This window comes from Helianthus annuus, chromosome 10 (genome assembly GCF_002127325.2).
Source record: "Helianthus annuus cultivar XRQ/B chromosome 10, HanXRQr2.0-SUNRISE, whole genome shotgun sequence".
Lineage (NCBI taxonomy): Eukaryota > Viridiplantae > Streptophyta > Magnoliopsida > Asterales > Asteraceae > Helianthus > Helianthus annuus.
In genome coordinates this window covers 135,396,678-135,457,625 of record NC_035442.2, presented here as the reverse complement: position 1 = coordinate 135,457,625, position 60,948 = coordinate 135,396,678, and the positions used below count along the sequence as shown (strand labels likewise).

At 40.2% G+C, this 60,948-nt stretch overlaps 2 protein-coding genes across 2 annotated transcripts; one reads left to right on the top strand and one right to left on the bottom strand.

Annotated features, from left to right (window-relative positions):
- The first annotated feature begins 23,807 nt into the window (after positions 1–23,807).
- Positions 23,808–26,030, top strand: LOC110882614. The gene is made up of 4 exons (XM_022130595.1): positions 23,808–24,006; positions 24,070–25,184; positions 25,263–25,565; positions 25,635–26,030. The coding sequence occupies exons 1-4, from the start codon at positions 23,808–23,810 to the stop codon at positions 26,028–26,030; spliced, it is 2,013 nt and encodes a 670-aa protein (XP_021986287.1).
- Positions 26,031–34,927: 8,897 nt separating this feature from the next.
- On the bottom strand, positions 34,928–37,457 carry LOC110885761 (serine carboxypeptidase 1). The gene is made up of 8 exons (XM_022133469.2): positions 37,012–37,457; positions 36,820–36,927; positions 36,455–36,729; positions 36,115–36,354; positions 35,894–36,012; positions 35,704–35,799; positions 35,277–35,382; positions 34,928–35,194 (listed from the first exon to the last, which is right to left on the bottom strand). Exons 1-8 carry the CDS (start codon positions 37,361–37,363, stop codon positions 35,051–35,053), a joined length of 1,440 nt encoding a protein of 479 aa, XP_021989161.1. The 5' UTR covers positions 37,364–37,457; the 3' UTR covers positions 34,928–35,050.
- Between the last annotated feature and the right edge of the window lie 23,491 nt (positions 37,458–60,948).

Below are 60,948 nucleotides of genomic sequence, written 5' to 3'. Positions count from 1 at the left end.
GAAATTCGCTAGGATTGAGTGCTTCCTATGTCGCCACACATATTAATGTCCTTGCAAAACATTAATGATCTGTTCATAGACGCTATACATACCTGTTTGTTATAGAAGATCTCTCATATGTTTAAAGATTTAATTGGAGCTCACTCAAAACACATGAACTCGCTCAACTTTTGTTGATGTTTTCAAACTTACATGTATTTCAGGAAACTAATGGAACTTGGTGCTGGTGTTTACTGTGAAGCTTTTGGATTACAAGTTATCGATGTCATCCCTTTTGGAGGGTTTGGTCCATATATCTTATCTTCAATGAGATATAGGATGCAAAGCCTAATGTTTTAATCTTATGTCAAACTACTCCTTTTGTAAAACTTAAAACTTATGTCGGTTTGTATCCTAAACAACTAATGATGTGTAATATTTTAAATTATGTCAATGGATGAACATCTTTTGTTTTAATCATGTAGTTGTTTACTTAAATCGTATGCAATGAAAACTAATCAAGTTCACACCGCGCGCTTCCGCTAATGAACGGGTGTGACATTGAATATGTTTGTCATAATCATTACGTGTTGTAACCTGATAGTTTATGTGTAAAACTTATGTGCACTACTTGAACCTAGACCTGACTTGTATGGTAACCATGTTAGGACGTGGTTGACCACTTATAGCTCAAGTGACCTTTTCGTGTATCTGCCGAGCAAACCAAGGTGAGTTCACACTCTTAAGGCATGGGAATTCCCGGTGGGTTGGGAATGGGATTAAGAAGCTGAGATGAAACCTGTATATTCATCACTAATAGACTACATTTAATCCTGAGTATTCTCGGATTGGGAAGAATCCGTACCTCCGTCCTCGGATTGGGAAGGACGCCTACACTAAACCTGCGTATTCTCGGATTGGCAAGAATACGTACCTCCGTCCTTGGATTGGGAAGGACGCCTACACTAAACCTGCGTATTCTCGGATTGGGAAGAATACGTACCTCCATCCTCGGATTGGGAAGGACGCCAATATATATAACTAGTCTAGTGGTTTACAACAGGGGGTAGCCCCCACTGATTATGGATTGGAAAACAAGGAAAGCTGGTTAACATATAGTTGCACACAAACTCTTGGTTTTTGAAACAACTTTAAAATGAACACCAACTGTGAACTCGCTCAACTTTATTGTTGACTCGTTGTTACATGCCTTGCAGGTCGTTAGGTACTTATGGAGCTTGCATGGGAGCAGGAAGGGTCGTTGTGGGACATGGACTGTTGGATTCCATGTTAAACATTCAAACATTTAAAACTTGTGATTTGGTTTTACACTTTATGCTTCCGCTGATAACTTGAGTTTGGTTAACTTGTTTTTGGAACACCAATTATATTGTTTGCTTGGAATTTCTTTAATTACTTACAATGTTCAATATGATTGGTGGCTTGATTCTGGTCATGTCACGCCTCCTGCGGTGATACTCCGCTTGTGGATTTTGGGGGTGTGACAAAATACCCATTAGAATCATAACAAATTATTACGTCTTAGATGATGTAATCTAATACTTTGACAAATGAACACTAATCCATCATCAAAGGTTCGATTATTTGGATAATATATATATATATATATATATATATATATTACATAGTGTCCATCATATCCTATAGGTCATGTAGGAGGTAGGAGGATAAATCCACCATTTAGGAACCTCTTTGTATCATAGAAGTCATGTAGGAGGTAGGAAGAACAAGTCTTCCATTTAGGTACCTCTAGATGTTCATCACTACACTTGATGTTATGAACATTCAAGGAGGGTCATGAACTTACAAGTAATAATGGAAGAAGAACAAACTAATCTAAGAGAAAACATCAAGCAATGTGTGGATTTTCAAGTAGGATAGCCCAAGCTAATCCTAAATCACACATTCATCAAGCTTAAGGCTTGAACATCACTTGTGGGTTTAAACCCTTGACCAAAACAGAAAGTTTGTCAGGTTTGCACCTCTGATTTTACATGTCTCAACCTTGTTTTTAAGCCTAACTAACCATAGATGTGGTTATACGCATAAGGACATAGGTTTGAGATGAGTTTCCTCAAGTTTAATCAAGGTTATCAAAGTTTGAATCAAGAACAGAAAAATCAGTCAACTTTGGAGCCCTTTTGGCGACATTCCAGGGCCTGGTTTTCCAGGGAAAACCAATGGAAACGTAGCTAAGGTCAATACAAAGAAGTAGGAAAAATAATCGAGTGCATCGGATAAGAAATGAGTGAGTTATGCTCACTTTTGTGAATGTTGGTATTTTTACTCGAACTTATGGAATCAAATGCGATTTGGAGAGAGTTTGAGAGTGTTTTAGTGTTGCAAAAGTGGTAGGGAGGCTGGTTATAAGTGGTATTTATAGGGGGAAGGATTAGGGTTAAGTTGGGTTGGCATTTAATACAAGTAGGTGAGAGTTTAAGCAATAAAAAAGAGAGATATTTTAGCAATATATGGCTGAATTGCAAGAGTTGTTTGGCAGCTTTTATATTTTTTTTTGTTGTTTAAATGATGTAAAATGTATAAATAAGATGTATTTTATATATGGTTAACATGTCCTACAATATCTAGTGTGTTTTGAACATGTATCAAGGCCTAAAGGTATATTAAACAAGAATTAAAGTAAGAGTAAAAAAAATATATTATGCATAAGTATGTGTAACAAACCAATATAACAAGTATGTACGAAATGTGACTTGAGGTATCAAATAAGCGTAAAGAACATGAATTCGCGTCTTGCAAAACGTGACCAAATGTTTGTTTAAGAATCACGAACACATGGTAGTTGTTTGCGAGTTAATCTTCGTAAGTATGCATTAAGTATAAACAACATGAATTTCATATAAAAGATCATTTTTTTTACTACAACCGAAGTCTCGGATTTACAATGGCTTGAAATGAATTACGATTACAAAGGAGATGGATTTCTGAAAGTAGAAATATACGACCAGTTTTCTAATTAGGGAAAGTGCGGAAAAGCAGGGCGTTACAAAAACACCCCACAACGTTCAACTTTTGAATTTACAACGCGTGATTAGTTTGACGCGTTATCAAATCAACGCGTTATACAAATGACCGGCAGCGATGTGCTTTTGTTTTTCACGCGTGATCGGGGGCCTATAACGGAGCGCCCCGACTCCCCTTAAAGAAGAATCAAATTAATCGATAAATTAATATATGTTAAAAAAAGAAAAAATAGTTATTAGATAAATTAATATATGTTCAAAAAAAGAAAAAACAATTATTAAAAAAAAGGAAAAGGAAATATATGTTTAAAAAAAAGAAAAATATGTTACTAAAAGTAAATATAATAATAAACTATTATAATATATTAAATAATAAATAATATAAAATACTATATATTATTATAAAAATAAAATTACTATCCATCATCCCTCGTCAACAATATATATATATATATATAATATAATATAATATAATATAATGGAAAATGGCTAGACCACCAAACAAGTTATCGTAGGTTTTTGATAATTTAAGAACATGTGATTGAACGTTTCTAAGGTACTGTTTGTTTTTTTTCCAAGAAGAGCTTCCTGGCCTCTTTTATCTGCGCGACGCAAACCACGCGCAGACCTTTTGTTTTGCAGATTGTTTGTTTTTCAGAAGAGATTTCATTTAAAAAGGTTTGCGTGTCCTCTTCCCCAAACAGATGTGGACCTCCCACTTCTAAACACTTCAAACCCTCTTCTCACAAATATAACAAAACCCTAGCACCTCTCCTCCACCCTTCTCCTCCTCCTCCTCCCACCGTCTCCGCCATACAACGGAGCCGAATGCCGCCCGGAATATTCCGTAGAGCAGCCGTACAACGGAGCCGAATTGCCGCCGAAAAGATTTCGTATAGCTGCCGTTTAACCTTCTTTGGTTTCCTCTCAACAGGCGACGAGGCTGAAACAATAGGATTTGCCTTTAAATCTGTTTTTCCATCAAACAGATTTTCCTTGCCCGGTTTCTTTGGTGACTTGGTAACAATTCCCTGATGAAATTTAGTGCTTTAATAAATTTCCAAACATGATAGATGTAACTGTTATCAAAGAAACTAGAGAAAAAAAAAAGAACCATCACCTCTGCTGGAGAAGCTAGCTTTCTAGGTGAAGCAGTTGTTTCTTTCACTCGCTTGTAATTACTAACATTTTGAGCACCTTTTGCAACAATCATGTCAGAAACAGAGGTAAATCCACTTGCCTTTGCCATTTGAACGACCATACCAGTGGGATGGCTGATGACTACGCTTTTTCCTACGGTTAAAACAGCTCTTAGATTTTATCTTAGTTTAACAAATCATAGATTGTAAAAATGTGGTTTTTATATACTTACATGCAGATGCTGCAATTGCAAACACCTTTACACTTGTTGAGTACTTGATTTTGGTTTTGTTTTGATTTATAATGTGGTTTTTCTAAATTTTGATGTTAGTTTTCATAATTTATAATGCTTTTTTTTTCTGAATTTTGATGTTAATTTTCAGTTTATGATGCCTATTTTGTTGTTTGGTGTGATTTCAACAGTTTATCGAAGTTAAAAAACAAACAGTCTTCTTCCTGCAGACTGCAGAGGTTTGGTCCACCTCATTTGCTACAGGTGCCTGCAGATGTGGTCTGCAGACTACAGACATTTTATCTCTGAAAAAACAAACAACACCTAAAACGTTTATAAGATAATATAAAACTGGCATTTAATCTCATGGTTCATGTGATTTCGATTCTTTTTGGGAAATTTTGTTTTCCTTTATATTCATATTGTCTCATAAACCCACATTTTTTGAGTTGAGGTGATTGTTAAAATGTCGCAACCCCCGACCCCTACACCGGGAGCGGGCGGCCGCGAGGACAGTATAGTGGTATCAGTGTTTATTAATTTGGCAGCGGAAATTACATCAGGACCGTAGTTAGGAAATAGTTTATCAGAGTGAAACACCAAACTTTTATATTTAATAAATACATGGGAAAACCCAAGTTTCCATTACAACATGTTTATAGGGATAAACCCTATTTTATTGAAATAAAACTTCTTTCTTGTTTAGGTAACTTTTATAGCCACTTTTCCAAGCCTTCAGTGCTCTCCAACTGGCTTCTATTTAGCTTTCACAATTGTTACCTGAAACGCATTTTAAAAAGTTTTATCAGCAAGAAATACTGGTGAGTTTTAATCAAAACAATTTTATCATTTTACAGTATTGAGGGCATCCGTAATTACATTTGTTTACATCTACTCAATTACCACCCACGGTACTGTCAATCCTGAATTGTGGTCATGCTACTACTGACAGCGTAGTAACAAGTAGTATATACAAAACCCCACCATACTGACAGTACTTGTAGAATCACAAATACTCAATCACTGTTAAATGTAATTTAAAACAATTGAGGTTTTGTAAAAACAGTTTACAAAAAGGGGAATAACTCACATTGCTATTTTAGATAATACTACTGCTGGTGACTTCCTGGTTATAATCTATTAAAATAAACAATGCACACATGTTAGTAAGATAACCCAATTTACATTAGCTATACCCCCGAGAGAGAACTCCAACGACTGAGTCAGACAGAGCCTTGACATGCGTTATGGAGCTCTAGATCAATCAGGTAGAGTAACTAATACGTACCCGGGGGTTATAATACTTACAACGAGGCAAAGCTTCGCTTTTTAGGGGTATTATTCCCGAGAGTTTTAGCTTTAATATTAGAGAGAGAAAGATATTTTTGAGCGACTATGAAATGTACCGCTGCTGCTCAATTTATAGGGTTTTCCGAAGTCCGTCACGCCCCGCGACGCCCCTAGGCTTAGTCCCTCGCGGGCCGCGAGCCGTCTATAGCTAGGATGTAGGTTGGTCGAGTCAAGGGTTAGACCTGCCACGACTAGGACACATGACACTATTGTGTGTCTGGAAAACAAGGGTTGTCGTGCCCCGCGACACCCTTGAGGTGTGTCCGTCGCGGGCCGCAAGACACCATTATTATTTGTTTTATTTGATTTTTATTAATATAAAGGTATTTTAGGCTCGTTCTTCGTATACAGGGTGTATTTTAGGACGTATAGGACATGTTTAAGGGTTTTGGGAGAGTTGTTATATCCTCCCCACCTTATTTTAGATCTCGTCCTCGAGGTCTACTGGAACAGGTGTGGATATTTCCTCTGCATCTCTGATTCGAGCTCCCAAGCGTACTCTGGTCCTCTCTTGGAATCACATTTTACTTTGATTAGAACTAATCTCTTGTGTTTGAGATTCTTGATCTTTCTGTCTTCAATCTGTAGAGGTATCTCTACAAACTTAATTTTCTCATTTACCTCTATGTCCTTAAGAGGTACCACTAATGATTCATCTGCTAAGCACTTCTTGAGATTACATACATGAAATACATCATGTATTCCTGCCATTTCCTCTGGCAGTTTTAGCTCCCGAATGCTTCTTCTTGCAGTACTTACATTAAGGTGCAGAAGTAGAACCTGTATTTTTCCCACGGTTGGAATTACCGTAGCGAAATTCCTAGGTAAGCTTTTGGGCTAGGTTCTTTCTCTGGTTTTCTTTTTGCGTATGTACCAGTTCATCAGTCAAGGTATTGGCTAGTTCTATAGCTTCTTCTATAGTTTGGGGTCTAGCTGCCTTGTGTGACAACCCGAAATCCTAAGGTCTTTCGTCAAGGTCTTTCATCATCAACAACCCTCGACGAAAAAGGTTTTTTGCCATTAACATCACACTTGACGAAGTAGGGAGTTTTGTCGAAGACGGTTATTCGCCGCATAAGGGCTTCGGCCCAAACTGATCCTCGAGCCCGAGTCGTCTCAGGCCCAGCTCCTTCTGTGTGTATATTTAGAAGTCATTTGCAAACCCTAGCACTCTTATTTTGTTCGTGAGAAGTCGACGGCAACCACTGTGGACCGAAACCTTCCTCTTTTGCAAGCACCTCAATCTTAAGTTCTAGCACATCTTCTTCGATCCCTCGGTTAGTATGTAAACAATAATTGATCTGTTATTCATTCATTGCTTGTTATGAGTTTTGTTATAGATCTAGGGTATGTTAGAATTCTGTAAATATGATTGATTGTATAACCAAGTGATGTTGATGTTTAAGTTGCGATGATATTGAATTGACTGTGTTATGTAAATACTGATTAATGAATTGGAATGTATGACGAACAGAATCTTCGATGGTTTTCTTGTGTTAACAAATGGGTAGACTTGGTAGGGTAATAGGTTAACATAATCGATGAACTGTGACTGCATGTTGTGTTTATGATGATGATTTTATTCGGCTTAATAATCACTGATGGGTTAGTTCGAGGATCGCATGATTTGTGCATGATCAGATTATGTAGATCGATGATCTGGTAGTGGTTATGCTAGTGTTGATTGGTAACAGTGATTATTAGGGTTAGTATGAATCTGGATGTTAACTGTTTCCCCGACGAAGAACCATGTAACTTCGCCAAGGTTGGTTTCGACGAAACATGGGACTTTCGTCGACCTGTGTACGACGAAAAAGGGGGTATTTCGTCAGTCTGGTTATGACGAAAAATGGGGACCTTCGTCAAAGGGTTCTTCGTCGAGGAGTAGGTTTTTCGTCGGCTATTCCACTGTGATGATCATGATAGTAACTGTCGATGTTTATGCATATTATTCGAGTACACATGATAATGTTGGAGCCTGTTTTGTCTTGAGTGACATTCACATGGATATGTTTCCTTGTATGGAATCTAAATACCTGCTATATGTAAAGCTGTTTTCATGTGAACCATTATGATACACATGTTGATAGGTGTCAAAGTGAATTAGAAATATTTGTACTTGTGATGAGAAACCTGGTTTCACTCATGGGGTAGTAGACCCAACTGCTATGTGTTGCTGTGTATACAAACTGGGTACTTAATCCATGTTATAAGGTAAACTTGGTGACGAATATAGTTTGCGTGAAATACGTGATTTAGTGGTTATGAAACGGGTATTTTGGTAACAACCATTGGAACATGAACTTGTGTTGCAAACGTGTATGAAATCTGAATGTTTGCTATGTGATACGTGATTTGGATACGTGATTGTGAAACTGACTACTCTTGGTAACCACGGTAGGGTTTGGTTGACCAACTTGGAACGGGTAAAGTAACTTAACAAACCGAGCAAATCTAAGGTGTGTTCACTGCTCTTTTTTCCAAGCATGCGTCCCGGGGAGGGACATCTGGTAAACGTTCCGGGGAGGAATGTCGGGTTATTGGGTTTAACTGGAATGTTAAACTTGGGATGTTGGTTAATACACTCATATCTATCATTCAAGTCCCTTCTACTGATTTGTTGCCGAGGAGGCAACAGGGTATTAGTTGATAGCGCTATCTAGGTTTGGCACCCTCACACCGCACCGGGGAGGTCGAGTGAACTAATGACCCCAATCTTGACCATTGCTTTGATAGAGGCTTTGGGGAGCAGGGCAAATAATCTGGAGCCATCGGCGGTAATCGAGTTATTAATAACATCAGATCATTGAATTGTTTTACACTTATCTGGTAACTAAAACGTGATAACAAACTTTGAACTCACCAGCGTCGTCTGACACACTTGTCTGCATGCTTGCAGGTCTATAGGATTTTCGTATTGGGAACTTGCTGTCTGGAAGGCTGGAGTGGTCATGGGTCAAGATACATAGGATCGCAATACAAGTCTAATGGTTTTGACATGTGGTTTTTAAAATACTTAACAAATGATTTATGCTTCCGTTGTATACAATGAATTACATTTAACATTTTGTAACACTTTATGTTAATGAATGAAAGTTTTTATTGAAATATAGTTATGAGTTCAATGTGATCGGTGGCTAGATCCTGGTACGTCACACGTCCTGCGGTGTTTCTGCAAAGTGGTATTTTGGGGGTGTGACAGTTTGGTATCAGAGCCACTGGTTATAGTAAACTTGGTTTTAAAAACGTTTTTATACAACCAGACTATAACCAAACAATTATGAAAACGAGAATACGACCATGACACTCAGCTCCAGATTGCAAGGTTCGTTTTTCACCTGTTGTATACATTGCATGGCTAGTGTACACTTGTTTATGATGTAGCATATGGACACACACTCGTCACTATAGCATAATTTCATGAATTGCTTGTTTACTTTATGATGCGTTGATAGCATGACATACTCCTTTGATTCTTGTGATCTTATCGTTTTGATAACCTCTGTCTGGCATTCGAGTTTGAGGAACCATTTGACATGAGTTACGAGGAACTGAGATGAGCATGCAAATCGCAATATTGTTGTGGGTGCACACATAATAATAACGTGGGGTGCATGTGAGTCCCAGTGAGACTTAACGAGTGGAAAAGGGGTTCTGATCTGTTATTCGATCAACGAGAAATATAGAAAACCTATAGGGGTCATAGCAGTGATTGTCTCCTACTCGTATGTGATCTTTTCACTCCTCTCTGAATCCTTTCGAATCTTGATGCTATCGAGTATTACCTGAACACTCATCTGAACGTCTAGCGAACAGTGTAGGATGTTAGGGGCTAGTACGAACATCTCTGGGTTGGATGTCGCAGCGTTGAATGATTGGTCTATACCTTCCTCACTCCTCTTTGTTTGTTGGAACTCAATGTACTGACGTCTTAGACCCCGAAGTGCGATCACTTCTGCAACACTCTAGAAACATACTGTGTATTACTCTATCAACTTGCAAGAACGATGGACAAGAGGATGATCGTGGGGCCTTACCGACCAAAGAATTAGAACGACCCCGGTTACCGGCAACGAACTCCAGCGGATTGAATTCAATCGAATCCTTAACCCTAGTCAGCAGCTTATGGGAGTCAACTCTTACGAATTAATCGGGATATAAACGATGACAATTGACCATGGTGTGGAATGTGTAACTGCCAGTACGATGAGTAGCGCTTTAGGATGTGGCACGGAATATGACAAGATGGACCCTGTTGGTGAAAGATCGTAGGGCTCCGTTTCAAGCAACGACATTAGAGGAAACAATCACGGCGACATCAGGGTACTCGTAATCGTAGCCTACCGTATGGAAACAAAGGTGACTTCGACAAGGATTGACTGTTATTAAGTCAAAATGTCAACAACCAAGGGAATGATGATAGTATTGGGAATCCGCGTGACTGTAACAACACTGGTAGTGGTGCTTGTGGGAGGGATTTAGGATTTGCGTGAGCGACGCCAAGCATAATAGCAACATGGTAGCTAGTATGAGTAGCTAATCGCTTCGTCTCTGTTTAGTTTAACCCTGATGCTTCCTGAATCTAAACCTGCTGTGGGATCGGCTGATGGCAAGACAATTGAAACCTCATATGCTTGTTGGGATGCAAACTCGACCTTGTGGGACAAGTGTTCGACATCGACCTTTCTTCTGCTATCCTTGATGGTGTCGATACAGTAGTTAGTGTGGATTGGTTATCCAGAGATTGCGCGGATATACCCTGTGAGAAGAAAATTTTGCGTATCCTTCTTCCTAGGGGAAAATCGTTATTTGTTCTAAAAGCCTCAGAGTGGCGCAAAGGTTAGCGCCATTTCATCTATGAAGGCCCATAACTGTCTACGGAGGGATTACCCCGCTACGTTAGCAACCGTTACTGATGTTAAGGCTAAGGAAAAGAGGATCGAGGATCCACCAATTGTTTGTGATTCTTCTCGGTGTGCTACCCGAGGAACTTTCAGGTTTACTTCCACAACTGTTAGTCGGAATCTCAGTTTGATCTCACGCCAGAGGCAGGTCTGATTACTCGTACTCTTACCGTCTTGCACCAGGAGGGTTGCAAGAGTTGTCTAATCAACTACAGGAACTGTTGAACAAGAGTTTGGTCAGACCTAGCTTTTCGCTTTGGGGAGCCCCAGTTATATCCGTGAAAATAAGCCTTTTCATATGTGTTCTGATTTCTGAGAACTTAACAAGTTGACAGTCAAGAACCGTTTGCCTCGACCATGTATTGACAACCTGTCGACTAGTTGCGAGGGACAAGCTTTCATTCGAGGATTGATTAAAGAACGAACTATTATTAGATGAAAGTCCAAGGGGAGAATGTTCCTGGAATGGCATATCGAACATAATACGACCATTGCGACTTTGTACACCATGACCATTGAGTTAATCAACACACCAGCAGCTTTATGGACCACATGAATCGACCGTGTTTATTGATGATGTTTTGGATCATTCCCAGGAGAAAGGAACATCATGGGCAGCATTTGTATCTTATTTTAGAGCTCCTGAGGGAGGAGCCACTCCACGCGAAGTCTTGTTAAATGTAACTTCTGGATTCGAGAGGTACCTTTTCGGTCATGTATTCAACGAAGTGGGAATACACGTGGATCTCGCTAAGACCCGTTTGGGTTAGAAACTGATCGACACCAAAGATTCCTGCAGGGATACAGCAATTCCTTGGTTTCGCTAGATACTATCACTGTTGTAACCTCTTTAGCACAGCGGGGTGCTGTGAATTCATGGGGGACAAAACAGGAGGACGTCTTTTCAGCTTTTGAAACCTAACTCTGCAATGCATTGACCATCGCTTCTATCCGAGGGTACTGATGATTTAGTGGTATACCATGATGGTTCAAATCAGAGTCCCAGTTACACGCCGATGCAACACGAGAAGGTGATGGCTTACGTAGTGGATTTACAAGAGGAATTGCACAAGTCACAACCTGCGGTGGAAACCATGGTCTTTGGATTTAAGTTGGAGGCATTACTTGGACGGTACCAAATGTGCTACTTAGACCGATCACAAGGGCCTCCCGTGTACCTTTGTTTCTAAAAGAGCTAGACGTGTGATGTCATCACTGAATGGAACTTTCGAATGATTTCGGCTATGGAAACCTGAACGTGCACGAGCTTTGCAACCCACTATCGACTCTAACCTACCTGATCATACTCGCTCTATTTAAGCTGGAGAACTGAAGGGAGAGAATTTTTCAAGTTGAACCCATGCGGGGCATGGAGATGCAACCTTTGGCAGGTCGGACGATATTCGCTACCTCATGGAACGGATATGGATCTCATTATACGGCAACTATAGGGAACTTGTGTTGAGCAAAGCACACCGGCCTCGATATTCTAGTCGTCTGGGTATTGACGAGAGATATTAGGATATATAAATCTTGTACTAGTGATCGGGCATGAAGGCCCACCCAGCAATGTATGTGAATGATGGTTGACTTGTGGGAACGTCAAGGTGGAGTATCAGCAACCAGCAACACCCATATGGAAATGAGAACAGGCTGCTATGGATTTTGTCGCTAGTCTACTTACAACTCGAAATGGAAACAATATCACCTGGGTGATCGTTGATTGTCTCTCGTAACCAACACACTTTCTTGCAATCAAGGAAACTGACGAGTCTTCACAGTTTGAGAATATTCCTCTGAGAGAGGCGATTTTTAGGCACGATACCTTTGATTTTGATCTATACCTGATTTATGACAAGCATTGCACAACACTCTTGGCTCACGTATAGACATGAGCATTACTCATCATCATAGGACAAACGGTTCGAGTAAACAAACCATCTTGACACTTGAAGACATGCTGCGAGCATGTGCGTGATTGACTTAGTAAAAATTGGAAGGACACCTACCTTTGGTTAATTTACTGCAACAACTACCAATCTAGTACTCAGACAACTCTGTTTGAGGCGTTGCATGGACAGTAACGCTAATCTCCTTGTTGGATTAAGGTGGGTGACAACCTAATCATGGGTCCAGGACTTGTACTCGAAACTCTTAGGAAGGTTGCCTGGATCGGAAACCATTTGGCAGCAACGCGTGACCGTCAGAAAAGCTGATAAGCTTAGGAAACATTGGGAGTTTGCTGCAGGCGAACGTGTCATGATTGAAAGTCTCACCCTGCGAGGGTGCGGTGCGCTTTGGGAAGCGTGGCAAGCCTAATTCACGTTGTGTTGGGCCATTCAAAATTATGCAAAGAATCGGCAACATGGACTACAAACTCGAGTTACCTGACAAATTAGGAAACGTTCACGATGTCGTTTATGTCTCGAACCTATCGAAGTGTTTGTTCGATGAAACACTTGTGATACCCTTATTAGAGCCTAAGATTAATGACAAGTTGCAGTTTGTTGAGGAACCCATTGAAAACATGGATCAGGAAGTCAAAGTTCGTTAACACAGTCGAATTTCAATCATGAGAGTTCGTTGGAACTCAAGACGTGGACCGGAGTTCACGTGGGAACGCGATGATCGGAGTAAGCCCTAGTACCCTCAGCAGTTCAAACGGTTGTATCAACTTCTGATATCATTGGCGAATTTCAGGACGAAATTCCTTTTCAAGTTGGGGATGATGTGGCACCCGAGGAAAACCCACAGTCATCCTAATCTAACACCTTGCCGCTTTGTGTTACTGATCAAATTTCGGGAAGAAATTTCTTTCAAGTTGGGGATGATGTGCCATTAACACCACACTTGACGAAGTAGGGTGTTTCGCCAAAGACGGTTATTCACCGCATAAGGGCTTCAGCCCAAACTGATCCTCAAGCCCGAGTCGTCTCAGGCCCAGCTCCTTCTGTGTGTATATTTAGAAGTCATTTGCAAACCCTAGCACTCTCATTTTGTTCATGAGAAGTCGACGACAACCACTGTGGACCGAAACCTTCCTCTTTTGCAAGCACCTCAACCTTAAGGTCTAGCACATCTTCTTCGATCCCTCGGTTAGTATGTAAACAATACTTGATCTGTTATTCATTCGTTGCCTGTTATGAGTTTTGTTATAGATCTAGGGTTTGTTAGAATTCTGTAAATATGATTGATTGTATAACCAAGTGATGTTGATGTTTAAGTTGCGATGATATTGAATTGACTGTGTTGTGTAAATACTGATTAATGAATTGGAATGTATGACGAACGGAATCTTTGATGGTTTTCTTGTGTTAACAAATGGGTAGACTTGGTAGGGTAATAGGTTAACATAATCGATGAACTGTGACTGCATGTTGTGTTTATGATGATGATTTTATTCGGCTTAATGATCACTGATGGGTTAGTTCGAGGATCGCATGATTTGGGCATGATCAGATTATGTAGATCAATGATCTGGTAGTGGTTATACTAGTGTTGATTGGTAACAGTGATTATTAGGGTTAGTATGAATCTAGGTGTTAACTGTTCCCCCGACGAAGAACCATGTAACTTCGCCAAGGTTGGTTTCAACGAAACATGGGACTTTCGTCGACCTGTGTACGACGAAAAAGGGGGTATTTTGTCGGTCTGGTTATGACAAAGAATGGGGACCTTTATCAAAGGGTTCTTCGTCGAGGAGTAGGTTTTTCATCGGCTATTCCACTACGATGATCATGATAGTAACTGTCAATGTTTATGCATATTATTCGAGTACACATGATAATGTTGGAGCCTGTTTTGTCTTGAGTAACATTCACATGGATATCTTGACTTGTATGGAATCTAAATACCTGCTATATGTAAAGCTGTTTTTGTGTGAACCATTATGATACACATGTTGATAGGTGTCAAAGTGAATTAGAAATATTTGTACTTGTGATGAGAAACCTGGTTTCACTCATGGGGTAGTAGACCCAACTGCTATGTGTTGTTGTGTATACAAACTGGGTACTTAATCCATGTTATATGGTAAACTTGGTGACGAATATAGTTTGCGTGAAATACGTGATTTAGTGGTTAGGAAACGGGTATTTTGGTAACAACCATTGGAACATGAACTTGTGTTGCAAACGTGTATGAAATCTGAATGTTTGCAATGTGACACGTGATTTGGATACATGATTGTGAAAATGAGTACTCTTGGTAACCACGGTAGGGTTTCGTTGACCAACTTGGAACGGGTAAAGTAATTTAACAAACCGAGCAAATCTAAGGTGAGTTCACTGCTCTTTTTTCCAAGCATGCGTCCCGGGGAGGGACATTTGGTAAACGTTCCGGGGAGGAATGTCGGGTTATTGGGTTTAACTAGAATGTTAAACTTGGGATGTTGGTTAATATACTCATATCTATCATTCAAGTCCTTTCTAGCGATCTGTTGCCGGGGAGGCAACGGGGTATTAGTTTATAGCGCTATCTAGGTTTGGCACCCTCACACCGCACCGGGGAGGTCGGGAGTGAACTAATGACCCCAATTTTGACCATTTCTTTGATAGAGGCTTTGGGGAACATGGCAAATAACCGGAGCCATCGGCGGTAATCGAGTTATTAACACCATCATATCATTGAACTGTTTTACACTTATATCTGGTAACTAAAACATGATAACAAACTTTGAACTCACCAGCATCGTCTGACACACTTGTCTGCATGCTTGCAGGTCTATAGGGTTTTCGTATTGGGAACTTGCTGTCTGGAAGGCTGGAGTGGTCATGGGTTGAGATACATGGGATCGCAATACAAGTCTAATGGTTTTGACATGTGGTTTATAAAACACTTAACAAATGATTTATGCTTCCGCTGTATACAATGAATTACATTTAACATTTTGTAACACTTTATGTTAATGAATGAAAGTTTTTATTGAAATATAGTTATGAGTTCAATGTGATCGGTGGCTAGATCCTGGTACGTCACACGTCCTGTGGTGTTTCCGCAAAGTGGTATTTTGGGGGTGTGACACATTGACTACATGTCTGATTTCACTAATTAATCCCCAAATATAACGGGAGATTAATACTGGTTCTGGTGAAGCTAGGGTTGGCACTATCCTGGCATATTCAAAGAATACGGTAGTGTAACCCTTACAGTCTATTCCAGTTATTCTAAGATTTAAGAACTTATTAGCGATTTGTTCTTTTTCATGAGGAGGACAAAATTTCCTTTCCACTAGGTTCTTAAAATCAGTCCATTCCATATTATAAACTTTGTCACTTCCCATAGACTGGAGAATAGCATTCCACCATTCTAGAGTTGCATTCTTAAAAAGATTGGAAGCAAACATAATCTTATCTTCTTCTGCACATTTGCTTATTTTTAAGACTGCTTCTGTCTTTTCTATCCAACGTAGAGCTGCAATGGCTCCTTCATTTCCGGAGAATTCTATTGGTTTACAAGACCAGAATTCTTTGTAAGAACAACCATATGACATGGTTCTTCTCCTTTTTGGAATAGGCAATTGAAGTAACGGTCCATTATTCACGCTGTGACTGGGTTCAGTAGGTGGTCGTTTACTTCCACTGTTAGTTTTGTTATTTTCTGCTTCTTTAACAGTCTTGGTAATATATGGCATAACGTCTATAATTCCTTGTGCTACTATATGTTGAATGACACTGTTATCTATTTGGTTTCCATTATTCTCATTATTCTGTTTTTCCTGATTTACTTTGTTGTCCATCTGAATTACAAACATTTGTTAGGTATTAATATCACAGAATAAAATTTTAATGCAAACAATTACGCAAACAATTTGATCAAAATCGTCAAGCATTGCGATATTTACTCTTTTTCATATATATATCTATTACAATCTACAACTGGAATTTAAACACACTACTAGTTATATATCAATAAGTATTAGGTTATCTATTTTAGTTGATTTTTTTTGTGTTTTTTATACTACACACACACACACACACATATATATATATATATATATGCTTATTATTATTATGGGTCGTTTCTCCAGTATTGCATTTCTCGCTCGTTGTACTTCCACACGAGCTTTTCTCCTATTTGTCTTATCCTATCTCCTCCTTCTACTAATTCCTCACCAAATGTGCGGAGTTCCTGCACATTCGCTTCACTCATGGTTGGCAGTGGTGCGGGTATTGAGTCAGGGTACTGGGGCATAGGTTCTCCATATGGGTATGGGTTGTCTAGTATCTCCTGGACATACTGATCGACATTCCAATATGGATCTAGAGGGTTTAGGTTGTTATATTGTGCTATGGGGTTTGGTATTGGTTCTCCCTATGGATAGAGTTCCTGGTAATCCCTATGGTCATCCTCCCATGGATCATAAGTTAGAGGATTAGGTGCTGGGATTCTAGGTATCTCGTTAGGGTCAAATGCTGGTATGGGAATTTGGTCTCCTTGGTTCAGTTCTATCTCCATTGGTTGGGTTGGGAATAGTGGCAATCGCTGTGGTGCAATTATTTGGTGTAGGTTTGGATCTGCTATAGTGGTGGCTAATATATGAAAGTTTGCCAACCGTCTATTAACTATCTCTTGGGTCTGGGTGTTCATTTCTCTATTGGCTGCTGCTAAAGCCCTTTGTTGTTGTAACTTTCTCATTCGTTTTCTCCTCTCATGTGCTCCCCGACTGAACCATCCTCTCTTTTAAGAAGGGAATGCTTCTCCGGATTGCGACTTAAATGTGAAGATTTCCTCTTCAGTGTCAGCAGAAAACCCTGAAGGAGTAGGCTGTGAGGAAGTTCCTTCACTTTTAGGAGAACTAGCTAGGTGATGATAGGCGTCAGACGTACCTTGCTCACTCATATTGTAAACTAACAGATTGTCAAATAACACAAAAAAATAATATACATCTATACACATAATCACATAGATTATTTTCTAACATAAATGATAAAATTTTGGTGTCAGCAGAACACTTCAGTGGCTGAAATCAGTGGCTGTAGGTCTGATACCACTTCTCTGTCGCAACCCTCGACCCCTACCCCGGGAGCGGGCGGCCGCGAGGACAGTATAGTGGTATCGGTGTTTATTAATTTGGCAGCAAAAATTACATGAGGACCGTAGTTAGGAAATAGTTTATCAGAGTGAAACACCAAACTTTTATATTTAATAAATACATGGGAAAATCCAAGTTTCCATTACAACATGTTTATAGGGATAAACCCTGTTTTATTGAAATAAAACTTCTTTCTTGTTTAGGTAACTTTTATAGCCACTTTTCCAAGCCTTCAGTGCTCTCCAACTGGCTTCTATTTGGCTTTCACAATTGTTACCTGAAACGCATTTTAAAAAGTTTTATCAGCAAGAAATACTGGCGAGTGAATCCCAATTTAATCAAAACTATTTTATCATTTTACAGTATTGAGGGCATACGCAATTACATTTGTTTACATCTACTCAATTACCACCCACGGTACTATCAATCCTGACTTGTGGTCATGCTACTACTGACAGTGTAGTAACAAGTAATGTATACAAAACCCCAACATACCAACAGTAATTGTAGAATCACAAATACTCAATCACTGTTAAATGTAATTTAAAACAATTGAGGTTTTGTAAAAACAGTTTGCAAAAAGGGGAATAACTCACATTGCTATTTTAGATAATACTACTGCTGGTGACTTCATGGTTATAATCTATTAAAATGCCAATGCACACGTGTTAGTAAGATAACCCAATTTACATTAGCTATACCCCAGAGACAGAACTCCAACGACTGAGTCAGGCAGAGCCTTGACATGCGTTACGGAGCTCTAGATCAATCGGGCAGAGTAACTAATACGTAATCGGGGGTTATAATACTTACAACGAGGCAGAGCTTTGCTTTTTTGGGGTATTATTCCCGAGAGTTTTATCTTTAATATTAGAGAGACAAAGAGATTTTTGAGCGACTATGAAATGTGCCGATGCTGCTCAACTTATAGGGTTTTCGGAAGTCCGTCGCACCCCGCTACGCCCTTGGGCTTAGTCCCTCGTGGGGCATGAGCCGCCTATAGCTAGGGTGTAGGTTGGTCGAGTCAAGGGTTAGACCTGCCACGACTAGGACACGTGGCACCATTGTTTGTCCGGCAAACAAGGGCCATCGCGCCCCGTGACACCCTTGAGGTGTATCCGTCGCGGGCGGCGAGACACCTTTATTATTTGTTTTATATGATTTTTATTAATATAAAGGTATTTTTGGCCCATTTTTCGTTTACGGGGTGTATTTTAGGACGTATAGGACATGTTTAAGGGTTTTGAGAGAGTTGTTATATTAAAGATGTTTACGTAAAGACTTATAGTTTAGCGATATCAAGGTATGTAAAGTGGAAAAAAAGTATAGTTTTATGATTAAGATTAGAGTGTATATTAGCTGATTTTTTAAAAAAGAAAAAAGAAAACTAAGTTGATATATGTTTAGTGATGTGTTATATTTAAAGGATTTACTACCGGCCATTTTAAATTTACCAACTCTGTTGTCTTTTACCGAACTTGTGTATTAATAAGTAAAAACATATATTAAAGAATTAGTTCGTACATAAGTATACGAAATTTAATGCTCATGGATTCTTTATTCATGAATATATTTAGTTAATAATATATATTTTTTAAAAACAGGGTAAATTACACTTTTCGTCCTTTATGTTTGTATCGGATCGCAATGGATGCTCTTTAACTTCAATAATTATAGTCACAATCCTTTATTTGTAAAACCTATTACACTCTACGTCCTTTGTCCCTAACCTGGTTAAAATTTTTATTTAAGTATGACATGTGATTATCATGTGAGGGCATTTATGTCTTTTTACACCTGATTCATACCCCCACATAAATATACTAAAAAACCGTTATGAATTATTTTCTCATAACCATTCTCTATGCAAAAACACACACACGGCTGTACATCATCTTCCCCTTGGGAACACTTAATTCCACTCTCTAAAACCTTTTATTCGAATTTGGGTCTAATTTCCTAGGTTTGGGCTGAATCTGGATTCCTGATATGAAATTAGGTCACACCCACCTGCACTGACTAGGGTTCCCATCGGTCTGAACATGGCTAGGCTAGGGTTCCGGCGACCCTTAGACGACGGGTCTGAACAAGATGAACAAGACCTGAACAAGATAAAATAAGATCAAACCCACCTCCCATTTTGGTAGTGATGATGGTTGTTACAGTGGTAGTGGTGGGGTTGGAATTTGGTGATGGTGGCTGTGTCACAGTGATGGTGGTGGCGGATTTGGTGGTGGTGGGATTCGGTGGTGGTGGGATTCGGTGGTGGCGGCAGGATGTGGGTTGTAGATCTACGAAGAATCTGACATTGCAGATCTGATGAGTTTCGTGTTTCTTTGCGCGTGGGTTTATGAAGACGGGATTAGAGGATTAGATTGTGACTTATTTTGTAAAATGGTGGCGGCAGGATGTGGTGGTGGCGACAGGATGTGGTGGTTAGGGTTTTAGGGTTAGGGAATTGGGGGAGATGATGTATATATGCAATTTTTGGTTTTATTTACTAAACATTTAAATAAAACCATGAATTGACCAGAATGCCCCTAAGTGAATAAATTTAACTGAAAATTTTAATATGCTTAGTGTTAAAGGACGTAGAGTGTAATTGGGTTTAAAAATAAAGGATTGTGACTGTAATTATTGAAATTAAAGGGCATCCGTTGCAATCTGATACAAACATAAAGGACGAAAATTGTAATTTACCCTAAAAAACAAGTTACAGAAATTCATAAAAAAACGCATGGAACCGAAAGTTATTTTTAAAACGGTTAACTCACACAAACTCAAATTCCACTCATAAGGCGGTTGGGTGTGAGAACTCAAATTCTCTTAAGTTTGTTTTATAACTTCTAAGCCCCTAAGTTTGTTTTAGTTTTAGATAACACACCTTAGAATTTGGTTTTAACTTTAAAAAGACCCCCCTCTCCCCCAATTTGTTTTTAGTTATATATGTTAATGTTTTAAAGTTTAATTTAAATTCAAAATATGTTTAGTTATTTTTATTTTAATCAACTAAACAAATAAAACACATTAAATAAAAAATATTAAAAAAAGAAAGTGGAAGAGAGAACCACACCCAATGTTTGAGGAAGGATGATTAGGTGGAAGCAAATGATGATGTGGCGTTGATGTAGACTTGAGGAAGAAGAGGGAAGGGAAAACCAACCCCATAACCTAAATTTACCACTGGACTAAAATCTTCAACCACTTTGAGAAAAACATCAGTATAAACACACATTGATGTTCGTTAAAAAAACACATATTGATACCAGTAGTGAAGAAACACAGAACTAATTTTAGAGTTAATTAGTTTGGTTTATGTTTCTACCATAAGGGTTAATCTTCTTATCACTTTCTGAGCTCCTTAACGATCCGATAATCCTGCAAAACAGAACACCGTTAGCTCGTTAAGAGGGAAATTTGGGGGTTTCCCTCTTAACCAGACTCCGGCGTGAGAATAAGTAACTGTTTTGAGGAGATAATAGTGTGTAAAGAGTGAGAGTAGAGAGAATAGAATGAAACAACCTGTGCATGGAGGTTCCTATTTATAGTCGGGGAGTTGTAAGAGGAGTTGGGCTAATAGGCCTTGGGCCGGAAGGTGACAACTTAGAGGATATGCTCCTTGTCTCACTGGTGTCGACCGTTAGTGTCTTCTAGAAGATATCCGGTGCTGGCGCACCGTGATTGGAGCCACGTGTCCTGTTGTCGGCCTTGTTGTCCCTCTTCCATCAGCAGGTGAGTGGAGATCGTGGGGCAGTTGTCGCCGCCCCTTGATTGGTGCCACGTAGGCGTCCTTGGGTACTCTCTGTCTCCTTCACGTCAGACGATCGTGGAGCATGATTGAGCACAGCCTGGAGGACGCTGATTGGCTCTTTGGTTCTGCCACTTGCACCTTCTGAATTGGCCTTGCGTCGTGATCCTGCGCGACCCTTGTTGAGCACGTAAGCAACCCGCGCAGGATTATAGGTGTTGCAGGCTTTATGCTAAGTGTTGAAGTCGGTGTTCCTTCTTGTTTGGACCTCGTGCGAGGTGAGTATTTGGTGAAATAACCCGCGCGAGTTTGAGATTGAACCGCTTGTTATATTAGGAATATGGTCCCGTGCGCGACCTGTTAGAAGGTGCGCGTCTTTTTGGGACCATACCCCTTCAAGTCCCCCCAGTACAGTGCTGCACCATGCGCGAAGTAAGTGGTTGGAGCTCTGGAGTTAGAAAAAGGTGCTAGTTATGAAAAAAATGCTTGATTGATCTTGGTAGGCGCGTGCGTGTAATTGCTTGTTAGTTATTACGGCGCGGCTACCGGATTTGGCTGATGATGATTCGCTGCTTTTGGGTGTAGGTGCGCAGGCTTAATTAATCATCAGAACTGCGTGGCCTGAGTAACTTCTGCATGGAGTTTATAGTAGTTTTGGGCGGGAAAACTCTCGAATTTTGAATTCTGACGGGTCGGTTCAAATGTCGTTGATGGCGACGTTTGAGTTGACTGCTGACACGGCCGTCATCAAGTTGTCCCTAACGGTTCGGCTTTCCATCAGGCGAGTGAGGCCCACGCGCGCGTGGTAACTGTCACTCCGATAATCCCGCCTTATGTGGCGTCTTTTGATTGGTCACGTGCGCGGTGATCTCGGCACGTTTACCCATCGCATTAAATGCGATGGGTATATATATCCGATGAGGTGTCAGAGCAGATCACCTTTCTTCTTCTGTTGCCATCTTTTCCTTCTATTTGCTCTCGAATTTTCTTTGAATCTTCAAACTCTTGAAGAACATAGTAGCAGATCTTCAAGTTTCTTGAGAAGATATTCGAACTTTCTTCTTGAACTTCCATGGCTGAAGAACATCCTCAAGAAGAAAACCCAGGGGAAGAAAGTCCCCTCCGTGTCCTCAAATGGGATCTGGGTTTATTTGAACAAATTACAAGAGGCTTCTGGTTTCCACCGGAGTGGGATGCCAGATATCCCGGTCAAAACCAAACCACTGCTGATGCACCGCCGGGATATATTACGCTTTTCGAGGACTTCTTTTTACAGGGCAACTTCCGGTTGCCGTTGACGAACTTCATGGCCCATATACTTCAGTATTATGGGTTTCATATTTCACAGATGAGCCCACCCGGCATGGTTAGGGTGAGGCATTTTGAGTTTTTATGCCGGGCCCATGATATAGAGCCCACAGTTGAGAAATTCCAGGTGTTCTATCAGCTCATCAGGAACATGGGGTTCTATTCCTTCGGTAATCGGGGCGCAGCTAAGAAGATCTTGTTGAATCCACCCAAGAGTTTCCATGACTGGAAACAGAAGTTCTTCTTTATTCGCGAGGAGGTGATGCCGATTGCCATGAGCTTCCGTCCATGGACTGATGTGATCGAGAAGAAGGAGCTGGCGATTCCCAAGAAGGAGAGTTGGTATTCGAAGCTCACTCCTACACCAAATCGAGTTTTTGGTGAAAACGTTCTGGTAGCAACGCGGATGAGTGATCAGTGGCCAGCATAGAGCAAGGAAGTTCCGGTTTTGAAGTTACAAGATAAAGGTTAGTCACTTTTTTAATTACTTCACTTCTTCTAGTAATCTTTCTGCGCTTAACCTGATGATTACGAGTGTAGAAGCGCATCTGTGGCAAGCTGTCTTCCCCACCTTTGGTGGGTCCATGGGGGTGCGCCCGCTGGAAGCAGGGGAGCAGTATTGGTATGAAGAGATTAAAGGCCACTCCATGTATCCAGTTGCTGGAGCCTTCGCCAATCCATCTACTGCAACCGAAGGTGCGTATATACCTAACCCCCGGCCTTTGCGCGCTTTGAGTTCTGCTGGGAAAGAGATTGTCTATCTTTCCAGCGAGGAGTCTGTGGGGTCTTCAAATGGAGAGCTAAGTTCCTGGTCTAACATCTTTGCAGGTGTGTTGCGCGACCTCGGGATTGACCCAGAAGAGAAGAAGAAGAAGTCAAAAAAGAAGAAAATTATTAACATTGATGCTGATGTGACCAGCAAAAAGGGTTGAAGTAGCCGCGCGGCCTCCGGTGCTCCTGATAAAGGTACTCTACGCTTTCGTCAGAGTAACTTGGAAGATTACGTTATTACCAGTGACTCACTTGATGGTTTTTCGCGCGTAGGCGAGAAGAAAACCGGCGCCGCTGGTTCGAAAAGCTCTGGGAGCGCGGGTTCTCGAGAACCCTGATGCTGGTGCCACCGTCCTCTGTCGCGCTTGAAGACGAAGAGGAGGAGGAAGAAGAAGAAGAAGAACATGCTGAGAAGTTGATAAGCAGGAAAAGGAGTAGGGAGACCACAGCTGGTGCTTCTGTGGCGCAGAAGGCTGGTGGAGCTCCCGTAATCGGGAAACAGAGCAATCTGCGCTCTCTTTATAAATTTTCTCCCGGTTAGTTTCTTGACTACCTTGCTCTCTTTGTTAGTACCTCTTTTTAACACTTATTTTCTGCAGAGGCCAAAAAGAAGACCTCTGAAAAGAGGAGTGTTGTTTTCAAAGATCCCCAGGAACCGGCGGTGAAAAAGACCAAGGTTACCATCAAGCCTTTCAAGACTGCTGGGTCAGAGGCTGAGAAAGAGAAAAACAAGGCCGTTGAGAAGCCTGTTGATAAGGCTGCTGAGAAGGAGAAGGAGGCGGAGAAAAAGAAGGCTTTTGAAAAGCCTGTTGGTGGTGATCCTAAGGAGACTGCGGCCGCTGCTGTTACTGCTCATGAAAAAGCGCAGGGTCCGGAGGTCGTCCACATCACGGGGCTTGACCAGCTCCTTCATGAAAAAAGGAAAGAAACTGGCAAGGGGCCTGAGGTTGTCAAACCCACCGAGCCGGCGCAGATCGATCCCCCCTCCCAAACTGTTAAAGATACTTCTGATGTTAGGGGGTCAACTGCTACTGCGCACAAGGAAACCAAAACCGCTGCAGGTGGCGCGGGTGCGGCTGGTGGTGCAGGAGGATCTATGCCCCAGGTTATCGGCCAGAAAGATACTGTGGGCGATATTTATTATAAGACTTATACGGAGGAAGCGCGCGGTAACGCTCCCCACCAAGCTCCGCGGGGTCTAAAGCAGAAGGACACCTTCTTGGAGTTTGGAGCATGTCGTGACTGGTTCCTGAATTCATTCCCTCTTGGCGAGGTTAACCGCCAAAGGGCACGAACTCATGATGGGCTGTACCAAGCCTATGTCGTTGGAGAGGCCAATACTCGCGCCGCCAATCACCAGATCGTACGAGAATGGCGCACGATGATTAAGGAGCGGGCGGACTGGGAAAAATATCGTGAGCGCCTGGTGAGGCAGGTTAAGGATTATGAGAAGGCTAAGGCTGCCCTTGGCAAAGAGAAGGCAAAGTTTGAGGGTGATAAGAAGTCAGAAGAGTGGGGCCGTGAAGGCCTTCGGGGCAAGCTTCGTGCTGCTGAAGATCTTCTGGCGAAGGAGAAGGCTGAATGGAAGAAAATTTGTGAGAAAGATAATCATCGTATGTATGCAGCCCGAGCCAAGATTACCGACCTTGAGGGTCAAGTTGCTGAATTGAAAGGGAAGGTTGAAGATGTTCAAGCTGATAAGGAACATGTTGAGGTCTGATCATTGTTAACCCTTCTTCCCTTTAGGATTTTTTGCTTGTGAAATTATCTAAGTCTGTCCTTCCTTCTGTAGGCTGAGTTGAAAGCGCAGGTATCCAGTAAGGACAAAGACCTGGCAGCTAAGGACGTTGAGATTGCCGAGTTGAAACGTAGTTTGCAAGAGCAAACCGACAAAAGTGAGTCCTTGGAAATTGACCTTGGAGCTGAGAGAGGGAAAGTTGCTTCTGCTGAGGAGGCCAAGCAAAAGGCTGAGGAGGCGCGAGACATGAGTACATCTACCCTTAACATAGCGCAAAACAATTACTCCGAGGCTCAAGGCATCGTTGACACGCTGGTTACCGAGGCCGAGTGGATGCGTGGCCGAGGAGTAGTTCTGGTATGGTTCTCTTCTTAACTTAGGCTTTATTTGTTAAAACCTATTTCTTATCCATCGCCTTTGCTGTAGATGGCCAACTCTATCTTGAATGCTGGAGAACTGGATGAAGCTGTTGCTGCTCTCACGGATGCCTCACGCGCGGTTGGTTATCGTGGAGGTTATCTAGAGTGTGCGCAACATGTTGAAGAAGCGATAGGACAAGAGTTCGATGTCAGTCATTGCTCAGTGACCGATCAGGCTGATGCTGCATTAGCCCGCGCTGAAAAGGCTTATGACCATCAATCACTGCCTGTGATGGATTTGGTCGCAAAGGCACTGGAGCATGACGACTGGTGCCAACGGTTGAAGCAGATCCTTGACCCTCCAGAGACTGTGGAGTTGTCTGATGGAGAGCCAGCTGGAAATGATGGTGATGGTGATGGCGATAAGCATGACGATGATGGTGGTGGTGATGGTTATGAGTAGGTAGCGTTGACAGGCTTTGTGCCTTGTAATTTTATTTTTAGATGTTAAATGTAACCCATTGCGCGGTCGCGCTTATTTTGAATTGAATCGATGATGGTTTGTTTCTATGTAACTATTGCGCGGTTGCGCTTGTTGAATATGATGTTTATGTTTGCTTTCCCTTTGTCCAGTTACAATTATTGCACTGTTGTTAGAAACTTTGGTTAAGCTAGCGCGAATGAATGTAAGTGTGGCTCTTGTGCGAGTGTAACTGCCCGGTCTCGCGCTATGTTCTCGGAGGACCTTGGAGGCATAACTCAAGAGCTCGTAATTTACTAAAGTATTTTCGTGCTAATCAAAAGTTTAACATGCATTTGTAACGAAGAAGTCATCATGATAAAAGAAAACATAAGGCATATGCTTTCATTAATTAAGAAACTGGCGCTTAGGCCAACATACATCGCGTATAAGTAAAATAAAGGGCGTTTAGTCGACATAGGAAATTAAGAAAGGCGCGTGGCCGACATGAGTTGATAAAGGCGCAAGGCTGAGAGTAGTTACATATAACACTTGCGCAGTTGTTGCGCGTTCCACGTGCGCGGGACGATTTATCCATCCAAAGTGCGCAACTTGTATGCCCCCTTTCCTAGCACCTCATGTACCAAGTACGGGCCTTCCCACTTGGGTGCTAGCTTTCTAGGGCATTCAACATTCGGAGCTTCATTGTCTCTGAATACATACTCTCCTGGAATGAAGGTACAGATGCGCACTCTTGCATTGTAATACCTCTCCAGCTGTGTCTTGTACTTGGCTTCTTTGATTCGCGCTATTTCGCGCCTTTCTTCGAGTAAGTCCAAGTCAAGACGGCTCTGCCTCGTTATCGATTGTGTTGACTGCTGTCAAGCGCGGCGAGGGCTGGCCAATTTCAGCTGGGATAACCGCCTCTGAGCCATAGACTAGGCTAAAGGGGGTTTCGCCAGTGCTTGTCTTCGGCATGGTTCGATGAGCCCACAGGATGCTCGGGAGCTCATCTACCCAGCCTTTTCTCTTTGTGCCCAGACGGGCTTTTATCCCTTCAACGATACTCTTGTTGACACTTTCTACCTGACCGTTGCCTTGAGGGTGCGCAACGGAGGAGAAAGTGTGCTCAATATTCATTTCCTTCATCCATTTTTGGAGATCTTCGGAAGCAAAATTGGTGCCGTTGTCTGTTACGATTTTCAGTGGGAGACCAAACCTGCAAATGATATGCTCCCAAATGAACTTGCGCACCATCATTGCAGTAGTTGAGGCGAGTGCTTTGGCCTCCACCCATTTTGTGAAGTAATCCGCGACAACAATTATGAACTTCACAGCTCCAGGAGCTTCCGGGAAGGGTCCCACCATGTCAATCCCCCACTGCTGGAAAGGCCAGGCAGTGGACACGGGGATAAGATCATTTTTCGGGCGCAGGGTTTTTGGGGCATGCCTTTGACAGGAGTCGCATTTGTGTAGGGCGTCAACGTGCATCCCTGGCCAATAATATCCAGCGTTCATTATCTTCACGACAACCATGCGCGGGCCCGCATGGATGCCGCAGATTCCTTCATGAATCTCCCTGATCAAGTAACTTGCATCTTGGGGGTCCACACAGCGCAAAAGTGGCCCCAAAAAGGATCTTCGATACAAGATTCCACCATTCATCTCATAGAACAAAGCCTTGTTCTGTATCTTTCTAGCTTCCGCTTTGTTTTCAGGGAGTATTCCTTCTTGCAAGTACTGGATGATAGGGGTCATCCAAGATGGCTACCCTATCTCGATCACATTCACTTGACGCGGCAAAACCGACGTATTTTTGAGTACTTCAATTCTTACATCCTTGGCAAGATGTTGAAAAGATGTTGAAGCGAGCTTGCTCAGGGCGTCCGTTAGTTTGTTCTCTAAGCAATTGATGTGAACTACCTTGTATGACTTGAATTGCTGAAGCAATTCTTTCGCCTGGTCCAAGTACAAAGCCATAACTTCACCTTTGGTATCATACAACCCGTTGATTTGACTTGATATTAACAATGAGTCAACATGAGCTTGTAAGTTTTGGGCTCCCATCTTGATAGCGAGGCACAGGCCTGCCAAGAATGCTTCATATTCCGCCTCATTGTTGGTATTCTTGAAATCCAACTTGATGGCGTATGTAAATTCATGTTTCTCGGGGCTAACAAAGTGCAACCCGGCTCCTACGCCATCTTCGTTTGAGGCCCCATCAATGTATAGCAACCACAATCCGTCTGATGTATCCTTGATGGGAGTATCCACCACTTCACAATCTTTAATTTTATCCTCCGGGACTTCTGTGATGAAGTCCGCTAGAACTTGACCCTTGATGGCTGGGTGCGGCCTGTAGAGAATATTGTGGCCCCCCAGCTCGATTGCCCATTTTGCTAGGCGACCTGATGTTTCTGGCTTTTGTAAAATTGTGCCGATGTGGAAGTTAGTGAGTACTGTTATCACATGCCCTGTAAAGTATCTGCGTAGCCTCCTGGAGGCGTGTAGCAGCGCAAGCACTAACTTCTCCATTTTTGAATATCTCGTTTCTGTATCTATAAGCACCTTACTGACATAATAAATTGGAGTCTGAACTCCATCTCTCTCAACCAACAATACCGACCCAACTGCCTTGTCCGAAGAAGACAAATACAGAATGAGTGGTTCTTTTTCAAACGGCGTAGTCAGGGTAGGGAGCTTAATCAAACATTCTTTCATTTGCTGGAAGGCAGCTTCTGCTTCCGGCGTCCACTTGAATTCTTGCTTCTTCACGCAGTTGCGCAGAGTGCTGATAAAAGGATATGACTTTGCAGCGTGGTTCGATAGAAATCGATTAAGCGCGGTTAGACAGCCGGCCAATCGTTGCATCTCTTTGATTGTGCGCGGTGACGGCATCCGCTCTATGGCTTGAACTTTCTCTGGGTTGACTTTAAAGCCGCCATTTGTGACTACGAAGCCTAAGAATCTGCCCTCTTCCATCCCAAAGGAACATTTGGCTAGATTTAACTTCATATTCATGCTTCTCAATGAGTTGAATGTCTTCTCTATATCCTTTAACATCTGGTCTTCCTCAGGACTCTTGATCACGAGATCATCAATGTAGACCTCGATGTGTTTCCCAATATCTTCAGCAAAGATTTTATCCATCAGACGCTGGTATGTTGCGCCAGCGTTTTTGAGGCCGAACGACATCTTTGTGTAACAGAAGATTCCGAGGTCGGTTCGAAAAGCTGTCTTATCTTCATCCTCCAGCTTCATCTGGACTTGGTGGTATCCTTTATAACAGTCCAAAAAACATTTCCACCTGTATGGTGCGAGAGAGTCTATCTTTTGTCGATCTCCGGCAATGAATAACAATCTTTGGGGCATGCCTTGTTGAGATTGGTGTAATCTACACACATTCGCCATCCTCCATTTGACTTCTCGGCCATGACAGGGTTCGCGACCCAGCTCTGATAACGCACCTCTCTCAAGATTCCTGCTTTTAACAGCTCGCACACTTGCTCATTCATTGCTTTAGTCTTATCCGCCCCCAAGTTGCGCCTTCTTTGCACTTTTGGTTCAACGGAGGGATAAGTGTTCAGACAATGCTCGGTAACGTAGCGCGGAACACCGGTCATGTCTGCCGGAGTCCAGGCGAAAATCTCCATATTCCTAAACAAAAGTTGTTTGAGGTGCGTTCTGATGTTTGGTGAGATTGCGTGGCCTATCGTCACCGTTTACTCTGGGTATTTACGGTTTAAAACCCACTTTTCTGGTTCAGTTGTTGAAACCTTCGCTGCTTTGGTTGGGCGCGCATTCTCTGCTGACATTACTTCTTTTTTTGCATATATAATTGCCACATCCGTCTCAGTTGGAAACCCGATGGCTGAGTGGGGTGTGGAGGTTACCATGTTCAGCTCTCCTTGGGTTTCTCTCCCAATCAAAACATCATGCCTTGATTTGACAGGCATCACCATGAAGTTGACAATTGTGGTTCTTGAATGCTTCCCGTCAGACAGCGTGACGGGGAAGTTGATTTAACCTAGCGGGAAGACCATTTCATTGCAGAATCTTGACAGAGGGTAGTCGACTGGCTCAAGTCTCGCTATATCTTCATCGTCAAACTGATTAAAGCATTGCTCATAGATGATATCCGATGTACTTCCCGGATCAATGAATACGTATTCTGTTTTGTAATGACCAATAATACCGGTAATGACGACAGGGCGCGTGGCGCGTGGACCCCCGCGTACTACCAGGAAGATGACCTGTTGCTCTTGCCATGCCGGTTCGAATGATCGCTTGCCTTTATCTCTTGCGCTATATCTTGGTCCGTTGACCATGTGAATTTCCAAGCGTCTAACCTTTTTCTCTCTTCCATCATCATTGCGCTGAATCTGGCGTGTTTCTTTGCGCACGTTCTTTACCAGATGGCTTAGCTTTCCGCTTTTCAGCACTTTTTCGATTTCTTGCCTTAAGCTGATACGGTCATCTGTCAGATGACCTGTATCCTTGTGAAAGTCACAGTACAGGTTGGGGTCCTGCCCCTTCTTGTTCGTCATAGGCCTAGGAGCCTTGAAATCGTGGTTCTCCATCATGAGCACCTCTTTTGGTGTCTTGATGAGCGGAGTCCAGTGCTTTTCTCGATTCTCCTTCCTGGCTGCCTTTCGATAACCAATGCGATCGATTGTGTCTCGCGCGTCCTCTCTGTATCCAGGTCGTTCGTCATAACCGCTGGAATGGCTGGCTTTCCATTCAGGGTTTTTGCCTTTGTTGCGCCTGTTGTTATCGCGCGAGCTTCCTTTGGAAAATCTATCTTCAGTGTAAGAGTTCTTGTTACCGGCCAATGACTCTTCAGTTTGCGCAACTATTTTTGCAGCTTCCATGAGCTTATCCCATTCCTTGGGCATTCCATCTTTTCCCGTGATAGTCCTGATGAGGCTATCAAAGCGAATGGCTTTCTTGAAGTGAGCGCGCATGAGCTGTTCACTTACACCACCGATTTCCAAACACATTCCTTATTAAAGCGAGTGATGAAATCTTCTAAACCTTCGTTCTCTCTGCGCCAAATGTCCGTTACCTCAGTTGTCTCGCGCTGGTAATGTCTTTGTTGACTGAAATGGTTGACAAATTGGGTTCTGAAATCGACCCATGATGTGATTTTTCCAGGTGGTAGGCTGTCGAACCAAGCGCGAGCAGCTCCTGTGAAAGTCTGGATAAACAGATGGCACCACATAGGCATGTTCCATCCTCCCATGCAACCAACACTTGTGAATACTCTAACGTGATCATCAGGATCAGTCAGCCCATTAAACTTTCCATCTGTTGGAGGCAATTTCTTCTTTGATAGCGGCGCTAAAGCAATCTTTGGAACGAACTTCGAATGTTCGGCAACTTCGGCTGGTCTATAGGCGAGGCGGAAGTCTCGCTCTGCTTCTTCGCTGTATCCGAAGTGATACCTCGGCTTGTAGTATTCATGGTTCTTCTGCAAGCGGTTAAAGACTGAGGACCCTTCGTCATCTTGCCAAGTTGGATCGTTTGGGTCTGTGTCATCCCACTCATTATTCAAATTGCACGGCCCTAGCCGGGTCTGAACTGGACCTCTTTGAACGTTTGACGGATAGTCATAATAGCTTTCTGTCTCTCCCCGTGTGTCGCGCGTGTCATGCACGCTTGGCCTTCTCATGTGGGGAGGTCTGTTAGTTCTTCCTTGGAGGTTTTGCTGTGGGGGTATCTGGCGCGCCCCCTGACTCGGACCCTGAGGTGTAACCAAAGATGGTTCTGCTTGCAAGACCGCTTGCTGTGCACTCAAAGACTGATACGCAGCAGTGATGGTAGCAATTTGCTTGGCGTACCAAGAGGCTGGAGTTTCGCCTTCATGTAGCCCTAATAGCGCCGAAATGTTCTAAGGTGGAGCTGGATTTGAAGGTCCCAGCCGGCCCACGGTGGGCGCCAATGAAGAAACACGGAACTAATTTTAGAGTTAATTAGTTTGGTTTATGTTTCTACCATAAGGGTTAATCTTCTTTTCACTTTCTGAGCTCCTTAACGATCCGATAATCCTGCAAAACAGAACACCGTTAGCTCGTTAAGAGGGGAATATGGGGGGTTTCCCTCTTAACCAGAATCCGGCGTGAGAATAAGTAACTGTTTTGATGAGATAATAGTGTGTAAAGAGTGAGAGTAGAGAGAATAGAATGAAACAACCTGTGCATGGAGGTCCCTATTTATAGCCAGAGAGGTGTAAGAAGAGTTGGGCTGATGGGCCTTGGGCCGGAAGGCGACAACTTAGATGATATGCTCCTTGTCTCACTGGTGTCGACCGTTAGTGTCTTCTAGAAGATATCCGGTGCTGGCGCACCATGATTGGAGCCACGTGTCCTGTTGTCGGCCTTGTTGTCCATCTGCCATCAGCAGGTGAGTGGAGATCGTGGGGCAGTTGTCGCCGCCCCTTGATTGGTGCCACGTAGGCGTCCTTGTGTACTCTTTGTCTCCTGCACGTCAGATGATCGTGGAGCACGATTGAGCACAGCCTGGAGGACACTGATTTGCTCTTTGGTTCTGCCACTTGCACCTTCTGAATTGGCCTTGCGTCGTGGTCCTGCGCGACCCTTGTTTAGCACGTAAGCAACCCGCGCAGGATTATAGGTGTTGCAGGCTTTTATTCAGAATGCTAAATGTTGAAGTCGGTGTTCCTTCTTGTTTGGACCTCACGCGAGGTGAGTATTTGGTGAAGTAACCCGCGCGAGTTTGAGATTGAACCGCTTGTTATATTAGAAGTATGGTCCTGCGCGCGACCTGTTAGAAGGTCTGTACGGCTTTTTAGGACCATACCCTTGAAGTAGAATACTCTTTTATTGGAAAATTAGATTAGTGGACTATCAGTTTACTTTTATTTACTTTTGTAGTTTAAGAATACATTTAGATTAGTCGACTATCAGTTTACTTTTATTTACTTTTGTAGTTTAAGAATACATATAATTAATTATTCAAGAATTTTTTTAGTTTAAGAATACATATAATTATTCAAGATATTTTTACGTTTATATTCAATAATCAAATGAAAACTACAAATGATTAATACAAAATTTTGAATTAAAAAATGAAGTATTATACCATGTGTCCCAAAAATTAATTTTGTTTTGTGAACTTTCATTTAATATAATTTAATGTAGAATTCTGTTTTTTTTTCTCTCAAATAAATTTAATATTTAGAAAAAAAAAATCTACAATTTTGTTACTGTTGACTACAAAATAGAACATTTTTTTATTACCTACATATACATTTAGAAGCTTAGGGAATAGTGCCTGGCTTGCCTGGTACTCCCCTATTAGACCAACTTATTTTCTATTTATTTTTATTTTAAGTTTAAAATTACGCTTTCTTCCTTCATTTTCGCCATCCGTTTAAAATTACGTTTTTGCCCACAGTTCAAAATAAAATGTTGTTTTTTCCTCCAACTCAAAATTACGTTTGCCTGGCACTTCCCTATTAGACCAACCCATTTTTATTTTAATTTTTTTCCCAATTTAAAATTACGCTTTCGTCCTTCGTTTAAGATTACGGCTTTGCCCCCAGCTAAAAATAAAATTATAATTTTGCCCCTAGCTCAAAATTACGCTTTTGCCCTCGGTTCAAAAACTCATTTTTAATTTTGTTCCCAGTTTAAAATTACGGTTTCGCCCTCCGTTTAAAATTACGTTTTTGCCCCCAGTTCAAAATAAAATGTTGTTTTTTCCTCTAGCTCAAAATTATGATTCTGTCATCAGCTCAAAATTACGTTTTTTTCCCACATTTCAAAATAAAATTATATTTTCCCCCCTAGCTCAAAATTATGATTTTGCTCTCAGTTTAAAATTATGATTTCGTCTCCAGTTCAAAATATAATTACGATTTTTACTCTCTGTACAGACATACATGTTATGAGAGAGAAATATTCGGTCTATTACCCCGTAACACGGGCGGGGCAAAAACTAGTTATATTACAAAACAAAAAATACTTTATCTTAGACAAACTTAGTTTTAAATAAAATTGATATCATAATATTAAAGTTAAACAAAAGTATATATTTAAATGTTTCAAAATATGAAATATGATGCCACATTCTAGATAAATGTTTCTAAATATGAAATATGATGTAATATTCTAGAAAACAAAGTTAGTTTTAAATAAAATTAATATCGTAATTTAAAAGTTAAACAAAACTATATCTTTAATTTAAATGTTTCTAAATATGTAATATGATGTAATATTCTAGAAAACAAAGTTATAGCGTTATAGTGTCTCACACTTTTTAAACCAAGGTTGTAAGTATATACGATTTTTCACATTATATATTTTTCAAAAGTTATGAGTACATTTAAAAATTATATAGTTGAACTATTTCCCTTTTTTAATTGTGGAAGATGTACAATTGAACGTACTATTATTGTCAAGATTTGTTTAATACTCTAAAAGTTTTTATTTAATTGTTATATTTTGGTATTTTCTAATAAAACTCTATAATATATCGAGAGACACACTGCAAAAAATAAAACTCTATAATATATCGAGAGACATACTGCAAACACGATTTGTTTAGATTTTTTTTAACAAAAATGTAATTCTTTTTATGATATATTTGATCCTTAGAATTGTGTCATTGGATTCAATTAGGTGTCATTAGGACTCTTTGAAGCAAGATCCATAAGACATGGTTGAACAATTACTTTTGAAATGACTTTACACCCTTACTCATGAATGTACTCATTCTTCTTTGTGATTATGGCTGGTGGTCATGCTTTCACTCACTTTTTTACTTGTAGTATTTCTTTTCATTATATTTATGCAATATAATTAGGTTGTATCAAGTTCACAAAATATAAAGAAAATTATGCGGTTTGGTTTAGAAAAATAAAACCATGTATTAAGAGAGAAAAGCAAACTAATTTATTGTAATTTCCTTCAAAACGCAAACTAAGCTCAATAACACATCAAAAGACTACGCATCAAAAGCAAGCTCGGATTCTAATTGTGAGCCCGAAACTAGAAGCATAACTACATAGACACGGGAGGCTTTCCATCCAAAAAAGATGAGAAAAGTGCGAGTGCACGTGCAGGCTGATAGCTTGGTACGAAGTGTCCAGCTCCTCTAATGGTAAGAAACGTTAGGTTTTCATATTCAACCACATATCCGCCGACCTAATCATAGACAAAACAAAAAAGCATGATCATTTAAGCGAATTAAACAAGATATTTGAAATTGTAAATTTTAGTTTCTAACCTCGCCTTTCAAGTACCATGGATACCATGGTGTCTTTATCGTTGTAGTAAGTTTCTTTATTGCATATTTGGTTGTTGTCACCGCAACTCTACTATCAATATCTCCGCTGCAATTTTATAGGGTGGCCATATATATTAAAAACAAAAATACTTAAAATTAATAAATAATATATACATTTTAATTTTGAAAGCGTGTCACATGTTTGGCATGACAGTCGATTTATGTATTTATGTTGTATTATGTCCACATGTAATATCACATAAATAAAGTTAAAGCTGTGAGTTAATATTCCCATATGTATCCCCTCTATCTCTCTTTATACAGAGATAGAGTAAAAAAGGTGTATGAATAAGATATAGAGGTGTGAGATTAGTTGGAGTCAATATAAAATCATTACGTAACAAGAAAATTTTATGTATGATAGTACCTATAAATCCAAAACCGGATGCCACTCCCCATGAGTCGTTGGATAGTTGGTAACATAGTAAACGGTTGATCGGTCCAATTATCAAATATCTTGTCACTATGGACCAAAAACAAAACCATGAGAACCCTTTTCGATCCAAAACAAATTTTGAAACGTCGCTTCAACACTAGATTAGAGAAAGCGTTCTTACTTGCAATCTTCCCAGTGTCCTGGAAGGCCTGTGAGATTCGCGTGAAACGCTTTTTGGACTTGAGGGATGTTCATGTAACTTTCGATATAGTCTTGTGTGCATGGATCAAAACCTGTTGTCTAAAAAAAACAAACAAACAAACAGTAGCTATGTTAATTTATTCTCTTCAAATAATATATATTTATTAATAATGATAATGATATATATTAACATTAAGTTACCTTGGCAGATGTTCCATTCAAACATAAAGGAGCATAAATATCGAAAGGAAAGACATTCCCAACGATGTAATTCTCTTCGTTAATATAAGCTTTACATATATCAGACAAAACCGAATTCCACGAAAAATCGCAATTCGCAACGATCCCATCGTGGATTTCATCAGAAACCATTGAACGCGACCACAAAAAATCATGTTTTCCCTTTCTTTGTGTTTCGTCATCAATAAACGCGTTTCCAATCTAAAAAACATCACATTTACAACCATAAATTTTAAAAAAATGTTAAACACTTTTTTTTTTTTTAACTTTTTTAATTTTTTTTTGTTATGGTCATGCTTACCGCAATCCCTTTCAGGTTGATAAAGGTATGTTTATCATCTTCGTTGCTTCTAATGATTAATTGGGCAAGTTGAGGTATGTAATGTCCTGCATAGCTTTCTCCCGCAATGTAAAAATCTCTGGTTTTATATTCTGGGAACCTTTCCAACCAGTTGATTAGAAATGTGAATGAATCTTTTGCAGTTTGTGCATCACCGGGGGTTTTGTAGTCAGAAGATTTATTCGAGTATGAAAATCCGACACCAGCCGGAGATTCCAAAAATAACATATTAGCCACTGCAATAAGTTTAGTTATTAATTTTTTTTTCACTAAAAGAACACACATACAATCAAATTTTGAATAATAACGAGAAGTGGTATAATTACCTTTATTCCAAGAATACTTGTTTATCGATAGGGTTTTACCGTCATTATTGACTCGAAATGGGCCAAGTTCCATCATTGTTCCGCCTCCAATCGAAGAACATCCGGGTCCTATAATAAATTTAGGAGTTAATAAGGAATAAAATGATGTGAATTAAATATCTATAAAAAACATAAAATTTGGTATTTTCGTACCTCCGTTGAGCCATAACACAAGAGGTTTTTGAGAAGGTCTATGTATTGACTCAGCAAAATAATAGAACAAAGCTCTACCATGATGTGGATCGACGGTTACATAACCCGAATACTGATTAAACTTGGATCCTCTTGGTTGTCCAGGTAATCTTGATATCTTGTCAGCCTCCTTTAACCCGTGGTGTGTGCCTACGTGAACAACAAAATCTTCGGTTGTCAGTTCTGGACTGTCATACGTCTGTTTAAGATATTGAACCTTTTGGAATCTTGAAAGGGGGTCAAATTGATGCCTAACACATTGAACCAACATCAAGAGACCAAACTGAATTGAAAACACTAAAGTGGTCTTCATATTGGTGTTGGATTGTTTAAGCTTGACTGAAAACAATTGTAGGTGATGTTCAAGTAAAAGTGACAAATTTCATGTTATAGAAGATTCTAGTGTTGTTGTCATGTTTTTCTTTTGTTTTTGTCTATGTAATTGGTGATATCATCATATTTGTGTACATGAAAAACGCATGACAATATTTGACCGGCTATGTGTAGGTAGTATCATGTGACTTGAGATATTTTATGTTGATTCGACAATTCAAATAAATGAAGAATGTCTAAATTTAACGGATAAATTACTTTTTATATTAAATTGATATGAATAATTTAAATATTATTTGAAATGTATGTTTCTGCCCAGAAACGGCTGCTGATTTCAATGGTTTCATAAATGGCGCCGGGTTATCGGAATACTCCATGACGGGGTGTTCATTTACTTATATGACAAATGATGGAAAAAGGTTCAGCTAGGATGTTGGTATGTCATTCTTTCTTATCCACGTGGCCATCGGCGAAGCTAATCGGTCTACCTCAGTACAGATCGGACCACAGACCAATATTGTTACTATGCTCGAACGTGCATTTCAGAACCCCACCATTCCGATTCTTTAATTCTTGGCTCAAAGAAGATGGCTTAAAAGATATTGTTCTTAATTCGTATAAAAGCATTGCAAATATCCATCCCCCGGATAAACTAATGGCAGCAAGACTCAAGGCAATTAAAGCCGCCATTAAGCCTTGGTGTGAAACAATTAAAGAAAGAAACAATGTTCTGGTACGGGAGCTGAAAAAAAAGGTTGAACTCCTAGATACAAAAGCCGAAAGTTTGGTTTTATCAGTCACCGAGGTTAAAGAACGGGAAACTTGGCTAAAAGCGATCAATGAACTAGAAGATAATAACTTGGAGGATCTAAAACAAAGGGCCAAAGTCAAATGGGTGCAAGAGGGTGACGAAAATTCATCATTCTTTCATGGAATGATCAAAGGGCATAAAAAAACAACAGGATTAATGGCCTTAGTTTCAACGGAGTGTGGGCCTCACAGCCGGACGAATTAAAGAATGGTATAAAGGAGCATTTTCAATCAGCTTTCACGGAAGACACAAACCCAAGACCAAAGTTCATAAATAATGGCTTCAAGCGACTCAACCTATCACAATCGGCCCTTTTGGTAAAGCGGTTCTATAGAGAAGAAATTAAAGAGGCGGTATGGAGTTGTGGCAATGAAAAGGCACCTGGGCCCGACGGATTCACATTCAAATTTCTCAAATCCTTTTGGGATATTTTTGAAACGGACTTGTACATAATGATGGATCATTTTTATGTGCATGGGACCTTGAGCAGGGGATGTAATTCCAGTTTTATTGCCCTTATCCCAAAGACCTCCAACCCTCACACTACTAACAACTTTCGGCATATTAGTCTCATAGGATGCATCTCCAAAATTGTATCCAAAATCCTTGCTTCTAGACTGAAAAAAGTGATCGGGACGGTGGTGAGTGATACGCAAACGGCATACATCGAAGGAAGAAGCATACTAGAGGGCCCATTAATGGTAAACGAGGTCGTCTCATGGACCAAAACAACTAAACGAAAAGCAATGCTTTTCAAGGTGGATTTCGAGAAAGCCTTCGACTCACTAAACTGGGGTTTCCTGGATTCGGTAATGGAGAAAATGGCTTTCCCATGCCTCTGGAGGAAGTGGATATTGGGAATTTTGTCGTCGACAAGATTATCTGTTTTAGTCAACGGGTCACCTACCTCAGAATTCGACGCTCAAAGGGGCGTAAGACAAGGCGATCCATTATCCCCACTACTATTCATCATTGCCATGGAGGCACTTCACGTAGCAACTGAAAGTGCCAAGGAAACAAATATTTTCAAAGGTGTTACACTTCCAAACATGGGACCGACACTCTCGCATTTACTATACGCGGACGATGTGCTTTTCATGGGAGAATGGTGCGAATCAAACTTTCATAACCTCGCACGTGTATTGAGATGCTTTCACTTAGCATCCGGTCTAAAAGTTAACTTCTCGAAAAGTTCGTTGTATGGGGTGGGCGTCGACAACAGTGAACTATTACGTATGGCCTCTATACTTGATTGCAAAGCGGATGTCTTCCCGTTCGTCTACTTAGGCCTTCCGGTGGGGGCCAATATGAGTCTTGTGAAGAATTGGAAACCCGTTGTTGAGTGTTTCGAAAACAAACTCTCTCTTTGGAAAGCTAGAACCCTATCTTTTGGCGGGAGGGTCACCTTGATTAAAGCGGTTTTAGGTAATCTACCCACCTACTATTTCTCGCTTTTCAATGCCCCAGCGAAAGTTCTTAAACGCTTGGAAAAAAATTTGGCGAAAGTTTCTTTGGGGTGGTTGCCTTGATAACAATAAGATATGTTGGGCGCCTTGGTTTAAGGTCGTTGCACCTATGGAGCAAAGGGGTTTGGGCATTGGAAGTTTGGCATCAACGAACAAAGCACTTTTGGTTAAGTGGTGCGTTAGGTTCAAAAACGAGCCTTCCCAACTTTGGGCTCGGGTCATATCATCAATACATCAAGGGGTAAGAACACACCTTACCATTCCGCTTAAACGCTCAATATGTGGGGTTTGGAAAGGTATCGTAAACATGGGTAGGGTATCAAGAAACAACTCGTTGGAGGTCAAAAATAGGCTGAAAATACAGTTGGGGAAAGGAGACAAAACCTACTTTTGGCTTGATAAGTGGGTTGGTGGCAGCTCATTAAGGGAGACATTTCCAAACTTGTTCTGTTTTGTACGGTACAGCAGAAGGCCTCGGTTCATCCAGGAACAACTTCGTGGGACTGTGGAATCGGGGGTAGATTAAACTCAAATGCGATGGCTGAATGCGATACACTTATGCGGTTGCTGGAAGATAAGGTTTTAGAAGACAAACCTGATGTATGGCAATGGGTATCGGGTGGTCAAGCAATGGAGTTCCAGGTCTGTGATTTGCGGCGAGAGTTCGATACAATTCCAAGCATCCAAGAAACAAAAAACTTGTTGTGGATAAACTGGATTCCAAAGAAGGTAAATTGTTTCTTATGGCGGGTTGTCTTGAACTGAATACCAACTAGGGAGGCTCTAATCAAGCCCATAATTTCGATTCCCTCAGATCGCTGCGTCATGTGTTGTAACGGGATCGAATCTACTGACCATCTCCTGGTAACCTGCGATTTTGCACAACAAGTCTGGATGGCAGTTTCGTTATGGTTAAAAGTTCCCTTACCTCGTTACCTAGTAAGCGTAGTGGAGCTTTTGGAAGTTGTGAGAAATCTTGGAGTTTCAAGCAACAAAAGGAAGGCGATTTACTTGGTGGTGGCGGTTGTTTGCTGGTCATTATGGTTGGCTCGTAATGAAACAATATTCAGAAACAGAGTGCAACAAGTCTTCAAAGTAATTGGGGAGATTAAATTGCTTTCATTCTTGTGGGTCTCTTCAAGGGCGGCCGCGATTAAAACGGAATGGGCTAAATGGCGTGAACTTAAATTGAATCTGTAACTTGTAACTCGTTTTACTTTTGTTTTCCTTTTTTCTTTCCCGTACTGTACTCTATGTCTTGAGCATCTTGCTTAAGTTTGTCTTTATAAATCGCCGCCTTAAGAAAAAGAATATTTTTGATAAATGTAGGGACAACAACTTGTCGTGTTGGTATGGTAACAGGTTGACGATCCCAAGAATAACACATGTATCTGTCTCTATTAACAATATTAACAATAACCCAAATATACATAAAATCATGTATCTTGAATAACTCATTGTAATCATTTCATCTAAAAACATGTTGTAAGTGAATTGTAAGCAATTTGTAAATGGATTCTAATAAAAAAGAGTGCAAGTTAAATTGAATGTGAACAAGTTAGTATATTGAACTTATAAACTATATACATGTTTTGGTTTTGATTTTAACGCGTTAAACGCAGTGGTAGACCCAAAAATTATTTTCTGGGGTAGCGAACGAAAAGTTCGGCCAAATTTTCAAGGGGTGCAGTTGAGATTTTTACCTTAAAAATACATAATTTTTTTTCAAGGGAGGCGCCCGCCCACCCAAGCCAAAGCTTGGGTCCGACCTTGGTTAACCGGTTTAATTTTATTGCCACCTAAACACGACATATTTATCAAACAAATTAGACTGGTTAACTGGTACACAGCTTGTTTATTAAACATTGAAAGAGTTGGAATAACCAATCTAAAACCACATTATATATTTTTATGTGGGGTTACATCAGAATTCAGAAATCATGTCTTTTGGGTCTACAATGTATACCTTCGGCTATAACAATTTTGGGCTTTACCATGTATATGAGCTATAACACTTTATGTTGCATTGTTGCATATTAAATCAAAAAATTTTGGGCCAAGCTTGTTTTAGTCCACAATTCTTGCGTATTAAATCACACATCTCTTTGGTTGGGCTTGCAAGCCTGCAATGTATATATCGTATAATCGTATTTAACAGTTTAGCTAAATCGTCAACAAAGTTGGGTTAAACGATTTGGGCCAACTTGACACAGTTTTTCTTTTAATTTTGAGTAAATTACAAGTTTTGTCCTTTATATTTATATTTGTCCCAAATTTCAGGCGCTGTCCTTTACCTTTAAAATTGATGAATTTTGTACTTAATGTTTCAAAATCTTGCACGTTATGTCCTTTAGGGCAAACCCAATTAATTTTTTCTGTTAAAGAGGTATTTTACTCTATTATTTAAAAAATATCTTAAAAGAAAAAATAAAAACAATATAATAACAATTTTCTTTCTCTGCTCATCACTTTCCCTCTTGTTCATCTCTTTCCCCCTTTTTCTTCAACCATACAACCTCTACAACCTACTTACACCACCACATCCACCTCCTTCCACCACTGCCGCCACCACCGCCACCACAACCTCCTTCCACCATCGCCACCATAACCACCAACCCACCACCGTTGAAACCACACCATAACCACCTACCACCGCATCATCTACCACCAAACCCTAACATCAACTGGCACTACGAGTCTACTACTGCATTTCGGGTATCGGTTTACCCCGGGGTCGGTGTTCCGATTTAGGGTGTAAACAAGACCGACCAAATGTTTGATTGGGTTAAAATGGAAAAAAAAATGAATTTGTATGTTGTTGAGGATTGCTGTTAAAAGAAGATGTGATGTTGTAAAGCTTTCAAATAACTTTGACTCTATTTTTTATTATACATCTGTTGCATAATTCTGTTTAAAATTAATTTGATTTCTTTATATGAATATATCATGTAAAAAAATAGTTACGGGAAAGGTGGGAGCAGCGATGGTGGGTGGTGATGGTGGGGTTGCAACAATGGGTGGTTTTGGGGAAGTTTAGACAGAGAGAGATGAGTTTAGAGAGAGAAGGGAGAGAGTTCCAATATTTTATATTTTTTTATTTGTATGTTTTTTTTTTATAAAATAATCCTTGAATATTAGTTATTTACACCCTAGTCTCTAAAAAGATAAAATGTCAAAAATACCCTCATGTGCCTTGCACATGACCTTTTTAACAGAAAAAACAACTGGGTTTGCCCTAAAGGACATAACGTGTAAGATTTTGAAACATTAAGTACAAAACTCATCAATTTTAAAGGTAAAGGACAACGCCTGAAATTTGAGACAAACACAAAGGACAAAACTTGTAATTTACTATTTAATTTTATTAATAACTAGTCTTAAGCCCCCCGTGTTGCGGCGAGGACGTAAAACCGTGTTAAATAGCACCAACGCCACATCACCGCTCAGCGACTACCATCACCAGAAACTCAACTAGAAGAACAAATGCAGTCATTTTCGAGTTTAACTTGGAGCGTAACACATGTATAAAAATTATATTTAACCATGTATAAATATAAAAGTGTAAAGTGTAATATAGAAATTAAAAAAGACCATATTAAAGTTGAGGGGCTAAATATGTTATCTCCATAGTTGAGGGGTTAAAGAAGAAAAGAAAAAAAATGGTAAATAACGAAAATAAAAAAAGCAAACCTTATCAAAGTTGAGGTGTTAAACATGCAATTATCAAAGTTGAAGGGTCAAAAGAAAAAAAATATAAATAAATCATAACTAGCAATAATACTCGCGCGCATTGCGGCACGAGAACATCACAAACATCGAATGGATTAGTCCAAACGTCGTGTGATGCGTTAACCGTACGAAAACGCGCGTTTTGACATATCAGATTGATTCGTGTGGAGTCAAATTGTAGTTTCCTTTCAATGTATGAGTCGGGTCACATATAAATTTGATTTACTTTACGTTTTGATCCAATCGCAAAAATACTCGCGCGCGTTGCGGCGTGAGAACATCACAAACATCGAATGGATTAGTCCAAACGTCGTGTGATGCGTTAACCGTACGAAAACGCGCATTTTGACGTATCAGATTGAACAGAAGTAACCTATATACGCACTGCGATTGGATCAAAACGTAAAGTAAATCAAATTTATATGTGACCTGACTCATACATTGAAAGGAAACTACAATTTGACTCCACACGATTCGAAATAAAATTATGAAACATACATAAAATACACACGAATACATATTATATTTGTCCGGACTCATCTCCCAAATCGGAACATAGACCAACTCAAATTTATACTACATAAAAATATGCACGTAAAAATGGTTGTTTTGAATGAAAAAGTATTATGTTTGACCTAACTCGTTTTTCCAGAGAAAGTTTACGTCTATGTCGAAACATAGAGCAAATCATATTTATACCGGCACGTAAATAAGAACATGCACGTAAAAAATAGTGTTTTTTTAAGTAAGGAAGTACTGGGGTAAACTCGAAACAAACTATAGCTAAAAAAACTTAATAGGTTAAAAAGGTTCGTAAAACTGTGCCAAGTAGCACTAATATCACACCATTGCCAGCGACACCGTCGGAAAAGTTCGTAAAAATAAAATAAATAAAAAAGAAAAAAATAACACCAAACAAAAAGCAGACGTAAAATCGTTAAACCACGCACGTCCATTGTTGTGTGTTAATGTGAAGAAATTAGATCGAAACGTAAAACGTAGAAAAGAACAATTAAGTCAAACTGGGAAAAATAACATGTTGCGATGAACCTGTCAAAGGGAAGAAAATATACCAGAAAACGGTGAATCTCACACACATGTTGCAGCGTGTTAACTTACAAAATTTAGAACGAAACGTAAAACGAATAATTTGTGAAAGATGAAACTTATGAGGGGCCAAAGATGAAAATAAAAAAATGTTAGGATTAAATTTCAAATGAAGAAAAGCAATGGGTTAGAAATGAAAAATCAACTTTTTTTTTTTTTTGAAAATCTCCCTATGCTTAGGGTACAACTCCATAAAGCAACATTTTGTTGCTAATTTATAGTTTGTAATGTACAACCTTTGAAGCATAGGTAAATTGGTATATAATATATACACTAATAAAACACAATGTACAACCTTTGAAGCATAGGTAACTTGGCATTTAATATATATACTAGTGTGGTTATCGCGCGCTTCGCTACGGGTCTTTGGTCATTATCGGTCAGGTTAATTACAGTTCTCGTACGGGCACTCGACTTAACAATCGTTGTCAATCGACACATGTTTTACATCAATTGAAAACAATAAAAGCGAATACCTACACCGGTACGAGTGTTGTTCGGTCAGTATCGGTCTGGTTAGTTAACTTCATGATGGAAGACTTGAAGAAACTGAAACGTCTGTCTTTATTTCTATATGTCCAGACTTAGGAAGCATGCCTAGTCCGAGTTTTTTTGTCAATGTAAGCAAACTCGGAACACCTTTTTTAATTTCCGAGTTTGTGACGTTTTGGGCTTTGGGCCCTGTTTGTTGTCTGGACATGTCTTGTATATATATATATATATATATATATATATATATATATATATATATATATATATCTTTATGCGATAATTACAAGACATCAATTGTTTTGTGGAAAGTTTCTCTGGCAAGAGAACCCTAATCATTGTGCGTGCATTGGTGGCTGCTACTGTGTTTGACGGCATATCTCTGAGAATACTTTGTGTATTCTCAGATCATCTTCTTCTACTCTTTCTTGTCCAAATCTCTACAGTGGTTGTCACAAGGTGGATTCCGCACACCTTGTGTTCGTGTTTGAGCGAGATCCTTGATCGATAGTGGATTAGGAGACTTAACACACTCCAATTGAAAAGAATAAAAGAGGAGATGGTAACTGCAAAATTTGGAATTATGCAATCAATGGCTAGATGGGATGAGCCAAAAATCCAAGAAAATTACAAGCAATTAGAAGCACTAAGAGAAAAGGATCCATCAGTCCCTAAAAAGCCAAACTATGAAGAAGTAGACTTCCCCATCATATCTCTGGTTGATCCCTTAGAGCTTCCTACTACAAAGAATATCTCTTCAGTTGTGGAAAACTACCTCAAAAGGCAAAAGGAGATGTCCGCAGAAGATATGAAGATATATGAAGATGAACCGAGAAAAGAAGGGATAAGGAATGAATTGATATATGGGCATCCAGATGCAAATTCAAAAGATCTGCTTGGTCAAGTCTTGGGAAAATAATTTCCCTCAACTCATCAAATAACATTTACCCCAGAAAATCCATCCAGCTCCAAAATTCTAAAATGGATGTCTGACAGGACAAGCCATGAATTCGACAATAGTCAGAGCAAATGGAGAGGTTGAAAATATCCCTATGAACAGCGCCTTTGGGCTCAAGAATGAAGATCTGCAAGTCCTTATAAGGCTTGATCTTGAAAGGGATCCATATGATTCTCTTAGTGAAATTTGAGCACCAATTCAAGGGCCAGATAAGAGAGAAGTTGATGAGAAATAACGATTGATCTAATAAACATCTTTTTTTAGCATTATCTGTTCTAGGGGAAATTGTTGGACCTACAAAAGAACAGATGGTATTCAATAGCCAAAACATGACTTCCTGATCAATAAATAAACAGTTGATGAAACATTATTCTCCCAAAGATAATGAATCTTGAACACTAATCAGAACATCTGGTGAAGACATTCAAAGATCTGTTTGAAGCCTTGGAACCACTGTTGAAGAAGAAGAAACCACTGATCAAGGCCAAAACTCTGTTGAAGCAAAATGCTGATCATGAAAACCAAACATCTGTTATGGCCAAATAGATGTTTGATACAAGCCAACAACAGTTTGAAGAACAAAGGTTTATTCAATGTAACAGTATTTAGCTTAGAACAGATCTTTGATGTAATAGATCAGATGTTAGATTCCAACAGATGTTTGCTAACATCTGAGGAATCTTTTCTGTTAGGATTGTTAGATGTCACTATCAGGGTGACGTCAGCTGATTGCAAACAGAGCTTTCATACTTGTATAAATAGATATCATGTGTCAGAGATCTATTCTATCACAAACATTCCTTTTGAATGAACAACAATGTACGTGACCAGGCTGAGGGAGACTTTGTATAATCATTTTGTTGTAATTAAAATCATTGAAATTCATTATAAAACATTATTGATATAACTTCCAGCTTGTGTGTTTAACTTATTTACTTTGCAATTTACAAATTGTTTGTTCTTTTTCTATTTAAACTCGCAAGTATTGTAAACTCGGATCTTACATTCTTATAAGCTGGAGCTCAGCCTGTTTCTCGAGTATCCTCAAAATACGCTCACTTAGTTTAGCAAGTGATATGAGCAAATATACAAATGTTTTTATGTCAAATTACCACCCATTTATAATATGTTTTGTTATTGAAATGTTCAAAATAAGCTTAAATCGGTTTATATTGAATTTTAAGGAAAAAAAATAACCCAAGATTAACAAAGGAAGCAAAACCGGGCAAAAAACGAAGAACACGCCCACGCCTCGGAAGACATGCCCCGTGCCTCGGATGTTGATGTGCGTGAAGTGTGTTATATTTTTAGATATATTTTTAAGCCCTTTTTACACTTTTAGCCAAGTTTTAAATTTATAAAACACGATATTTACTAACACTAAACACACATATGGGCAAGTGCACCCATCGTGGACGTAGTATAGTGTTGGTAAGATACCGAGGTCGTCCAAGGACACAAGAGCTTTTAATACCGGTTTATCCTCAACGTCTAATCAAATCAAAAAGTTAGAAAAATGTTTTAAACTAAGAAAAATAAAAACTAACTAAATGCTGAAAAATAAAATAAAATAAAAACAGATAGACAAGATGAATCACTTGGATCCGACACGTGTATTAGTATAACTTTTGATTATTTTCGCACTTTTGCACTTGTTTAAGAGATTATCTTAGTTATTGTAGTAGGCCCCTTTTTCGGAGGTGACGTTACCCTCAACCCAGTAGTTTGAGTCAGCAAGGATACAATCCTAAAGGGTTGGATTATTGAAAGATAATGAATTAAGTTATTAATGCAAATTATGGTAGGCCCCGCTTTTGGCGGTGACGTTACCCTCGGCTAAGTAGTCTGAGTCAGCAGGGATACAGTCCTAAATAGCCGGGTTATAGTATTAATAGTAGTTAGCTTATGAGGGGGTCAAAGAGTTTGGATCCCCGCCATCCAATACCTATGGGCATTGAAGGAGATCCTACTAAATTTGACCCAGGTCCCAAGCAGGACCTCTAAACGCTGAACAAGGGCAAGACCCTTACCAAACCGTTCCCTTAACCCCCGACCAGGTAGCCAACATACCTCCATATAGACCGTGGAGATATGAATGATGAAAATCTTTTATTTTATATAGACAGTAAAATAATGCCAAGACACCACGGACAAACGATAAGGAAAGATCACCTTCAACATAAGTAACTAGTTATTAAAGTCATTAATACAAAACCAAATAAAAAGTGCAAAAGATTAAAAATAAAAAGTATTATACTAAACACTTGTCTTCACCAAGTGATGTAAGAGACTTAGGCAAACATGGCCTTGATTGTCAAGAACTCTTACGATCAATCTTGGATCCCGAGACGACTCACACACTCTATGATGGACAATGGATGATGGTGGTGGATGATGGTGTTATGGTGGTGGTGGGTGGTGGATGAAGTGTGAGAGAGGTGGTGTGCCAAGGGATGAGAGAGAATGAAGCCAAGCTCCTCTATTTATAGGCTGAACAGAACGCTGGACACGGCCCCGTGTTCGCTGAACACGGCCCCGTGCCCGTCTGACATTCTCTCTCTTCATTAATTGTAATTGCGAATTACAATTAATGCGCCTGCTGTACTTTCAACACGCCCCCGTGTCCGCTGGGCACGGCCCCGTGGTGAGCAATGGAAGCTTCTACTGGTTTGTCTTTTCTGCTGCTTCCTGGGCACGCCCCCGTGTTCACTGGACACGGGGCGTGTTCAGGCTCTGTTCTCTTCTCTTTGTCTTGGGAGGTGCCGTTGAGGGTCCGGGCAGTTCACTTTTGTTCCTTTTCTTGTATTTATGGTAGATTTAGTAGTCTTTTTGCTTCTTTTGTGATTTTGAGCTCATTTCATCCTGAAAATACAAAAGGAAGACAAAAACACTCTTTTTCCAACATTAGTACTTAAAAAGGGTTAGTTTTATGCCTTAATTGATGTGTTTTATATGTTGCATTTTACACACATCAAATACCCCCACACTTGAACTTTTGCTTGTCCTCAAGCAAAACTCTTTTAATGTGGCTTACACTCCCAAATGGAATAGGTAGAAGAGAAGTTTTTTTTTTTTTTTTTTTTTTAACTTGTCCTAGAGTGTCGGGAATCCAAGGTTTGTATAGGTTCTATTTTTATTTTATTTACAATCTTATTCGTCATGGTTTATTTTGAACTTTACATAAGATAAACTACTTAATTTGGCATAGCATGCCTTATTAAAATTCCATTTATATACAAGTTCACATACCTCACGGGAGATCACTCAATCACTCGGCCGAAGGTGTATATTTAAGTGAATCGCTCGAGAGCGGCACGGATTTACATTTTCCATATGCTTGCCAAGCGATCAATCCTCCTCCTTTTTAACTTTTACCTTTGTAAATATCAAGAGGTCTTTTGGGGTGAAGGCTTGGGTTTAAAGGTGGGTGGTTGGTTAGTGGTTAGTAAAAAGGGCGAAAATTGTAACAAGTGTCGGTTTTTCGTGAAATACCTTATCTTTGGTGACATTTATTTTTGAAGTATTTCTCCAAACAAGCTTTTTGTAGCTTATGTTTGTTTTTGACTTCATAAATATATATATATTTTTTTTTTTCGTCACGTAAAGGGTATGTTTATGAAAAACCGAGTTTGTCACTAAAATAAAGGTGAAAAAATGAAAAAGGTTTTTGGTGGGTAGAAAATTGTTTTGGGGGTAATGAAATGAAAGGTTTAGGCTCAAAGGGGTTTTCTAGGGGGATTTTGGGTAGGTAAAAAAAATGAAAAATAATGGTTTTGAAAGAAAAATAGTTAGTCCTAATGCCTCCATCATTTACTTACTTGGGTTTAAGTTGGTAAGGACCGGGAATGTATCGTCGCGGCAAGTTCTAGATTTGTAAAGACCGAGCGGCTATTCACACAAGAAACGAAAAATGAGCATTTAATCTAAATATGTGTATTTTTATGCTCAATAAAGGCTCAAAACTCACTTTTTGTGGGAATGGGTTTTTAATGTGACCAAGCATATATAATCGAATTTTAGCTAGACTTGTTATACCGTTTCATAATTTTCTTATGTTAGTTCTTTTTATCACGACGCTATCGGTTGTAAGTTTGTAAAAATATAACCCTTTTATAACTTGTTATTCCCAACTTAAACTAAGACAAGTAAATAAAAAAAATGAAAAAGTTTTTGAAAAAAAATTTGGGGTGTTTAGCGGTTCCAATAGAGTTTTGTGTAAGGCTTGTTTTAGGATTTTGCAAAATTCCAAGGTTTTAGCATCCCCCCCACACTTAAATTACACATTGTCCTCAATGTGTCCAAAAATAGAGTTTTTGATTGATTAGAATATGTAAAAGTGTGTTTAAAAACAAAGATTTGTGTTACTGGTACTCTGGACACGGCCCCGTGTCCATTGAACACGGCCCCGTGGAGAACTGCCAGTAACGAAGAACTTACAGAGGGTGAACACGGGGGCGTGTTGGGTGAACACGGCCACGTGTTCGACAAAAATCTGCAGGTCAGTAGCCAAACAGCAGATCTGGGAGATGGACACGGGGGCGTGTCGGCTGAACACGTCCCCGTGTGGACAGTCTGTTAGCCAGAAAAATATGGTTTTCTCCCGGTTTCTTCCTCCTAGGGCTGCGAGTGCTAATGTTTAGCATTCTAACCCTTGCATTGCACCTGTTCAAGCATTCAATACCATCCAACCAAGCACCAAACATCCTAATCTTACCATAGTTAAACATTATCCAACACAAAGTAAAAACAAAGTAAAAATAAAAAGAAAAGAGTTAAGGAAAGTAAATTGTCTTGACAAATGGCACGCAGGCCATGAATTGTTCGATAGGAAGGGTAATCAAACCTGTGGGCTCATAACCAGCTAGCCCTTTGCTCCTCCCGGCCTCCTACTCCATATCTTCATCACTGTCTTCACCTCCGCCTCCCTGCCTCGCCATGTACTCCCGGATGCTACCGATGTCATCTTGTATGTCGTTGACGCTGCGTTCGATAGCTCCTACCCGGAGGTGTGTGTTGTTGGCGAGGTTGTAGGTGTTCCGGGTGCACATGAGGTTTTCCTGCAAAAGATCATGCAAACTTTGGAAATTAGGAAAACCGCCTCCTTGAGAGGAGGATTGACCCTGTTCGCCTTGGGGAGGGTATTGGTACTGTGGAGGTGGTGCATGAAGAACTAGAGCCTCTTGCGGGTTCCATGCGTAGCCTTGCGTCCTTTGAAAGCTCACCGTCCCGTCCTCCGCTTCATAGAGCAAGTTCATGGCCCGACAGATATGGTAATCAACCCGTCCCGACCATGGGCTCCTTTCGAAGGACTTCGGGATGTTCGCGAAGTGCTTGAAAAGACGGTACACCCATCCCCCGAAGAAGATTGGTGTAGGAGCAGAGGCAAGGCGGTTCAAGTGCATGTTCCGCAGTAGGAGGTAAGGAACATCAAGAGGCTTCCGGTTATGGATGCAGTGAAGGACAACCAAATCTCTAACCCCAACAACGCCACTACTGTCATGGCGTTGGTTCAACGAGTACGTGAGGAGCCTGTGGATGTAACGGTATAGCGGGTCCCTCAATTTGGTACTCTTTGTGCTGCTGGAGTTATAGATCCCTTCACCGATTTGTGCCCATGCTGCTTGACGTTCACTTGCGTCCAGGTCTCGCAATCCCCCGGTATTCTCCTCATTTCCCGCTTCTTCGTCTTTGTACAGCCCAATGATTGATCCGAACTGCGCCATGGAGGTTCTATAGGTTATACCCCCACATCGAAACTCGACCGCCTCGTGATCAAACGGTTCGCGTCTCGAGTTGAAGACGAACGTGCTATAGAACTCCAATGTGCACTGGTGGACCGACCGTAGTCGGGCAGTCAATGCAACGTGCAGTGGACCAGTCACTATGTTGTTGAAGCGGTCCAGTTGGTTTACCATTGTCAGCAGATCGGTGCATGCCCGCCTTGGATACTCCTCGGGCCTTGTTTGTAGGACCTCATAGCGAGCCCTGGCGTCAAGTTCGCTGGCATTGAACCGTGTGAATTTGGACATCTGAAAAGAATACAACAAAAGTTAGTGCGAAACATGGAAATTCGGGTTGAAAACTGCAAACAGTGGGCTGGACACGGCCCCGTGTTCAGCGAACACGGCCCCGTGTTCAGGCGTCTGTAACACCTAATTTTCATTTTTTCGTCCCGGTTTCGAGAACCTGAAAATTTTTAGCCTAATAGCAGCGGTTTCCCCCGAAAATGAAACCCTAAGTGTCATTTTTCCAAAATCAAACCATTTACCCCTTCAATTTTGAGTTTTTCGGTTCAAGAACAAGGGTTTGTGTTTTTAGTTGGAAATCGGACAAATCTATCAACAATACATGGCTATTTACTTCCTATTACTCTACTCTAAACTACTACTAACAATTTTCATCAAAAATTTTGAGTTTGATCCGGATGAACATGAAGAACCCTAGATTTCCCCCAATTTTTGATGTTTTAACTACATGCAAGTAACTAATCTAACTACTAAGAAGGATAGAATCATACCTTGACGTTGTTAGGCTTGGTGGTAACGTTCGAAATCGGCAGAAAATCGCTCTAAACCAGAGAGTTCTCGGCGAAACGGGGCGTGTGGAATGGTGTAACTGATAGAAAAAGAGGGTTTTATCCCGACAGTCGCCTCGACACGGCCCCGTGTTCAGCGAACACGGCCCCGTGCCGGGTGAAATTTTTTTTTTTTTTTTTTTTAACGTGCTTGTGTGCATGCCCCTTATCTCCGAATAATGGTTAGATGATTTTACCAGTTTCGAATGTATACTTACCTGTAACATGTCGGGTATGAGTTTATTCGTTGACCGTTTGAAGTGCGATTTCCTCTTCCTCATCCTCAATGGATCCTCTGTAGAGTTTCAGCCGTTGGCCATTGACTTTGAATGGTGTTCCATTTCGAGTTTTAATTTCTACTGCACCGTGTGGAAAAACATGGGTGACTGAAAAAGGTCCCGACCACCTAGATTTTAACTTACCAGGAAACAATCGAAGTCGCGAATTGAATAATAGAACTTGGTCTCCAACCCGAAATTCATTGGATTTAATATATTTATCATGCAAATTTTTCATTCTTTCCTTATAAATTTCGGAGTTAGAATATGCATAATTCCTAAGTTCTTCTAATTCATTTATTTGACAAAATCGATTCTTACCGGCAACTTCTAAATCTAAGTTTACGTTTTTTATTGCCCAGTAGGCTTTGTGAGCGATTTCTACTGGCAAGTGACAACTTTTTCCATAGACTAGTTTATATGGGGTTGTGCCTATAGTGGTTTTATAAGCGGTTCGAAAAGCCCATAAAGCGTCGTCTAGTTTGTCAGCCCATTCTTTTTTATTTATCCCTACGGTTTTCTCAAGTATTCGTTTTAAACCTCGATTAGTCACTTCGGCTTGCCCATTTGTTTGAGGATGATATGCTGTTGAGACCCGGTGATAGACCCCATATCTTGTTAAGATTTTTTCGAGTTGATGATTACAAAAATGGGTACCTCTATCACTTATTAATGCCTTTGGTGTGCCGAAACGTGAGAACAATTTTTTTAGGAATTTTACTACTACTCTTCCATCATTTGTTGGAAGAGCTTCGGCCTCTGCCCATTTAGACAAGTAATCGACCGCCACAAGTATATATTTGTTTCCTTTTGAAGGCGGGAAAGGTCCCATGAAATCGAGTCCCCACACATCAAAGATTTCACAAACGAGAATGCCATTTTGAGGCATTTCGTTTTTGGAAGAAATATTACCCGATCTTTGGCAGGCATCACATGTCTTTACAAGGTTTTGTGCATCCTTGTAAATGGTTGGCCAGTAAAATCCCGAATCAAATACCTTTCTTGCGGTACTTGCGGCACCATGATGTCCTCCGTATGGACCTTCATGACAATGACGGAGTATTCTTCGTGCTTCATTACCATGGACACACATTCGGATGAGTTGATCGGCACACATTTTGAAAAGATAGGGGTCTTCCCAAAAGTAATGCTTTACATCAGCAAAGAATTTCTTTCTTTGATGATGTGGCCATCCTTTGGTGACTATACCGCTGGCTAAGAAATTAGCGTAGTCGGCATACCATGGTTCTTGTCTGCTTTCCATCATTTCCAGGGACTCCGTGGGAAATTTTTCGTTGATTTGCTCGCCCCTGGTTGTCTCCAAAGCTGGGTCTTCTAAGCGTGAGAGGTGATCTGCAGCAGTGTTTTCTGCTCCTCTTTTGTCCTTGATTTCGATGTCGAATTCCTGGAGGAGTAGAATCCACCTTATCAAACGGGGTTTTGCGTCTTGCTTCTTGAAGAGGTACCTGATGGCTGCATGGTCTGTATAAACTATTGTTTTAGAAAGAACAAGATAAGAACGAAATTTATCAAAAGCAAACACCACCGCTAGTAACTCCTTCTCTGTAGTTGTATAATTTTCTTGTGTATCATTTAGAGTTTTACTAGCATAATAGATTGGGTGGAAATGTTTTTCTTTTCTTTGTCCCAAGACTGCTCCAACAGCAAAGTCGCTTGCATCGCACATGATTTCGAAAGGAAATTTCCAATCTGGTGCTATCATGATAGGTGCATTGACTAGCATTTCCTTGAGGGTCAGAAATGCTTGATTGCATTCCTTGTCAAAGATGAAGGGTGCATCTTTTTCAAGCAATTTTGTTAGAGGTCTTGAAATTTTCGAAAAGTCTTTGATAAACCTTCTATAGAATCCGGCATGCCCTAGGAAACTTCTGATTGCTCGCACGGAGGATGGAGGAGGTAATCGAGATATGGTCTCGATTTTTGCTCGATCAACTTCCATTCCTTCGCTTGAGATTTTATGTCCGAGTACTATTCCCTCTGTTACCATGAAATGGCATTTTTCCCAGTTAAGGGCGAGGTTAGTTTCCTCACATCGGGATAGCATTCGTTCAAGATTATCGAGGCATTGATCATATGAGTCTCCAAAGATGGAAAAGTCATCCATGAAGACTTCCATGGTTTTTTCAATCATATCATGGAAAATGGCGACCATACAACGTTGGAATGTTGCAGGCGCATTACATAGACCGAATGGCATGCGTCGATATGCAAAAGTTCCGTAGGGGCATGTGAAAGTTGTTTTCTCTTGGTCTTCTGGTGCTATTGGTATTTGAAAGTAACCTGAAAAACCATCTAAGAAACAATAAAATTTATGACCGGATAATCTTTCTAACATTTGATCAATGAAGGGCAAAGGAAAGTGGTCTTTCCTTGTTGCTTCATTTAATCTCCTATAGTCTATACAGACTCTCCATCCTGTGACGGTTCTTGTGGGTATTAATTCATTTTTCTCGTTAGTTATTACCGTCATACCTCCTTTCTTTGGGACTACTTGGACGGGACTTACCCACGGGCTATCGGAGATAGGGTAGATTAGTCCGGCGTCGAGTAGTTTGATGACTTCATTTTTAACCACTTCTTGAACATTGGGGTTCACTCTTCGTTGTGGTTGAATCACTGTTTTGTAGTCATCATTCATTAAAATTTTGTGCGTGCACATGGAAGGACTTATTCCCTTAATATCTACAAGCTTCCAAGCGATCGCATTTTTGTGTTTTTTAAGTAGGTTAACTAATTTTTCTTTTTCTATGCTAGTTAATTTAGACGAAATAATTACAGGTAGACTACCATCTTTGCCTAGAAAAGCATATTCCAAACCCTTAGGGAGTTCTTTGAGCTCGATAGGTGGGTCTTTAGGAGACACCTTATTTTGTGGCTCATCTAGATCAAGAACTTTAAAAGTTTGTTCTATGGCTACCTCTTCGTCGACAAAGTGGTCTTCCTCGTGGTGTGTATCAGGTGGTTCAGCTTCATCTTCAATTAGGGGGTCATTGTTGCCAAAAGGATATTTCATTGAGCGCTCAAGATCTATGCTCCTTTTGAATGCCCCTAATTGAAGAGTTAGATTGTTGAATTTCCGGTTTTTCAAAGCTTTGTGAGTTTGTACAAAAGGTTTTCCCAAGATTAGGGGGGCATCGTCTAAGATGACGAAGTCGGTTGGGATTACCATTTGATTTGTTTGAACCAAAATATCTTCAACTACACCGATTGATTTCATTACTTTTCGGTCGGATAGAAAAATGGGTATTTGAAGTGGAGTAAAATCACTAATACTTAACTTTTCAAAAATGTAGTTAGGCATTATGTTAACACAAAGATCTTTATCAATAGTGACATTACTAATAAACGAATTTTGAAAGAAACATGGAACCGGTGTGATGTTAATTTCAAAAGGATCTTCTTTTATTAGTGAGGTTTGATCATTAGTTAACTTAACACTTACCATTTCTTTGATTTTAGCACTAGTGTTTAACTCTTTTAAAAACTTGGCATGAGGGGTTATTAAACAATGGTTTTCGAAAGTAGGTGATAAGAGAATAATTTCCTCTAAATTAGACTCTTCTTGAATTTTAACATTATCGGTCTCACCATTTTCGTTGTTTAACTCATGTGTCGGTTTTTCACTTTCTTGTTCTTCCATTTTTACATTTTCAACTACCTCTACGTTATTATTACTTTTTAACTCTTCTCTCGCGCGGGATTCCTCTTCCCTTGCGCGAGATTCTTTCATGCAACGTTCGATAGTTTTAATGTGTTCTAATATCCTGTTGGTCACTTCGGTGAGATTGAAAGAATTTGGATCCTCTAAGCTTGAATCCGGTTGTTCGATCCTTGGTTCCTCATAGTACTCATATGAAGTAGATGGTTCACACCATTGTTCTTCATTGTAAGTATATGATGGATAAGGGTCGAAACTTTGTTCTTCATAGTACTCATATGAGGTGGGTTGTTCATGCCATGGTTCCTCATAATAAGAGTATGAAGGTGGTGGTTCATATGTTGAATCTTCAAAGTATGAGTATGAAGGCTCATACCTTGGTTCATCAAAATACGAGTATGAGGGAGGAGGTTCATACCTTTGGTCTTCATAGGATGTGTATGAAGTTGATGGCTCGTACCTGGGCTCCTCATAATGGTTGTATGAATTGGATGGTTGATATGAAGTATTATATTGAACCGAGTGTGCATTACGACAATTAGTGCAATAATTACCTCTATAATCATCCTCATCATAGGTGTAGTTGTAATCTCTTGAGTATTGATCCATAGGAATCACTCAACAGACTACAACTGAGTCTCGGGACCAGAAAACAAAAATAAGACGGAAACAGAAGCTGAACACGGCCCCGTGTTGAGTGAACACGGCCCCGTGTTCAGGGACTGTATCTGGGCGTTTTAATTAAATTTACTGGTCACTTTGAGCACGGGGGCGTGTTCAGCGAGCACGGCCCCGTGGTCAGACTCTGTATCTGGGTATCTACTCTAAAATATGCAGCACGGGGGCGTGTTCAGCGAGCACGACCCCGTGTTCAGGCTACTGTAAATGCAAAAACTAAACTAAAATGCAGAAAAATACGCGCGTTTAAAAATTGTTTTGAAAAACTGATTAGGCCGTCGATTTTAAGCTTTCTTAAAATCCTTGTGTCCCCGGCAACGGCGCCAAAAACTTGATGTGCGTGAAGTGTGTTATATTTTTAGATATATTTTTAAGCCCTTTTTACACTTTTAGCCAAGTTTTAAATTTATAAAACACGATATTTACTAACACTAAACACACATATGGGCAAGTGCACCCATCGTGGACGTAGTATAGTGTTGGTAAGATACCGAGGTCGTCCAAGGACACAAGAGCTTTTAATACCGGTTTATCCTCAACGTCTAATCAAATCAAAAAGTTAGAAAAATGTTTTAAACTAAGAAAAATAAAAACTAACTAAATGCTGAAAAATAAAATAAAATAAAAACAGATAGACAAGATGAATCACTTGGATCCGACACGTGTATTAGTATAACTTTTGATTATTTTCGCACTTTTGCACTTGTTTAAGAGATTATCTTAGTTATTGTAGTAGGCCCCTTTTTCGGAGGTGACGTTACCCTCAACCCAGTAGTTTGAGTCAGCAAGGATACAATCCTAAAGGGTTGGATTATTGAAAGATAATGAATTAAGTTATTAATGCAAATTATGGTAGGCCCCGCTTTTGGCGGTGACGTTACCCTCGGCTAAGTAGTCTGAGTCAGCAGGGATACAGTCCTAAATAGCCGGGTTATAGTATTAATAGTAGTTAGCTTATGAGGGGGTCAAAGAGTTTGGATCCCCGCCATCCAATACCTATGGGCATTGAAGGAGATCCTACTAAATTTGACCCAGGTCCCAAGCAGGACCTCTAAACGCTGAACAAGGGCAAGACCCTTACCAAACCGTTCCCTTAACCCCCGACCAGGTAGCCAACATACCTCCATATAGACCGTGGAGATATGAATGATGAAAATCTTTTATTTTATATAGACAGTAAAATAATGCCAAGACACCACGGACAAACGATAAGGAAAGATCACCTTCAACATAAGTAACTAGTTATTAAAGTCATTAATACAAAACCAAATAAAAAGTGCAAAAGATTAAAAATAAAAAGTATTATACTAAACACTTGTCTTCACCAAGTGATGTAAGAGACTTAGGCAAACATGGCCTTGATTGTCAAGAACTCTTACGATCAATCTTGGATCCCGAGACGACTCACACACTCTATGATGGACAATGGATGATGGTGGTGGATGATGGTGTTATGGTGGTGGTGGGTGGTGGATGAAGTGTGAGAGAGGTGGTGTGCCAAGGGATGAGAGAGAATGAAGCCAAGCTCCTCTATTTATAGGCTGAACAGAACGCTGGACACGGCCCCGTGTTCGCTGAACACGGCCCCGTGCCCGTCTGACATTCTCTCTCTTCATTAATTGTAATTGCGAATTACAATTAATGCGCCTGCTGTACTTTCAACACGCCCCCGTGTCCGCTGGGCACGGCCCCGTGGTGAGCAATGGAAGCTTCTACTGGTTTGTCTTTTCTGCTGCTTCCTGGGCACGCCCCCGTGTTCACTGGACACGGGGCGTGTTCAGGCTCTGTTCTCTTCTCTTTGTCTTGGGAGGTGCCGTTGAGGGTCCGGGCAGTTCACTTTTGTTCCTTTTCTTGTATTTATGGTAGATTTAGTAGTCTTTTTGCTTCTTTTGTGATTTTGAGCTCATTTCATCCTGAAAATACAAAAGGAAGACAAAAACACTCTTTTTCCAACATTAGTACTTAAAAAGGGTTAGTTTTATGCCTTAATTGATGTGTTTTATATGTTGCATTTTACACACATCAGATGTCGCAGCCCCCGACCCCTGCCCCGGAAGCGGGCGGCCGCGGACGTTTGCGCAGAGCGGGTGGTATCGGTGTTTATTAATTTGGTAGCGGAAATGAGACATCAGGACTGTAGTTAGGAAATATTTTATCAGAGTTAAAACACCAAACTTTTTATAATAAATAAATGGGACAAAGCCCAAGTTTCTATTACAATACATTTATAGGGATAAACTCTAGTTTATTAAAAACAAAACTCCTTTTTATTTAGGTAACTTTTATAGCCACTTTTGCAAGCCTTTAGTGCTCTCCATCTGGTTTCTATTAGCTTCACATTAAGTTAACTGAAACGCGTTTTAAAAAGGTTTTATCCGCAAGAAATACTGGCGAGTGCATCCCAGTTTAATCAAACAGTTTTATAACTTTACAGCATTGAGAGCGATTACAATGTTTATATCTACACAGTTACTCATTCAGTATTGTCAACACCTGACTTGTGGGTCATGTTACTCATTGGCTAACTCTTTGTCCAATAGTAACGGATTAAAATAATCTATACAAAACCCCAACATACCGGCAATAATTGTAGAATACATAGACTCAATCATTGTTAAGTATAATTGAAAACATTTGAGATTTTGGTAAAACATTTTAGTAATATATATATATATATATATATATTTTATCAAAATACAAAATTACACACATATCTATGTATTATTCTAGGTACCGTTCATCCAATACTGCATCTCATTCTCATCATATTTCCAAACTAGCTTCTCTCCTATCTGTCGAATTCTATTTCCTTCGTCCACTAAGTTTTCGCCATACTGACGGAGTTCCTGCACATATTCTCGACTCATCGGTGGGTTTAGCGGTCGGGCTGGCACTGGTTCTTCGGGAGTATATAGTGCTGAATACGACCTATTGTCATCTAACCATGGATCATATTCTGAAGAGATTGGGGTTGGGATTCTAGGTAACTCATTGGGGTCGATGCATATATGGAATTGGTTTTCCTGGTTGGGTTCTAACATTTGTTGGTCTGGGAATAAGGGTAACAGTGGTGGTTTAGCTATTTGGTTTAGGTTAGAGTCTATTGCGGTAGTGGCTAGCATATGGAAATCTGCCAACTGCCTATCAAGTTCCTCTTCCCACAGTGGTCTATTGACTGCTTCCTGAGTTTGGGTATTCACTTCCCTATTGGCTTTTGCTATCGCTCTTTGTTGTTGTAATTTCTTCATCCTCTTCCTCCTCTCATGTGCTCCCCTACTAAACCATCCTCTCTTTTTAGAAGGGAATGGTTCCTCAGACTGTGCCTTAAAAATAAATATTCCTTCCTCGGTATCAACTGAGTATCCTGAGGGATTTGGCTGAGATAAGGTTCCTTCATCTTTTGGGGAACTAGCTAATTGACGATAAGCGTCGGATGTACATTGCTCACTCATATTGTAAACTAACAAATTGTCAAATAACACAAAACAATAATATACATATTTACACATAATTACATAAATTATTTCCTAACACAGTTTATTTAGAATCTAAGTGTTAGCAGAACATTTTATTGGCTTAAACCAGTGGCTGTAGCTCTGATACCACCTTCTGTCGCAGCCCCCGACCCCTGCCCCGGGAGCGGGCGGCCGCGGACGTTTACGCAGAGCGGGTGGTATCGTTGTTTATTAATTTGGCAGCGGAAATGAGACATCAGGGCCGTAGTTAGGAAATATTTTATCAGAGTTAAAACACCAAACTTTTTATAATAAATAAATGGGACAAAGCCCAAGTTTCT

Excerpts from the sequence above, each read along its gene's own strand:
- LOC110882614 (XM_022130595.1), top strand. The coding sequence starts at position 23,808 with ATGCTGGTGCCACCGTCCTCTGTCGCGCTTGAAGACGAAGAGGAGGAG. Across the intron at positions 25,185-25,262 it reads CTGATAAGGAACATGTTGAG|GCTGAGTTGAAAGCGCAGGT; the intron begins GTCTGATCATTG and ends TTCCTTCTGTAG. Across the intron at positions 25,566-25,634 it reads GTGGCCGAGGAGTAGTTCTG|ATGGCCAACTCTATCTTGAA; the intron begins GTATGGTTCTCT and ends CCTTTGCTGTAG.
- LOC110885761 (XM_022133469.2), bottom strand. The coding sequence starts at position 37,363 with ATGAAGACCACTTTAGTGTTTTCAATTCAGTTTGGTCTCTTGATGTTG. Across the intron at positions 36,013-36,114 it reads TGAATGGAACATCTGCCAAG|ACAACAGGTTTTGATCCATG; the intron begins GTAACTTAATGT and ends TGTTTTTTTTAG. Across the intron at positions 35,800-35,893 it reads GGACACTGGGAAGATTGCAA|TGACAAGATATTTGATAATT; the intron begins GTAAGAACGCTT and ends TTTGGTCCATAG.